Source organism: Amblyomma maculatum, chromosome 1, assembly GCF_055883805.1.
Source record: "Amblyomma maculatum isolate TAMU_Amacu chromosome 1, ASM5588380v1, whole genome shotgun sequence".
NCBI classification, from domain to species: Eukaryota; Metazoa; Arthropoda; class Arachnida; order Ixodida; family Ixodidae; genus Amblyomma; species Amblyomma maculatum.
Genome location: NC_139344.1, coordinates 433,486,778 through 433,558,866, shown reverse-complemented (window position 1 = coordinate 433,558,866; position 72,089 = coordinate 433,486,778). Strand labels below are relative to the sequence as shown.

The 72,089-nt window shown below is 45.1% G+C and overlaps 1 protein-coding gene across 1 annotated transcript; it reads right to left on the bottom strand.

Moving 5' to 3' along the window:
• Positions 1–25,023: 25,023 nt before the first annotated feature.
• On the bottom strand, positions 25,024–61,412 carry LOC146209424 (4-vinylphenol methyltransferase 2-like). Its single transcript, XM_084587408.1, has 3 exons — positions 60,774–61,412; positions 43,941–44,106; positions 25,024–25,516 (listed from the first exon to the last, which is right to left on the bottom strand). The coding sequence occupies exons 1-3, from the start codon at positions 61,320–61,322 to the stop codon at positions 25,344–25,346; spliced, it is 888 nt and encodes a 295-aa protein (XP_084443534.1). The 5' UTR covers positions 61,323–61,412; the 3' UTR covers positions 25,024–25,343.
• Between the last annotated feature and the right edge of the window lie 10,677 nt (positions 61,413–72,089).

Below are 72,089 nucleotides of genomic sequence, written 5' to 3'. Positions count from 1 at the left end.
GTGCACAATTCTGCTAGTAGTATGCTGACCTATGCCCCATGGTGTGGGCCTGTAAGAAACACACAAATATAGAAGTTACAAAACAACCAACTAGGGAGGGCTCGGAGGCGGCCCTGTCTAGCTCGGACCTGCAGAGGCCTAACGGGCCCTAGCCCAGAGAGTTCGGGCCGCGGCGGCATCCAATGGCGTCCCGGAATGCGGTCTGCTGTCCAGCGCTACAAGAATAGTCACTTCTGTTTCCGAAATAATGTCATTTTCACAATGTTTTCCTCTTGCGAGGGGACAACTCACGTAGCATCGAAGTAGTGAAGGTGAAAGGACAGGCTGGTGCGTAAGCGCTGCGATACGGTCAAGAGGTGCTGACACACTGCTCCAGACGTACGCCGAGAAGCAGGGCAAGCCGCAATGCAGTATAAGCGAGCCAAAACCTATGGCTAGCGAGCAAAACATGCGGGGCAAAGCGCAGGGTTGGGGGATGAGAACAACGTCTTCGCAGGCTTCAAGAGCATGAGAAGACGATGCAAACTATGACCGTACAGCTTTCGCGTTTAACTCTTAAAACCGAAGATGAAGCGTCTTGCAGTATTTTGTACCCTTTTGAGCAGATCATCACACTGTCTGCCTTTTTTCCCAGATGCAATCACAAGGAGGTGCGATCTATCGGCTTATTTCTCTCATGATGTTTGGAAGCAGCTGCTCAACAGTGGTGTAAGATGTGGTTAACAATATCTTGTCCGAGAACGCGCAATCTGTACAAAAATAATATGCATGAATTTATGAATGTTTATTCCGCTTTTGTCGTACAAAAAGCGCGGGTGACGAAAACAAAGCAGTTCGCAATGACCGCTTCACAGGCTTCGCCAGCCTTAAAATCGACGATGAGCAGCAGCAGCCGTTTGTGCGATATAAAATGAACAATACACGCGTTACAAAATGAGACAGTGCTTCGAAACAGAAGAAAAATTATAAAATGACAAGGAAAAAGTAAAAAATATGAATGTGTCGACAGACGCATTTCTTTTCAATACAACCTAATCAGTGAACTTTTCTCGGAAAACAGAAAAAGTCATTTTGCTCATATCGCTATAAAGAAAAGCGTTCAAACACATTGGCAGTTTATATTTCAACAAAGCAAAACCATAGTTTGTTCTACATCTGGGTACCTCAAACATTTCGGGTTTCTTGTAGCATAGGGCGTGTTGTGTGGCACCAGCTGTACAATACGGGACAAAAATGGGTTATTTCGGGTGGTATGCTTTTTATAAAAACAACCAAGCCTGTACTCGAACAACTTACGGACTGGAAGTATTTTGTATTTCATCCGTATGAGACGGACTGGGGCGTCATAGGAGGAATTTGTTATAACGCGTAGCATTTTCTTCTGCAGAACAAAAAGTTTTTGCAAATTGGACATAGTGGTATTTCCCCACACCAAATAGCAGTATCCTAGGTAGGAGAAAAAGAACGAATAGTAGAGGTCAAGTGTCGTTTTCGTTGGTAGAATATATTGGTAGAATATTGTTCAGTAGTTAACCTCTTGACCTACTGCTAGCGCATATTGGGGGGGGGGGGGGGGGCATAAATCCGATCTGGCGAACTGCACGTTGTCCCAGCTGCACTTTGAGCGAGCCAAGCGGCTTTCGGCTGCCTGGCTTTGCTCAATGACTGACAGCCAGCGGTGGGGTTAGATTGCCGGGGCCCACTTTCTGGGGAGGCGAAACCTCATGGAAGTCGGCAGCGAGCTCCCACACACTTGTGAGGGCCAGCTGTGCACATGAGTGCCGAAGGCTGAGCGGAGGCAGACCTGGGTGTTTTATCGTGCATCTTACAGGTTAGAACGCATGGAATCCGGCGATACAAAGGCACAAACTGCTCAAATAAGACGAAATTATCACGCGCGTGTCGCAGAAGCGGAGCTGCATACGAGAGGGGGATACCCTGCGCCTGGTTCAGAGCCTGGTGCTCAGTCGCGTGGGCTACGCCCTCCCATATTTCAACCTCAACAAAGTAGAAGTGGAAAGTGCAGATATCATCATCCGCAAAGCATACAAAACAGACCTGCACCTATCAATAAACACCTCCAATGAAAAACTACTAGCTCTTGGCGTTCACAACACTTTCGAAGAGATCAAAGAAGCCCAACTGGTCACGCAGATAGCCAGGCTCCCGCAGACTCCTACGCCCCGTAGGAGTCTGCGGGAGCCTGGCTCGCTTCTTAGGCGACTGGGGCTAGGTGGAACTGCGGAAATCGAGAATTGTACTGCGAGCATACCGGACGCTATTCGCCAGACGCTAAAGGTTATCTCCCTTCCTCGAAACATGGACCCCAACTTGTATGTGACCCGTGGAGCATCCCCGCCGTGGTGGTGCAGTGGTAAGACGCCCGACTATTGTTCCAGCTGCCAGAGTACCCGTTTTCGAACTCGACCTCGGCGGCCGCGTTTCGATGGAGGCGAAACGAAGAGGCGTCCGTGTGCTGTGCGATGTTAGCGCACGTTAAAAGATCCCAGGTGGTCGAAATTACTTCGTAACCCTCCATTACGGCTGCTCTTTCTGTCTTTCCATTTTCTCTCCCACCTTCCTCCCTTTCCTTGCAGCGCGGTTGAGGTGCCCACAGAAAAGAAGTGAGACAGTTACCGCGCCTTTCCCTTCCTATAAATCAATCAGTGGCCAGTAGGTCAGCCCGGCAAAGTATGTGCAACAAAATCTAGCTACAAAATACACAACGGTATACACGGACGCGGCTCCGTATACAGGAAGCTCAATAACAGCGCAGTGGCGGTAGCTATTGATTCCAACCTAAAGGAATTAGCTAGCGCCTCAGTCAGGGATTGCACGGTAACCGAAGGGGAGGAACTGGCCGTCGCTCTAGCGGTGGTAGCCGGGTATCAAAGCAACACGTCCCTTACCATTCTTACATATTCGGGAGAAGCGGCCGCAACTACACGAACGACCGCATAGGTCGCTCCGCGCTCAGGCTCCTCCAGAGCGCGACCCCATCAAAAGCCACGCACAACATCTACTGGGTGCCAGGACACACCGACATAGCGGCAAACGAACGCGCCGACGAGGTAGCTGGAGGGTACATGAGCCGAGCTTCCTCACAATCGGACGATCTACCCGAGCGAGTCGGCCCTACTTGCTCAGACATTTTGAACTACTATAAAAGGGTACGGATCCGCTATCCACCGCCTCATCGGGATCTAAAGCAAAAAGAGGCAGTGTACTGGCGAAGACTGCAGACAAGAACATCCCGAACCTTCCCGAACTTGCATCGGGACACCTGCCCATGGTGTGGTAGCAAACCTTCGTTATACCACATCACGTGGCAATGTAGAAATAACGATAGCTTTCGTAAAGACCCGAGTGCGGAACAGTGGGAGAGCCGGTTCTCTAGCGGCGATATGGGATGCCAACTAGGTCTGATCCAGCACGCCCAGCGAGCAGCGAAGCTCAGCGCAGCCTTGGAATAGGGGCACCGACCCTGTGAGAAGAAGGAAGATGGACCTCTTCTGCTACTAGCACAATACCTTCCCAGAGAAATTGACGTATTTCCTATCCTATCCCTTCGGCGCGCGGGGGCGTACCACCCAGTCACCGAAGCAGCGGTTTCCAGTAAAGCAGATACCGGGTCCTCTCGAGAAGGATAATAATGGTGGCTGGACTTCAGAGGTTATCTCTGGGAAGTAGTCTTAACTACCAGGCGCGCCTTAGGTGTCGCGGCGGGACGCCTAAGATGGGAGAGGCAAGTAGCTGCCAGGATATGGTAAAACACTTGTTGAGTTTAGGAATAACGTGCAGTAGGCCCGATATTATCTCAGACTGAGCCCGGTTCATGGTTATTTGGCCCGGCAGCCAGGTAATGAACGCTCGCACTTTGCTGTGGGGAGTAAGCTCAGATGAGGAAATAAAGGCCGGTGGTTGGTTCGTAAGGCCAGGTGATGCCCGTTTGGTGAACAGCGGTGCCTGCGCCGGCCAGCGCCTGAGTAGGAAGCATCATCGCATATAAAACTCGGAGCTGGAACTCGTGAAAACATTCGGTAGGCTAAATACCCACGGGAGGGTACGATCCTCTTGATCTGACTCATCCAGCGACAGGGGCCCGTGGTTGGTAGGGGCTATGAAACCGGATGTATTCTGGAGGGGCCTAAGATTCGCCTGGGCTTTCTACTGTCTCTGCGTCGGGGCCCGGCTGCGCCCGGTGAGTGAGTGGCATTCCCGAGAGGCGGGCCGCATACTCGAAGGATCTTATTGCTGTACATATCCTGGCCAGGCAGGCCTTACGGGGAGCAAAGAAAAATCAGAACGTCATGGAAAATACTCGGGGCCCCCCAGTCCCATCCAACTATCCATAATCCATCCCTTACTCCTATTTCCCATTTCCTATTCTGCATCACATTCCGTTACTTTTTAGGAGAGATCAGGGGAGTCTCCACGGGTCCGTACTTCTGGCTGTGGGGCGCTGTAGTATTATCCCGCCTTTTACTTAGGAACTTCTATTTAAAAGCTTTTGTCCGGATGGACCTGTTCATTTATATTGCCAGTTTCGGAACTTTCTCTATCCGCGATACATTAGGGGTGTGGGGAGGAGTCTGACTTTGGACTTCATCTTACTCAATGCTGGCGGATGCCCCCATTACAACACAAACCTTCCTTGTACTTTGTCGAAACATCTTGCCACCAAGGAATGTGAGAAATTGCAAAAAAAAAATTAGCTGGCGCTTAGCTTGGTTAAGCCTGGTAGTTGCGAAAGCAATACCCTGTGGCTACGCCCTGGTTCAGCTGGTGGTGTGACTGGACGTGGTGCTTGGTTACACTCGTTTTACAAATGGATTATTCGTGAAACGTCTGTTGAATTCCCTCGTGGCTGACGCAAATTCAAACACTCGTCTTTGATACTGTTCTCGACGCTCTTGTTGAACATCACCATTAGCTTACATCAGGGCAGCATCGATCTTCATCAGACGTTCTTCTCGCTCTTTAGCAGTTTCTTGTGCACGTCGCTTTCGTCGTTTCCGCTGCATGGGCCTGTCATGGACGTCCTTTCTCAAGTCGCTGTGCTCGCTCTTCACGGGTTTCTTGGGCACGTCGCTGTCGCTTAGTCGCGTTCCAACGTTCAGCACTGGACACAGATACACTACTCATTTCAGCATCACTATCCATAGCGTTAAGCATACTAATCAAATCAGGGCGTACTTCTATAGTTTCTTCAGTAGCTTCGGCAGTAGAGGCTGCCCGTTGTCGCCAAGCCGCATAATTAACACGCCGCTTAGCCAGCCTTTCTTCATGCTCTTCATGGGTCTCCGCAGCTCGCCGTTGCTTCATCCGCTGATTTCGGGGAGTGGCCTTCGCCGTAGGCGGCATTGCAACGTGTGGCTGAAGGCTCGCCGCGCGGCCGCTTTACGCAGATGGCATGACGTCATACCGCTAGGCGCGCCGCGCGCGGCAGGAGCAGAAACTAGGCCCGGTTGGTCATGGCCTCCGAGATCATCTCCGCGCGCACGTTTCTCTCCGGCCGTTCTAATCGGCCGGAGAGAGCGTATGTTGGAAAAGGGGCGTGGCAGCGTGTTTCGCCGCACCGCGGCGCTCGCCACCTATGCATCATAGTGTTCCTGTATATGCTCCCTAGGTAGCAGAGTTGCGCGATTGACGTCCCTGCGCCGCTCTTGGCGATGACGTCAAACGTTCCATTCGAAGGAGGAGTCAACTAGCCAAGCGCAACAGGAGGAGCCAACTTTACAGGCGAAACATTTTTCCTGCCGCTTGCAGTGCCGTCGGCTGTCGTCGCATCGTTTCTACAGTGTGTTCCCACCTTTTTTGTGCGCTCTAATGGCATGGCTGTGCAGTGCAGAACGTTCTCTTCAAATATGACGGGGTGCAGTGCGCCGAACTGCACAAACGGCTCCGAAAGCGGCAAAGTGTTTTATTTAGTGCCCTGCGGAAGGTTAGTCCTACGTCAGCGACTGCAGTGGCTTTTAAGTATGGGCCGCGTGAAACAGCCCCGAAAGGAGCTCGAATATGCAAGGTATGTTGTTTTTATTTCATCTTAATGCATTCTTTGCGCTTATTTTCTGTAAAATGGCTTTGTTTATTAACTTTTGGCCGATCCCTAGGCACGTTAATTTGCTTGCGCATCTGCCGACTTCATCGCTCGAATTCCTCGCGATGCACTTGAGAACCGCTCTTTTTCTGAGTGTAAGACACCAGCTCTTGCAGTATAATATGTTGGCGGTATATAATGCTACATCTCCTGCTTTTACTGACTGTCACCTCATCGTTTCGTGAACCACATTATTACTTCCCGTGCAATATTTTACTGGCCTTCCATATATTCCCCCTAACTTTCCACTAATGTAAGTCTGATTTCACTCTAGCATCGCCGTTTAGTGAAGAGGGTCACGAACGACAGTGAAGTGCAGAATTTAATGCGAAGCTGAGATGTCTTAAAGTATAACTAAACAACGCGATTCATAACTTGCACGTAAACTATCTGTTGTGCTGGCTTTTTCTCTTGGTGACTGTGGTTTTAACAGGTATAAACTGCATCCTTTTCCGTAATTTTAATGTCTCGATTTTCTTACTTGCGGTTCAGTTGCGTGTCGTTGTTGCCGTTCATTCGCCAATGTGTACTACAGTTATTTTGTCGCCGCGAAGCTGTGGTTAAAATTCTGATCGTAACTTCACCAGCGGGAACGCTGGAAAATTGCGCGGAATGTGGTAATGCATGATTAGTGCTATTTTTTGCACACTTCCATTGCAGGGGTCATAAAATATTGTCATGAATTCATGATTGCACTGTCGCGTCTCTCATAACCTGAGTCCCTTTGGGACTTAAACCCCACAAACGAACAATGATTGCACTGTGCATCACCTGTTGCACATGGACCTTTTTTAAATACAAATCCAGTCAACAATGTTTGTACATGTTTTCTTCTGCACATAATCCTATGCAGGATCATTTCACAGCAGACCAGTTTGAGTGGTCCAACTTCAAGGAAGGAAACTACTCAAGCCAGATGTGCCTACCATCTTTTCTGGTGAGTGAACCACTTGGAATTTCCAAACTTGCATTGCTCTTAACTCTCCGTTCATTGAAATACCAACAGTGTACTCTTGCTCATGCACACATGCCTTTGCAGGCACTGGAAAACAGCATGGCTGATGAGCCGTCCCCACCGACGTTAGGTTAATACATTCAGCTCGATCACGCGATAGCTGTGTCGTGCATGAAAATTGTGAGGTGCACATTTTTCATTCTGCCTTTTTCACCTGAACAGCCGTATCAGTGTGCTGCGCCTGTGACTGCCCAGAACATGCATTCAGTATCAGCATATGAGATCTTTTAGTGTCCAGTGCACGATATGAATACTGAACATTAGGCTTTTCTTTGTATAATAATAATTTTGTAGGCTTGGAACTAACTCTACATTCATTGCAATGTCAACAATGTAATCTTTTTCATGCACACATGCCTTTGCAGGCACTGGAAGACAGCATGGCTGATGAGCCGTCCCCACCGACGTTAGGTTAATACATTCAGCTCGATCACGCAATAGCTGTGTCGTGCATGAAAATTGTGAGGTGCACATTTTTCATTCTGCCTTTTTCACCTGAACAGCCGTATCAGTGTGCTGCGCCTGTGACTGCCCAGAACATACATTCAGTATCAGCATATGTGATCTTTTAGTGTCCAGTGCACAATATGACATTAGAATTTTCTTTGTATAATACTAATTCTGTAGGCTTGGAATTAACTCTTCATTCATTGCAATGTCAACAATGTACTCTTTTTCATGCAGACATGCCTTTGCAGGCACTGGAAAACAGCATGGCTGATGAGCCATCCCCACTGACTTTAGGTTAATACATTCAGCTCGATCACGCTATAGCTTTGTCGCGCATGAAAATTGTGAGGTGCACATTTTTCTTTCTGCCTTTTGCACTTGAACAGCCGTGTTAGTGTGCTGCGCTTGTGACTGCCCAGAACATGCATTCATTATCAGCATATGAGATCTTTAGTGTCCTGTGAATGATATGAATACTGAACATTAGGATTATCTTTGAATAATACTAATTCTTCAGGCTTGGACCTAACTCTTCATTCATTGCAATGTCGACAATGTACTCTTGTTCATGCAGACACGCCTTTGCAGGCACTAGAAGACAGCTTGGCTGTTGAGCCGTCCCCACCGACGTTAGGTTGGGTAGCTGACCCTTATTGTGCCACAGATTCTCCTTCTGTCACTTAAACTATTGCACTTCTCGCACTGTGGTTAAGCATGAAGTGTGTCTTCAGGCAACATATCTTTATCTGTGTGCAGGAACCTCGAAAGAAGACCGGGTGCTAGAGCTGGAGCGACCGCTCAACCAGGACCTCCTCAAACAGCTCTCAGCTGAAGACACTTAACCATGCTGAATGTCATTCCTGGTTTCTCTTTTTCTTTTATAACAGTGCAGCGCCTATGATTTACTCCAGTATTTCACTAAAATGATATTTGTATGGCTGACATTGTGTCTACTTCCCCCTGACGCTGCAACCACCATTTGGCAGCTTAGTCTGAAACTGAAAATAGATGCTCTATAATATTAATCAGCCACACACAAACTCCAATGTGGTGACTCATGCTTACCTTTTAGAAATAACCTTTGTCTTTCTACACCATGCATTATCCCAAATAAAAAAAGTCTATGGAAAACTAGTGTCTACCCCTTTATGGTGTTATGGCCTTAAATGACTACCAGTGTTTCTGCACAGGACCTGCATGTCCCTCTGAGTGTTCAGCATTACAGTGAAGTGTACAGTGATTGTCAAGTGCAATCTCTTTAGCCTCTCTACTTATTCTGCAGTAATGGTGTTATGTAATGTACCTGTTACAGGAGCACTAGTCGGCTGTATACAATAAAGTTCTAAATACCAGCTGTTTGTAAAGTGTTTTTCTAATCCCTATCTCCTGCACAGAAGTAGGTTGTCAGTCTCTGTCTGCATGCTAACTAGATTTGCCTACTTTGGGTAACTGTTCGACTTATCAAAAAGCCCTGAAGGACCCTCTGATAACGGTGGTATTTAGGGGGGGGGGGGGGGACAGAAATTAAGAAGAATATTAAAATACAAATTGGAATGCTACAATAGTAGCATTTTGCGTTACAGTGAATGCAGCCGTTAGAAAAAAACATTCATATAATAAAAACGGAATGATGCTTACAAAAAGCACGCGACTGGATAAGGGCAGTTTGAACGATCGCAGCATGGAAAAGTTTCAGTGGACGAATGCAAGTCATAGATGGTGCTATGGCTATTATATTGCAAGATAATGGAGCGCGAGCAAGTCTGCGACCTGTGCTATTGGTTCAATTCGCCTGTCTGTCAATTGCATTGCTTTAGACTGCCTGGCTTTGCATTGCGTACAGCGGGGTTTCGTTGTAAGCTTCGTCTAATATTATAGACGATCCCTACAGAATCGTGCATTGTAATGTTCTTTCTGCCGGGGGTTCCAAAACGTTTCCACGCAAAACTTGCGTAGTATTGTCATTGCTTGTATTTTGACATCATTAATGTCACAGCTACAAGCTACTGCAACCGTTTCGCCGTCTCTGATAGATCATGCTGTGCCAGCATGTTATGCGAATCACATGTGTTTTCGATGTTATGTTTTCCAGAAAAATGCACGATGCGCTTGGCATCGATGCCTGCGCCTTTATACAGCGCAAGGAAAAAGGATGCCTATAAATAGAGCGCGATTTACATGGCAATAAAAAAAAAGCGAACTGCTTTACATCGTCTGCCCCGCCGTGATCCCAGCCCCTGTACGCCTAAGAAGTGGCTTTCCCGCAGAGCCCCCCTGTAGACGCAAGGAGCGGCTTTCCCGTAGAGCTTGGAACATAATGGCGGACCTTCGCGCAACTCTGCTCCCTGCGGGAGCATATACAGGAACACTAATGCATCAAGTGTTCCGCCGCAGCTTGGCGCAAACTATGAGTGAGTGAATAAACTTTATTCAATTAAGACTATAAAACACGGGTTTCCTCAGCTTGCGCTCGTACCACAGTCGAGCTGCCAGCTTTAAAATGCCACGGGAAGACGGCAGACAACAATTTCGCTATCGTTAAAGTACTAATAATATAAGGCCCACATGCGCAAAGTTAGGCAGCGACTACCCGAAGCTGCATGTCTGCCCAAAGCATGCATGCGTGCTCTGGCGCTCTCTGCTGCGGTTCCGCGTCTTTTTTCTTTTTTTTTTCTGTCAGTGTGTATATACACGCCGCACATTTGCGAGTTCATTAACTCGCTAAATACAGCATTTACGAGTGCGGCGACTTAAGCCGCGTTCAGACTACGTGCGCAACGCACGTATCGTTCGTAAGGATCGTAAGCGTAAGCGCAAAAAACGTAACGTGTCTGTTCAGACTGCTGTCGTATTGAGCGTAAAATGCGCAACGTACGCAGCAAGCGTGGGCGTAAATGTAGGAGGACCCGCGACTTTTACGACTATTACAGATACGTCTGTTACGCGCGACCAATGCGCACAGCCGTTTCGGTTTTCCCTTTCCGGTCACGGGGCTTCCGGTCCTTTCAGATTTCGCGCGCAAACCACTAGTAGGCGGCATCATCCAACGCTCCTACTCTGCTGCAGTGTCTCGGCTCGCCGGTGTTATTGGTGTTTTGTCGGTGATTGTGTCTGTGTCGGTGATTGTGTCTGTCCGCAGCTTGATCATGTGCAGTGCGGAATCTTCGCTGTGGAATTATCAGCCTCTCATAAAAAAAGTTCGGCAGAGGCTGGCTCTCTACTGTCTCTACTACGAGTAGCTGAAATCGCAGAGAGAAGTGCAAAACGATGCCTGGCTGCAAATTGCCAGTGCGCTGAGTCAAAGTAGTAAGTGGTTTATCAATCCGTTTTTTCATGCGCGAACAAGCTCTCAACAAGCAAATGTTTCCTCTAGTTTAGAAAAGTGAGGTTATGGAGGCGGGGGATATGCCCGCTTCATCCCCGTGCATTCTCGCAGCCCATCGGCTCCGTTGACAAGTGAGGAAACAGTTGGCCTGCAGCGAAAGGCCGATGCGGGGAGACGTTGCGGTCGGGCCGCAGAACGGAGCTGGTGCGGACTCGTCGAAGTTTGAAAGAAGCTCACCGTAAAAGAGAAAAAGAAAACAGCATTTTCTGAGGGGGGACGAGGTTCCGCTGACGTTTCCGAGTCTGCCGCGCGCCCCGGCTCATTGTTTGGAGTCAGTAGTACGGCCTTTGAGTCACCGCCCCGGCCCGTCTCCAAGATCGCTCGGGGGCACTGGTAAAATCGCAAGCAGGGATGCAGGCGGACCGTACGCCTGTTTTGGTGCGAGAGAGTGCGATCACGGGACACCGAGCAGGAGTGCGCAGTACGTCGACAATGAGAGCGGGCGCGTGAAATGTGCGAAGGAGTGAGCGGTGTGTCAACACGGTGAGCGGACGTTTGAAAACTGTGTGCGAACGTGCGTGTGTGAAACGAAGTGTATTTATAATCGAGTTGTTAATTGTTAATATACCCATTGTTCTTTTTCGTATTTTATTTGTGTGTCCAGTCTTTTCTTTCACATCTCATTTTGAGCTTGAAGAGCCCAGACCTCCGCTATCAGCCGCTTGCTAACCAGCGCCATGTTGAGAGCGCTGATTGGCCGGTCGTAAAGAACGCATCTTACCGAACGGCCCAGTGTGAACATGCGCGGTCGCAAGCTACGTAAACGGGAGTTCCAGCCACTATGCGCACTGCGATAAATACGATACTTACGACGGATGCGCACGTAGTCTGAACGCGGCTTTACATAAACATCCATCGCACGAGTGCAATTCTCTAAATGATTCCGCCACAGCCACATGGTTATTGCTTACTTAGATGCATGTCACGATAGTTTTGTTTTTGTTCTCGCACGGTTTTAAAGCAGCCCTAAAAGATTGTAAGCACGCAAGCTCGATAGAGTCCTTACGAAAAACAATTTACATGGATTTTTATAATATGCCTTATGGCAAGCTTGCGTAATAAAGAAAAGTTCGATTAAAGTGAAGGGTAATCGGGGCACGTTAGGCACCTCTGCCATCATATGCGAGGTTTTTGAAAGTGATCCCGTTAAAAACGGATCAGCTTATACGATCGAAAGTGAGGAGAAGCTATTACCTCGTTTGTAAGCTACGCGGCCCGCCATAGCATAAATGTGCGCAATTATCACGCGAGTTCCAGCTTATTTCTTGTTTTCCCTTGTTTGCATATGCTACTGGGTGGGTGCAGTGTTTTTATTTTTAATTTTTACTCCTATGCCTATACACGCAGAGGGCCTAGCCGAGCAAATAGGTTAATTCAAATGAATTATAATTAGACTATAGAATGGCACTATCATACACGCCTGCCACATTAGTTAGCAATTTTTCATTAACTTTGAATGATATGCGAAACTTATCAGAGCATATTTGGCGCTAAACATCCGCCATTTGTAATGATACTAGCCACTTTCTGAACAAAATTGCGAGACAAACACTGTGAACAATTTAAAAAAGACATGTTTCTTTATTTACAAAACTCGTGAGGTGGACAAAGAGAAAAACAATATGGGCAAGCACAATCAAGAAGTACACACAAACATTTCATTATTTACAAAGTTCCATCACCACATGATAACTACTTCGTAGTTTTCTATTCGCAAAGATAAAACTCGCCAAACTAAACACGCAGCTCCTATGTTGCTCAGAAGTTTGTTTTTTTTGGTAAGCTGCTTGATCAACTACTATCTTTCCTGCGTTTATAAGCTGTTCCCTAAGCAACCTTTCTGTGATTATCTTCGTTGTTTCAGTAGTGTGGTCCTTTCTAGCTTGCTGCACAAAGCTAGAAGAGCGCACCTCTCGAAGGAAGCAACATAAGCTAGCGACATGTACGCTACACATGGAATGTAACAATGTACGCTCCACTGGAATTTGTTATATTTGCGAGCAAGCGCAGAAGCCTCAGGAATAAAAATGGGGAGGAAAACGAATATCTGATCAGTTCACCAAACTGCAACAAGACCTTGAAGCTGAGAAACATGCATGCCTTTGACCACTCAAGCATACGCTCGTAACGTTGACTGCCGGCTTAACGAGTGACCGTTAGGCACTCAAGGATTTCAACAGGATAGTTAAGCGGGCGAGTTGGTGACACATCATCCAAAAAACAGCGCGAACAAACGGGGGCGAAAGGAAGAAACCACAGGAACAGGCGCTGTTCCTGTGACTCAAAGGCTACCACCTACACGTAGGTAGTCTTGACGACTAACTGTTTCACAAGAAAAGTAAACTATCTACACGAGCACAATGCGTAAATTCTAAGTAGAACGGAACGCATTATGTGAACGCAGCAAGAACATCAACACTCCGATTCGGTAGTAAACACAACACTTAAATCGTGAAACTTTTCGGACACACCTTGTGGTCAGTCTTTGCTGGAGAACCAGCTAAAAATGAAAGGCTACGTGACACGCTCGAAACAAATTTTTCGTAAATGTACACGCGCAAAAAACGAGAGAACCGTCAGCGGAGATATGCCGCGAGCGGGCTGGACGATGCATCGATGGATGGATGGATGGAATATAGGAGCGTCCCCTTTGAAACGGGGTGGTAGCAGTAGCTATCATGCTCATTTTTCTCCCTATATCTTAATTATTGATTTAGAATGGTTAACTAAACCATCATTCCATTTATTAAATTTTTGTTCCTACATTACTAACATTATGTCACTTCTCTGCTTTTAAGCCACCAATCTTCCAGTCGTTTTTTGCTAGTTTCCACCGCCGGTTTATTCACCCGGCCACTATTATCTGTAACAGTGGCCGGGTTATCTCGACGCATAGGCGCGCACTGCCGCCTGGTGGCGCCTGGAAGAACTGACAAACAACATTTGGCTGGGGCGCGCGCCTATTGGAACGGCCGGAGAGAAACGCGCGCGAGGGTGATCTCGGAGGCCATGGGTTGGTGCGCACCGCCATGCAAGGCGACGGCATGAGTTGGGCGCCTGGTTTTTGTGGCAGCTGGGATGACGTCACACCAAAGGTCAAGCTATAGGTCAAATGGTATGCACCGTTGTGTCATGCGAGGAGCTGAAAGTGAAAGTAGTATTGCTTTCGTAATAAAATAAATTCCTACAGTTACTTTGAATGAGAAAATGGCCATCTCTGTGAGCATCTCTGTGCGCCGGACACACTGTAAACTTTACGCTGGACGAAACCGACATTTATTTCAGGCGTTGATCGAGGTGTCACTCCACTGGTTATGTATACAAAAAGGTCCATATAAGTGCTCTCATTATCAGCTTCGGGAGGATTCCTCAAGCGTGTGCAGAGACACTTTCCTTGGCTTCTAAAGAAACCCTAAGCTCATTCGGCGGGAGTACGTATTTAAACTCGTAGTGCAGACTTTACAAAAGTGCACGCCTTTTTAAATTTCTCCCATTTTATTTTTTAATTTTGCATTTCACAGCCACTCTCACTTAACCACTCTGCTTGAGCAGAGTAATTTAAGTGCCGCATATTGTCTAGTCATTTGAACGATCTTCAATGAGAAATGTTATATTACCTGGAAAATAAAAGAGCATGGCTCTTTGTCGATTGTGTCGGCGTTCATTCTGTTCAAAAGAAAAGTGTTGAAAGAGTGTTGTTAAACCTCGCGACAAGGAAAGTAGAGAACAACAACGCTTGGCGCACTCATAAAACCGGTGTTGTTCCATCAAAATATTTGCTTTAGCTGCGCGACGTGACATATGAAGGTGACCGGAAGCAGAGATTGAATACTTTTTTCGTTATGAGATCGCGCTCACACTGGTGGGGCCGGTTAATGGAGATCTAATGGCGGTTGCCCTCAGTTCGAACTAAGATCGCACGCGAACGGATATGTCGCGTGGAAACTTCTCAGGCGTAGGGCACATGAACGAGCTGCACGCGTTTATTATTGAATAGCTGGCTGCGCGAGCAGAGAAATGACGATGATCGATAGCAATAAACGAACTTAAACTTGAGTGCCGAAATAGAACGGTGGCTGCAAAAACGGTCTAAGGCGAAACGCGTCTATCTCTCGTGCTCCACGACCATCCCCCGCTACTTTCCAGTTCGTGCCTTAAAGAGCGCGTGCAAACCGCACAAGAGCTCTTAGCAATATAGCGAAAACAAGCGAGCGCGGCACACTCAAAGCGGGCTGTGGCCCCTTCTGTCTACACTTCAGAAGCCAGTGCTTCGGCTATTGATGACGTCGTGGTATTACACTTGTATACCGTAAGGTCATGCTGAATAGTTCAGCCGCAGGGTAATGTTAACTGGCACTGATAGGCTAAAGCTCATTTCCCCAGTCTGTGCTTGGTCTCCAGCGTAACGCGGATGTCCAGACAAGGAAATAGCATTCGGCAAGAGGAATGGAAATTCAGCAAGCCAAGTTTCACTCCTGCTAGACACCCATAGGTGTCCCCAAGAAAGGAACGACGGAGACGGAGAGCGAAAGTATGAAGGATACCTATTACGAAGCAGCAAGAGGATTGCATGAAAAATTGGCACGGAGAGAAGTTACTGGCGTGTTGAGTCGAAAAATCCTCACTTAACAACGCTTGCTGTTAGACCTTTAAGTGGAGTGTTAGAACATATAAGAGATATCAGAACAGTGTTGGAATGATGGTGAATTGGTATTTCATTCGCTTTTTTGGGCCCCCGGGTTGATAGGGTCGTGCTCGCGGGACCTGTGCTGTGATTTATGTGAGGCGTAAGCGATATTAGGGTGCAGCGCCATTTCAATGCCTGTTGAATAACGGCAGTTGGTAATAACCAACTGAATGCTCTCCACTACTCCGTTCTTCATACGACGGGAAAATAAAGGACGATGCACCCCCGAACGTACCACCGGCTCCCGGAAGTCATCGCGCATTTCGCACGTATGCAGTGGTAGTAGGAAGAGCAAAACGATAGAAGCAGCAACAAAGAAAGTAGAAGAATTAAGGAACCATCTGAAGAATATATATATATATATATATATATATATATATATATATATATATATATATATATATATATATATATATATATATATATATATATATTGGGATTTGAGATTTAAGCGAGGCAGAAAACATTAGTGATGAATCAATAAACAATAATATCTGAGATACCATTACTGAGAACGTTGTAGAACAGTGCGGGATAAGGTTAATAGTTACCTGCAAACTGCAAACCTGCAAACCGGGTGTATATTCGATCCTGCAGACAGGATAGAATTTAGAGATATCAAGAGATATAAAAAAAGGTGCACGTGTTAACAGATCGTTCACAAAGCCGCTCAAGTTTATAAGGTTGCTGCAAAACTGCACCTCTCTTTCGTGCCTTGCTTCATCTGTGCACTGCGTTTCAAGCTGTTTAAGGGAAGGTCTCTATTGCTGAGTGAAATGGAATTATATATCATCAAATACAGTGCGAATAATATGAGAAAAGAGGGTGAAGTGAAAACAGGATAACATAAATACTTTTTAGACTTGAGAAATGATTTCACGCATTCGAAGTTATTAACTCTTGTCAAGCGCATCAGTAGAAAAACATTAGTTGTGGTTAACCTATGCTTAACCCTAGTTGCGTTGCGGCAGCAAGAGGGGAAGCTTCTTTTACCTGCTACAGTATTGCCCTATCAAGTGCTACATTATTGGGACACTTAAGCTCATCCTTTAGAAGTATGACGCGAGAGCGTAAGCAGTCGACATATAAATGAGAAGGGTTCAATGCTGCTGAACCGAATGTGGAGCTAAAGCATTAGCTGCCGGTGACAGAGCGTTCTTCCTCTTTTTCTTCGTGGTTGTTCAAGATCAAACATCGCGCTTCTCGCGACAACGTGACGGGCCGAAACCTGGTGCAGTATTACTATCGCAATAAAAGAAAGGATATCTTTGCTTCGAAATCTTGCACTGGTCTGGAAGGAGACATGAAAGCAGTGCCATTCATTGCATGAGGGCCAAACACTGACCTGCACAACTGTGTTCTTTTGCGTCTTTGGATTTAGCTTTCACCGATTAAAATTATTTCATAGGCAGCGCAAAGAAGTAATGTTGCTTGCGCGGATTTCTCATGGTAGGAATTGTTTCTGTAACGGGCCCCTGGAAGGTAGGAATGACCTGTTCTTGCCAAAACGCCGCACACGTAAAAAACTGCATTCGCAACGCTCGGACAAAGACAAGGTCGGTTCGAGTGGCGGCGCGCTCCCCGCACAAGACGATACCTCATCGCAGCCGCGTTTGCCTGCGGCAGTCCATGGCCTTTGGGGCACAAGGCTTGTGTGCTGGGGCGGCGGGGAAGCGGGGACGCGGGATATGGGGATGCAAGAACAAAAGTGACGTGGGGAAGAGCCCAGCATGCTGAAGATAACAAGTAGGAACCGAAGCACTTCCCCTCCTGTATGTCACGTGACAGAAAATTTTCTTCGGGCGCGAGCAGCTTCAATCGAGACCAAGGCCTGGCGCGTGTACGGATTTGCGCCCAGGCTACTGGTTGTGCGCTGCGATTACTCGTGCATCTTTCATCGATGTGCGATGCTGTAATATATGTTGATTGCTTGAAACACCCATCTGAATGTGTCGTCGCGGCGTCGCTCTTCACAGTGAGCATTCTTGGAGCCGAATTGCAGCAAAACTTGTTGGTGATTCTTTAGTGTCCGTAAGAAGTGCTACGTTTCCTGCTAGCTGGCATTTTGCCGTGCAATAAAGAGTGTTGTGTCTTGTAGTGCTTGCAATAATTTGCATATTTTTCTTATTCCTCGGCCTGCACATTGCCGTTCTTATAAACTGAAAACGGGACAACATATAGGCCCTTCACAATATTCACTATTTCAGTACCGGAGAAGGCTGCGTTACTGTGTGGGATATCTTGAATGACTGATGCTGGACAAAGTATTCGTATGGTTGTCGAGCTCGGGCAGCATTTACTATTTCGAGAAATAATCATGTCTATTCTTTGATTGATTTTATGTGCACCAGGCGTGTTCTCCCAAATCGAGGCATGTACGCATGACGACAATCACTTCACGCACTGACTCTCTACCCGGCCGGAATTTTGCGCTAGTTTCCTTAGGGCGAAATTTTAGCTGTTTCCCAGACTTGAAGCTGATGTTTCGTTTTTTTTTTTTTTTCATGCCAGGCAGAGAAGAGGAAAGAGGCCGGTATAACCAGGATTGATGCTAAATTTATATTCTCTATTTCTAACTTTGCATGCAAGGATAGGGCTGCTGCCTAGGATGAAGAAAACTTTCAAATATCTTGTAGGGCATGTTTTAGGCAAATATATGTGCTGCCGATTGTTACTTGGTGCCTGCACTTAAACGTTAACAAAGTCTTAGGAAAGCCGAGACGAGGGGATTAAGTGTGTCTCACGTCCATTGATCGGAATCAATGATCGGGATTGAAATGCATCAATTCCTCTCCGCTTTTTCGAAATCGTGCGTTTTGCCGCTGTTGCAGGCCACGTCATTAATACAAGCGCCCTTTCACGAATCCGACCTTGTGCGTATACAGCACTCTTTTATTTCGGTGTTTCCAGACAACTCACGGAAATACGCTTGTTCTGCTTAGCGCACTGCACTTCCCTTATTCCCAAGCAATCATGTGCATATCTCATAAAAGACTGAAAAAGAAATTGTTTCGCTACAAGCCAATTGGGATTGTTTTCCTAGCTGTCTTTTTTAGGAATACCTGTGACAAGTTTTTCCTAAACGTTCTTCTGAATATTGGCGAATGTTTCACCTGTGATCCGCTGGGAGTGGGTTCAAGTGAGAAAATGAACTGCTTGCCCTAGAATCTGCGCAATTTTTTTTTTCTTTTCCTTCGTTAGAGATACAATAGATTTTAAATTCTACATATTTTTGTGTGGGCTTATTGTTGAGCGACACCGCGCACCTTCTTGGTAAATTTTTAGTTGGTGTTGCATAATTCTCTTCGCTGCTCCAGGTCTTCATCCTCCTTTCTTCTCCTCTATCTGTTTGTCTCTCTCGTTCTTCCTCCTTTATCATAATCTGGCTTATCCTGTCTCTCGCTCTCTATTTTCTTCTGCACTTACCGGTGGTTGTAATGTAGAAAAGAAATGCCCCTCAAGAAATCGGCGGCAAATGTTCTGGTAATATTTCAGAAAAACATCATCACGCTCATTCAGCAGCAACCTTCCACAAGACTGCATCTAGCTGCATCAGACATTCAGTCATCTCGTTCATCAAGAAATCGGCGGCAAATATTCAAGGACTATTCCACAAAAAATCATCACGCGCGTTCGACATCAATACCTAACAAGACCTTATGAGGGTATCACAGATATTGGAACATCAAGCTCACACCAGGAAATCGGTTGCAAAATTTGTTGAGAGCCGGCCCAACGCCTTTATGTGAAACCTCTCAGAAAGTATAATTCAGGTGATGCAATAGAGCAACAAAAGGTCTTCAAAAACTTCATCATCTTTTTTTTAAGGAGTATGCAAAACAATAAAGACGTTAAACAGAATAGTAATAGCGCCGAGGAATGAAACATTCCATACATCAAGAAGAATAACGTAAATAAACCATTAGCAGCAGTAAACAGAGAAAGCGCCTCCTGAGGGGATCAGGTAACTGTAGATTTGCTGAAAAACAGGGGAGCCATACTGACAAAAAACTATACAGGAATCATTGAATTAATCTGATATTCTGTAAATCGATCAAAAAGAGCATGTCATGGACTTCATAAAGTACGCATTTATAAGCTTCATTTGTTACGCACAATGCCTCCACTAAGGTGCTAATTAGTACAATGAGCATAATTTTGCTTTTCAGACAACGAAAATCAAGCATGATTTCGGAAAGGTTGCTCTAGCAAGTATTATGACCATCGTATCATTCAGGTGACAGAAAATGCATGGTGAACAAACTTTCGATGAAGGAAACTTTAACTGTGGGTGTAACAGAGGAACTTAACAAAAGAAAACAAGACGACATGCAAGAATGTCGTCAAACAGATTAAAATAAAAGCCACTGAAAGGGCTTTCTTTATATTGTGAATAGAGGTTAAACGAAGTACAAATGAGTTTATTGTTCGTTAAATTATTAGTTGAGAAATGCAAACCTCCCGGTTGGTTTATAGATGACGTCAGGAACGCAAAACAAAAGCTTGAAATAATAGACGAGCAAAAAGCCTTATCGCGATGAGCAAGTGCGCGCAACAGCCGAAACATTAGACGCAGGGGCGATGCCCACGAAAAGGGAATTGAGAATGGAAAGCATGCACGCTCGACACACTCGTCGAGGCATTATGGCGGAAATCGAATTTGCTAGTGACATAGCTACGGACGACGATAGTATCGACCACACCTTTTTTTGGTTATTATCAAACACACGTTGCTTTACGGCTGGTCGACATGGTTATATTTAAACAAATGCTCTTAGTGGCTATACCACGCGTAGATGACGAACGCAATGACAATTTAGACCAGCCAAATAAGGAGCAAGAGGGGGAAAGGGAAGGTGTGAGAATCAGTGGGCCCAGATAGCCTGAGTGTGGCGTTTTCTAAAGGATTTAAGGTAGCATTAGCATCGCTCTTGACACGGTATTTAATAAAGCCTATGAATTGCATGCGTACCAGCATCATACGCACTGTCTCAGGATGTGCTCACGATGAAAACAGGTGAAATGGAAGAAATTAGAGAGGTTTCATACTGCAGGCCTATCGCACTAACAGCTTCGGTTACAAATTTACATGAAGGTGCTTTCAGTAAGATTGCAGGCGGCAATGCACGATAAAGTCGGGGCTCATCAAACATGCGAGATCAAGGATTGCATCATTGTTAAAAATATCAGAAGGTTATATGTTCGTGCTTAAGTGAGTAACGCAGCATGTGCCCGGGTCGCAGTTTTCCATCTCGACCTGGACACGTATGCCGAGTTTGCTTTGTTATCGAAAGTGTCGCTATATCACTTGACCTGTAGTCATCTGCTCGGTGGAAACGCCGGAACAGGATGTTGCCATCTCTCCTGGTTGCGTAGTGGCAACGCCCGATTCCGCCTTTCACTAATCACATGACTTGAGGTTACGTGAGATAGCAACACTTAGATAATGACACAAACCCAGAATACGGGCCCTGGAAAAAGCATTTGACCGTAACGCACGAAATGTTTTTTTTTTTTTTTGGTTTGGTTTGATTTGTGGGGTTAAACGCCCCAAAGAGACTCAGGCTATGAGAGATTCCGTAGTGGAGGACCCCAGAAATTTCGCCCACCCAGGGTTCCTTACCGTGCACTGACATCGTAGATCTCATGGGCGTCTTGCTTTTCGCGGCCACTGAAAAGCAGCGGCAGCCAAGACCGACATTCGATCCCACTTCCATAGGGACAGCAGTCGAACGCCATAACCTCTGCGCCCCTCCCCAGTGGGGTAAGTGTTTTCGTATCTTGGATTATATTAACGTTGGTTCTGTTACTAAAGAGGGGGTGGTTCTGGCTTATTGCAACTGCGCCTGAAAGATTAGTAACAAATCTCTGGGGGCCCCCATTAGCATGCAACGTTCGAGTCGCCAAGGTTTTCCTCTCTGTCCTCTTCTGTTTTGTATCTATGTAGAAACCTTGCGTTTAAGCATAACAAGAAATGATGTAATTCATGGCTTTTATTTAAAGCCTACAGAATTAAAGCTATCGACGTATGCAAACGATGTGGCGGTTTTCTGTACAAAGCAAGAGAGCTTTTGCAGTACACTGGATGCGGTAAAGCGCTTCAGTGTGATTACTGCAAGTTTGGTTAACTGGGGAATCTACCGTGATATGGAATGCTATTGGAAAATGCAGGTTCAAGAAACTAAGGGAAAAAGATGATAAACTAAATTTCGCATCAGTCTATGTTGGTCAGAGCAACAGTCTGTACCATGTTTTTTATAAGCAAGCCATGATACGTGACGCAACTGCTGTACTGCTTGCGGAGAAAGGTTCAGAAGCTCTAAGGGAGCGGTCCAGTCGGACAAATGTGTTCAGGCACATCAAGGGGGTGCTGGAGCTTGCAGATTCGTTCGTGCTGGAGACGGTAAATAGGCTGATGTTTCTTTGTAAAAATAAAGATCCTTTCTTCTTACCGTGTGCTACTTTAGGCTTTGACATGTTTTGCCCAATTTTGTTATTGGTACGGTACATATGAAAGGATTCATTCACTGCTTCTTTAAAGACGTGGTTTGCAGTGTCAGATTTCTGACTGCCAGGTTTTCAATTGATTACACAAGCAATGTTAAGCGACAAACATTGCTCAGACTTATGTTACGTTCTGTTTCCCGTGCCCATGTATGAGGCCTTATACTCTGGAGGCCTCGAGTATAATATTTTGAAGAGGATTAAGGAGATGCAGGTCCCACCGTTAGCGAAAAAATCTTTTTCACACTGCACACTCCAACCTTGTAAAGCGTTTGCAAGAAAAAAATGGCTTTGTCGACCATGAGGATGCAACTGCCTCGTCTGTAAACAGCCCGAAACAACTGAGCATGTATTTTGTACTGTAGAGAAAGAGTTTATTTCTGGAACGTGCTCACCTTGCATGGAATTAGATTTTTGCCTACAGATAATTAAGATGTTTGTTGTTTTCATTTAGTTACCCAGGTGGGAGTCCATTGTATATGCCGCTCCTTAAACACCGCGTATCACAGTGAAGGGCGGCTTGCATGCGCGTGCTTTCGTGGAAGTATTGAAATTTTTATTGAGGTATTGAAATTTCAAACATGCGCCCCGGACTGGTTACCAAGGCTAAAACCCTTATTTGCGCATAGATAACTTTTGGGTTACTGAGGCATACTCCTAGGATTTGGCAGCTTTTTCTTTCTGCAACGCATTTTCATATCTATTAAAGCCCGATAGCAGGTTTAAAAAAAGGTAAACGAGATCGAAAGGGAACCGCATGATTGAGAATGCCTCACATGCAAGTGCTCAATCAAGCGCTAAACAGAGCGCTTGTGTTGTGTCGTCTTCTCGGCCGACAAAGAAATGAAGAGGCTCAGTTAACAGAACGTTGCATGAGACACTGATTATTTGTACTGTAAATAAATGGCTAACAATTGCCGAGAATATTTTATGTAACTTTGCTGATCTTCAACCCAGTACCTGTACATGCAGGAACGCCATTGTGGAGGCGTATATATATAAATACTTGAGATATGCATATGTGCTCATCCACAGACGGTGACCGCTTTATACATTTTAACTTGTACAATTCTGCGTAAGTATTCCTAATGTGCGTTTCTAATGTTCATATGCATAGTTTAAAACTTTCCTGGTGTGTCTAAAAGAATACTCACACCCAGGCATTAAGATAATACTGAAGTACAGGTTCCGGCAATGTTGAACATCCCAAAATTGTTTCTGCACACCAGCATTCATTTTATTTCATTCGGCCAATTATGGAATACATGTTTTGGATCAACCCATGATTTCAACATGAGCTCAACGCAGAAATATTTAACTAGAAATAACGCTGAGAATGGGCACCTTCGGTATGGTGGCCACTTCAACATCCCTTCTTCCTTAATATTCTGTCCACACCAGCCCTGCTTGGTCCGAACACAAAATATGATGACATGCTGAGTCTGCTTAGAACACCAACAAGAGCTCAGAATTATTTCTGTAAGGAAGCACTGGAAACAGAAGGCATTTTGAGGACATCCTTATTGCATGCTTCGGCAAGAGGCATTGCCTAGAATAACAATATGCCGAGGATAGCCTTTTAAACGACGTTCCAATAAGTCCTCAAAACACCCCAAACGAGTCCCACAGCTGCATTGTTTGAGGTGTCCTGGAGAAGTCTTTTCATGTTTAATTTGGCATGTTTTCGGGATTTGTTTGGGATTTCTCCGAACTTGCCTGTAACATCCCAACCTCCCATAATCGGAATTCCTGAGATGTCACTAGGACGTCTGTGTACTGTCTGGGGAAAAATGGAGGTTGTATGTTTAGGAAACAGGAAGGGTGCCAAATGTATAAGAGAACAGACGCTGGTTGATGACATCGTAATAGACATCGAAAGAATAAATGGGCATGGGCAGTTGATGTAACGCGAATGCCATAAAACAGGCAGTATTTAAGAGTGACAGACTGAATTCCAAGTGAAGGCAAGTAGTGCAGGGACAGCAGAAAATAGATAAGCAGATAAGATTAGGAAGCCTGTTGGGATCTAATGAATGCAACTTTCACAGGACCGGGTTATTTTAAAGAATATCAGAGGAGAGTTGACTCTTCACTTAGTGTAGGTAGACGTGTGATGATCTGCTACACGTTTTTTGTTTTCATTAGAGAAAATTTGTGAGTCTGAACACAACGCTAGGTTAGGTTATGTTTACAGCTATGTATCCTCTGGAGGGCGTTTCTTCATTACAAATTAGTACCCAATATCAACTTTCCACTGTACCTATATATTCAAAATTAACCAGCATACCCCATCTCTAAGCGCTGCTAAGTTGCTCATCGAAAAAGCGCACTCTTTTAATTACCAAATCGCACCGCACAGAGCATATAAAAACAAGCGTTCATAGCTTTCCAGCACTTTATACAACACAGCTGATTATAGGAAGGGTTGGCTTCGCACTTCCGAGGGTGGTTTCCAATCAATAACGACGGTAGACCAAGTTCGTCAACAACTCGCACCGACAATTTCGACCTGGTCAGCCTCTTTCGACCAGGCAATCTTGTTGGCCGGTGAGTTTTTGCAGCATGTTAGCACTTGTTCCGGATACTGTTCCTAAGTGCCAAGGCCATACCGAGAGCCAAGCAGACACTGCCGGTGAACTACATCGTCGAGCGAATTACACCCAGCCGAGGACGTGGGACCATTGATGCCCAATGCATGAATACCTTTTACGACCCGGGTTTATATATACTGCTGCCCATGAATCACAGAATGACTGCCTCCTTTGCCCGGGGTGCTTGTCATGAAGAAAGGCCTCAGCGGCAGCTTTGCGCGACTATGGGAGAACGAAGAGGAAGAGGTTGAAATAGGTGTGTTTGGTTTGGAAACGGCGTTTTAGGTACAGCTTTACCACCAGACCATGCAAATTGCCTACACTTCTTACAATTTTAATAAATTACGTAAATACACGTGACTTGCTGAATATGTTTGATGCTCGTTTGCGCTTCATCCGCTGTTGAATTATCAAGAAACGCTCCCTAAATTGTGTTTGGCAAAAAGGTTACAAATATTACTTGTTTACAAAGATTACCCGATTTTTTATTAGAAAAAAGTGTGGCAGATTATTCTAGACACTAACAACATGGATTCAATTTCATCTTAGCCATACTTTGACTGCCCCAGTTAGAATCACTTTTCAAGAAAACTGTTATTGAACTTTACGAATTAGTCACGAGGAGTTTTCTGGGCGTGTACCACGACAAAGCTATGTCTCATGGTGCAGCCGATATCCGTCAACACAGTATTCTCTGTGAGCAGTTTGCGACAATCAGCTCGAAAGGCGTCACGTTCTCCCTCAGGGATATTGACCTCCATCTTGAACACCGGCAGATATAGATCTGGAAAGAAAAAAGAAAAATCCCGAATTTAAACTATTTCTTAATGTTAAAATACAACACCAGTTGCAGCGGGAATTTCGCATTCCACACCTGACCTTATTCTGCGTGATCGAAGACTGCTGAAATGCAGCATTGGAGTCATGATACTCTGTCACAGGCGGTATACTTAAAATTCTAGATAATACTGGTATATTCAAGCAATCTTTGCACCGAGAGCTTTTACGGTCACAGCCCAGCCAGCGTGGCTCAATGATTACGGCTGTCGACTACATTGCCCAAGGATGCGGGATCGAGTCCAAGCCGCGGCGGCGCTTTTCGATGGACGTTAAAAGCAGGCACCCGTAAGCTCTGCGATGTTAGTGCACGTTAAAGAAAATGAGGCGGTCGAAAATTCCGGTGGCCTTAACTGCGGCGTCTGTCATAGCCTGAGTAGCTTTGGAAGTTAAAAACTCAAACTAACCAACTATTACAGTTATATTCTCTCTGCGTGCCATTGGCTCAAAAGTGGACCACTCTTACTGCAACCCTTCCAGTGGCATTGAGCAGTACATCATTAGAACGTGCCATGTTTATTCTCTGACGGGGGCGACTTCCAGCATGAAATTGGTTAACATAAAGTAGCAGTGAGACAGGGGCACACATCATGAAGTCATTAGTGACAGTTTGCGCACTGCGGACGCAGGCTATCAGAGAAGACAAATAAAAACAGTTAAATTTATTCGGCGTCAGTAATAGCTATTTTTCTGTTTCACGTTACACAGTTGTAAATGTACATGTTATCTTTGCATTTCCAGTAAAAGCAGTGCTTATCTTGCATGCCCCTTCAAAATGGCACGTTCTTTTAAGGTATGCATCGCAAGATGACATGATAGTTTACCTCTTCTGACCTCGTAATAGTTGTACTCCAGGGCCACTGCTGCCACGTGTTCCAATTGTTTTTATATTCGGCTGGGTTTATAACAGCCCCCTTCGGTGACTTCTTCTAAGGAACCCCTGACGTTTTTTCCTCAAATCAATTAACGAATAACAAAATGACTGCAAAGCAATACATTGCTCAGCATCATTCGAAACAAAAATGTGTTCAGGAACCTCATTAATATCGCGAGGTAAAAATATCTCTCCTCATTTTCATTCGACTTTCACCGAACAAGAAAAAGAGAACATCAGGGACGTGTATCTATCGAGTTTCTGCAATTGCATCGCTAAATGTAGTACACTGGTCATTGTTCCTTATTAGCTGCTCCTAAATAGCTCGCAATTAGTAGCCCTTTAGTAATGCCAAATAATGATCTTAATTTTAACCAAGGGTTACCGTGCCCAATTCTATGACTTAATTGTTCTCTGTCTGCACAGTGGCCTGCTCTGTCTACTCAGTGGAAGTAGGAAGAGAAAAAGGTTGTGCACTGGGTTCGCGATGCAAATGCGGTTTCAGTTTACTTTTTTTCTTCATATTTCAAAACAAATTACCCCTCCAGAGTACCCAAGTTACTGTTCTTCTTGTCGAGCAAGCTGCATGCAATATCGTAAATTTTGCCAATACCAAGAAAAACCGGACTAAATAGTGCCGCACTCGGCACGCGAGCATAAGGTAAGATGGAGCCCAAAGTCAGACTCAAGTCAGATCAAGTCAAGTCAGGTTTATTTCTTTCCTGCAGGGAAAGGAGGAGCTAAGCCTAAAAGCTGTGGAAACAGCGTGAAGGGGCCCTGGCCCCCTTCAATAATTGGCAGGACAGCAGAGAGGAGGCAAGTCGGTCTACAACCTGTACAGAAAATCTATACATAAAATTATATGTAACATAACTTTTACACTTAACTAAATAAGACACTCAATTCAACACAAAGGAAAAAAATAGAAACAGGAAACAACCTTCAGCTCACAGTTCTAATGTAAAACAATGCAAGGTAAGAAAGCCTGAAACAATATTTGGATCATTACAGGCACTAATGGCAGCATGAATTTATTTAATGGCACTTTTAATGTTCTATCATATAAAATGGGCATGCTCATATAACACGAAAGCAAGACAACTGATAATCGTTATGGGTAACAATTATGGGGGGTTAAAGAGGCTGCAACTTGCACAGGACGGTACTTTATTTATGAGAGTATAGGAGGGGCTACTGTCCTGCAGTGGGAATAGTGAAGATTATTATAAGGATAAATGGACGTCAAAGAAAAGACCAAGTCAGGTCAAGTCAGGCTTATATTCTTTCCTGCAGGGAAAGGAGGAGTTGCGGAGAAGCTATGGAAACAGCGTGGCGGGCCCTGTCCCCCTTACAATAATTGGCAGGACAACAGAGAGGAGGCAAGTTGATCTACAACCCGTACAGCAAATCTGTTGTGTTGTGTTGGGTATTTTGGCGCATAAGCAACTAAGGCTATCATGCGCCAAGAGCAAGGTTAATTTGGTTTGTGATAAATGGGGGAAAACGGGTGTGCCTAAACTACAGTTTGTTTAGAAAGTCTCCTTTTGGGAAACGGGTTGCGTTGGTTGTTATGGAGCATTAGCTGGTAACGCAATGATGTGAAAAGCATGAGGTTTTAATTTGTTTACTGATGCACACCTGATTTATTTTACAGTTTGTGCAAGACGTTTTCTTCCCTTAAAAAATTGAAAACACATGACAAATCTACAAGTCCATCTTCGCCTAAAATCAGTTTTGGGTGAAAATGAATGTGTTGTTTGTAAAATGGGGTAAAATATTTTTTCTTAGTGTTTCGAGACCTGTGCATGAGAATAAAACATGGTTAATAGTTAGTTGTTCTCAACATTCTTCGCATTGAGGTTTGTCTTTTTTTGTCAGCAGAAAATTATGTGTCAGGTGTGTGTGCTCAATGCGGAGGCGGCATAGTATTACTTCTATGAAACGGTCTTGATGCTGGCACGACATCCATTCTCCCAAAATGGGTTTTACTAAGTGTAGTTTGTTATCCACTTTACTATTCCAGGAAGTCTTTCATTTTTCTTTTTGTTTGCGATGTGCAAGTTCCATACAGTCTTTGTAGGGTATGTTTATACACTTCATTTGCTTGTCACGGGCTTTCGCAGCACATGTGTTTGCTCTCTCGTTGCATTTAATGTCCACGTGACTCGGGACCCAGCAGAATGTTATGTTATATCCTCGAGCAATGGCTGTTGCTACATTGTGTAATGTGTCTCCGAGTAACGGAGCGCTGCATTTCTTATTTAGAGCTCTGAGGATGGCTAGGCAGTCTGTGTAAATAATGCTATTTGAAACATTATCTTTTATTATTTTCTCTACGGCAACAGAAATCGTGCGAGATTCAGCAGTGAAAATAGATGCACGGGTTTGAAGTCTTAATATTTCCTCGGAATCTTCTCGCACCCCTGCACTTCCCGTGTACACAGCTGTTTTCGATTCATCGGTATAAAACTCTGTGAAGCTTCTGTACTTCTCCTGAAGTTTAAGAATTAAATTCCTGAATAATGTGCTCTTGTGGGGTTTTACTCTTCGAACACTGTGAGAGTGAGATTACAGATTGTGAGAAGATTGTTCCATGGCGGTAGAGGGCTGTTGTTTTGAGCGATATCCGGTAATGTGTCCAGAATATAGAGTGTGCAACCTATCTCTTCGAATCGCGTTATCAATGCCTCGCTGACTGAGGTTAAATATGACTCTGGAAGGGCAAGTTTTACTATTGAATAGTACAGGTGTTTTTGTTTGTGACTTTATTCTAAGGACATATGCGCATGCAATAATGCTGTTCTATCTTTCAATCAGGCAGTTTCCACATAGAGGCTATCCACAGGAGGCGTTCTGTATGCACCACAAGCAAGGCGGAGGCCTTAGTTATGCACTGGGTCTAATTTCTTTAAATATGATTGCCTAGCTGGTCCATAAACTATGCTTCCATAGTCCAAGCAGGAGCGCACAACAGAGCGATATATATGCAAAAGACATGCCCTATCAGATCCTCACCTTCAGAATGTTTAGGGATTTGGATGATTTCTTCTTTAGCGCTTGTATGTGGAGAAGAAAAGTGATATTTTTATTGAAAGTAATGTCTAAGAATTTGTGGTTTTTGTTTACGGACAATTTGATTTCATTTAGGTGTAAGGTAGGGTTGGGGTGTATGCCTCATTTAAACGAGAACATAACTGCCACTGTCTTCTGCGGAGAAAATTTAAACCCATTATCAGTGTCCCATTCCGTTAGCTTATTAAATATTAATTGGACCTGTCTATCACATGTGGACATGTTGCGCGATGTGTAGGCTACTTGAAGGTCGTCCACATAGAGTGAATACATTAGGGAATTTGGCATTACTTTGGTAATCGTATTATTTTTACAATGAAAAGTTTTGTGCTTAAAATGTCCCCTTGGGGTACGCAATTCTAGTGGAGAAGGGCTCTTGACAAGGTGGTCCCAAGACGTACTTGAAATGAACGATGTAACAGAAAGTCACATAAAACCTTTAGCATTCTGCCACGTATGCCTAAATCTGCCAAGTCGCGCAATATCCCAAACCTCCAAGTTGTGTCCTACGCCTTCTCAAGGTAAAAGAAAACGGCATGACAATGCTGTCGTTTTATAAAAGCCTCTCTCATAGTGTTTTCGAGACGCAAGAGATGGTCAGTTGTTGAGCATCGTTTTTTAAAACCACCCTGGTGAATATTTAAAACTTCTTGAGATTCTAAAACAAAAGTTAGTCTGATGTTTAAAATGCTTTCAAATGATTTGCTAAAATACTGGTGAGAGCAATAGGCATATAACTACCAGGAGATGTCGGCTCCTTTCAGGTTTCAAAAATGATACCACAACAGCTTTTTCCACACCTCTGGCAATTATCCTACAACCCAAATTTTGTTAAAAATTTTAATAGTGCCTCTATAGCAGGTTCGGGTAGGTGGGTGAGCATTTCATAATGAATTTGGTCAAGGCCAGGTGAAGCCTGTTTACCACCAGCTAGGTCATTGTTTTATTTATTGTAGTGTAATTAAGCTATTATAGGGTTCTTTCGTACCCCCACTTGTTGGGAGTTTTTGTTTCTCTCTGTTTTTGTATTTTAGGAATGCTTGAGTGAAGTGTGATGAACATGAAACTGCAGAACAATATTAACCTAAAATGTCGGCCTGTTCTTGTATAGTTGTCTGTACTCCGGGGGCTGTTAGAAGGGTAATGGTGTATGGAGAGTAGCTGCCATTTAACTTTAGAAGCTGCCCCCACATTTGTTTTGATGTTGTTGAGCTGTTTATTGGTGTTGCATAATTCTGTCAGGAGGCTTTTTCGGCGCTGCGGCGGATGTATCGGGCTTTGGCTCTTGCTTATTAAACTTTACGAAATTGTTCTGTGTTGGGTACCTGCGAAAGATTCCCCATGCTTTGTTTTGCTCAATTTTTGCTTCTTTACATTCTTTTGAATACCGGACTTTGTGATTTTGTTTCACCACTCCAGATGACTGAGGAATTGCTATGTGTGCTGCACTAAGGATGCAATTTGTGTAAGCATCATTTAGTTCATCTATATTATATTTATCTGAAGTAATTTTTTCTGGGCTGGCCTTTTCTCAGAAAAGTGCTCAATCGGCTAAATGCAGCTTCCAGCGTTGCAGCTTGGATGGGCTGATTTGCGGTGAAATTGTTAAGCTGATTAGTACAGGTAAGTGATCACTTCCGTATGGGTTATCTAAAATATTCCATTCAAAGTCTGTCAAAATAGAGGGTGAGCTAAGAGATAAATCAATACAGCTAATTTTTCCTGAACTAGATGAACAGTAGGTTAGTTTCCCGGTGTTAAGGAGACAGATATTATTACACAGTATAAAATCCTCAATGACCTCGCCTCTCTTATCTGTTTTTCTACTGCCCCAAAGCATGGAATGTGCATTAAAATCTCCTACTAATAAAACCGGCTCTGGAAGCTGCTTTAAAAGATCTTCTAATTCATGAATATTAAATTGAAGGTGTGGTTGTAAGTATATGCAGCCCACAGTTAACGTTTTAAAAGCCTGTAAGCCCACCGCTATAGCTTCAAACTTAGTTTTAAGTTTGTGTTCTCGAACTTTTTTTTTTGTGCGCAATCTTGCAATGAGGCATATTAAAGAAACTCATGTAAATGGTTTTCCGTGAGGAACCGGAGCAGGCTCCCGCTCTTAGGGTTGTCGGTGAGCCATTTAGAAAAGTCCTCTTCCCTTGTTGTGGCTAGTCCCACTTTGCGCAGAATCTGTGTCTTTGATGCCGTTGTCCCTGCACAAGTCCATAGCAGGTGGCGAATATCCACTTCTGCAGCCGGTGCGGAACACTTCAGGCATGTGGTTGGTCCGATGCCTGCTTGAGATTCCCATCGGCATGTTACCGACGGGGTAAGGGCCGCCCCAGCTCTTATCCTTCTAAGGGAAACCTCCTCCAATCTCGTTAAGTTATGAGGTAGGGGGAATGTACACGGGGGAATGAGGGCGCGTGTACTTTTCTTTAAATAGGATGCTAAGATGGGAACAGCATAGCGGGCATCAAAAGGGAGCCTGGTGGGGGGCGCATTAGTGTTTGGAACTTCGTGTGTGAGGTGGTCAACTTTTCTCAGCTCAGCGTTCTCAGCATCGTCTTGTGTCCAATGTATCTGGATGCGTATTTTTTTTTTATTGAGCGCGTGGATTTCCTGGGTAACACATAGCGTCTTTGTCACTTTATTCAGTTGTTTTACGGCGGCTAAGGAGTCTGTATAGATGTGAGCTTCTGTTATGGAATCTATTTTATTTATGGCCTCCATAGCATCGCGGATTGCATAGAGTTCCATCACAAGCGGGTCCGGGTATTCTGAAACATATTCTTTATGTACCTTTAGTTCGCTGTGTGTTGAACTAGTAGCTGCTGTTCTACCGCCATTTTCTATAATTGATGCGTCCGTATACGCAATGAAGGTACCTGGAAGTGCATCAACCAGAGGGCGAGATGCCAGCTTTTCTTTGCGACGAAGCCGAGTGGTCTTGTTTGTCGTAATAGTCGTGAATTCCCACAGGGGGGGGTCAGCCATTGGTGGTGTTTGAACTGCCACTTCCTTGTTCAAGGATTCTATGGCGTAACGTACTTTCGCTTCATATCTCTTGTTGCCTCTCGTTGTTCAGTTAATTCTGTCAACGTATTTATCTCTGCAAACTCTTGGAGAATAGGGATAGGGCTAAGTTTTGGTAAGGCCGTGACACTGCGCATTGTGTTTCTATTTACTGTTTCCAATTTCGCCCACTGCCGCCTCGTGAGTCTTTGGAATTGGGCCTGGTATAGTATCCTCTGCTGTAACACCGATTTTACAAGACGTCTTGCCATGTCCGCTTGAGCTCCTCCTCCCCTAGACAAAATGCGTTTTATCAAGTTTAAGGAAGTCGCGGCTACTGTTTTCACCTTATGAAGCCATTGTGTTCTTTTGCCGGATTTGTGAATTTCTAGGCCAAGAACTCTCAACCTGTCCACCTCTTCCAATGCCTGATACCCAATCTTTCGGGAGACTCTTTGCGTTGCCAATTATTTTCTTCCATTCTTGTTGGCAACATGAATGCAACTGGACTTTTGAGGTGACAATTCCAGACCTGCATCTTGGACGTACTCATCTGTGGTATTTAAATCCTCTTGTAGATACCTAATCTGTCTCTCAAGTTGTTTATGAACAGACCAAATCGCGACATCATCTCCGTATATCACGAACCGCACTTCTGGTATTTCAGCTAATTTCCACTCCAATGGGATCAGTGCGATATTAAATAGTAAAGGTGCTAACACAACCTTGTGGCACGCCTCTGTTCGAAGTGTAATTACCAATTTGTTTTCCGTTTATCCGGATACAAAACGTCCTGTCCTTAAGCAGATTATGTACTGGTTTTATGACCTTTAAGGGAATGCCCATACATTCCATGTTGCTAAGAATTTTGGCATGTAACACGTTGTCGTATGCCTTCGTCACGTCGGTAGCCACTACGTACGTACTAAGTGGCTATAAGGCGATACGTGTATGTCTTCTTCAGCGAGCATGGCCAGTCCATTTTCTGTGCCAAGGTTTGTTCGGAACCCGATTTTTCGAGCATGGTATTTTTTATTACTTTCCAACCACCATGACAGGCGGGTTCTCGAACTGCTACTCCATTTTTTACTATGATGGCGACGCCAACTGTGAGCCTGAGATCCTGCTCTCGGTCGCGACGGAAGACTGTATAGTTTTTGAGTATGCTCTTGTGTTTGGGACCTAAATTTGTTTCTGGCAAACACAGTGCTAGTGGTGAGTGAGTGGCTAATAAGTATATTAGGTCATTCATATTACTTTAAAGTCCTCTGCAGTTCAATTGTATAAACGTAATTTTGTATTAAATGAGTACAGAAGGCTAAGTTTTGTTTTGGGGCCCCCTGATTCGTGGTTTATCTCTTCTTTGTCGATCCTTGGAGCTGCGCCGCCCGTCTGATGTCGACGGCACAGGCCTGCCTTGGCTTGTGTCCATCGTGCTTTCTGACACGCTGGACGCCCGTGCGGACCGCACATTGACGTTTGTGTTTGCCCTCACCAAGTGGTGAGAGGCCTCTGGGCCGGCTGTCCTGGGGGTCTGCGCAGCCTGTTTTTCTGGGGGTGGCGCAGCGCTGGCCGCAGCCACCAAGGGCACGGACGGCTCTGGTCCCGGTTCACTGTGTGAAACCTGGGCAGGTACCAGAGTCTGTTGTGACACAGTGCCCTGTTGCGCCATAACACAATAGGCAGGTTTATTTGACAGAACACAATTTCGTGTTTCCCGGAAAGTTATGGTTTCTTTGACCTTGATGGTAACGATTTCCTTTTCTTGTTTCCATATTGGACGTGTGCGTGAAAAGGCAGGATGACTACCTTCACAGTTGGCACACAAATGTGGCTTAACCTCACATTTCTGGCGATCGTGTTCACGGGAAGCACATTTTGCCCATCTCTGCTAGCCGCGGCAGGTATAAGAGCCGTTACCATAGCGTTGGCATTTGAAGCAGCGGCGAGGATTTGGAATATATTTCTTGAGTTGAAGTTTCACATAGCCTATTTCGACTGATTCGGGGAGGATGCTTTGTGCAAATGTCAGGACTAGGTGCTTGGTCGGAATCTCTTTGTAATCACGCCTCATGTTTATCCGATACACATCTGTTACGTTTTGTTCTTTTAGGCCCTCTATCAGTTCCTCTTCAGTCAGGTATCTGAGGTCGTCGTCAGAGATAACTCTGCGGACAGTGTTCAGAGAACGATGGGGACTTTTGGTCACTAGGATTTCGCCAAAAGACTTCAATGTGGATAGTTTTTTGTGCTGATGATTATAAAAGATTTCCAACAGAAGGTCTCCGTTCGCAAGTTTCTTTACGCTGTAACCCTGACCTATTACTTCTGTCAGTATCTTGGTCACTATGAAAGGTGACATTTGTATAGCCACTTTCTCGGTGTTGTCACCTTGTACTGCATGATATCGTGGGAACCTGTTTAATTTTTCAGAAATAATTTAGACGTTTCATCGGTGCGACCCATTTTTCGGAATCGATCATCTGAGAGTAAAGAAGCTATAAAAATAATGTTGTTGTTCAGCCAGGGTGGCGGCCACCCACCACCCAGCCCAACAAGGGGACAGGATAGGTGCTTCCGAGAAAGTCCAGCCCAAACCAGCCTTATACCCTGACTATAACCAAATATAGCGTAACACATGGTGATAGCCACACCAGGTTAACCCTCGCCGCCTAGAAAAGAAAACATCATAGAAAAGAGGAGGAGACAGAACAGTTGTAAGAAAGAAGACAGGAAAGCAAAAGATGCAGGGGAGGATATTAGAAAAAGGCGACTGCCGATTTCCCCGGTTGGGTCAGGCCAGAAGTGCCGTATATGGGAAGCGTGGGCCAAAGTGGTGTGTTGCCTCTGCCGAGGGTCCTTAAAGGTCAAAACACTCGGCATCGGCTCAATCGGCCAGGATCCCTTTTTCCCCAGACACGGCAATGTCACGCACGGCTAAACGTGGGTACTCGGGGTCTATGGTGTCGCACAAAACACACAAACACCTGCTTTAACAGGTGCCCCCTGCAGGCAACAGCAAATCTATCCGTAAAATTATATGTAACATAAATTTTTTATTTAACAAAATAAGAAACTCAATTCAACACAAAGCAAAAAAAAAATAGAAATAGGGAACACCCTTTAGTTCACAGTTCTAAAGTAAAACAATAGAAGGTAACAAAGCCTGAAACAATAATTGCATCATTACGGGTGCTCACGACAGAAAATATTAATTTGGTGATTACGTTTCTTAACTGGATCAAATCCAGCAGCATGTAATTTATTTAATAGTCTCGGTACAATTTAGCATAACGACTGTGTGTAGGAATACGTACATGGTATTGGAAGAATATATTTCTCTTTATGTCGCGTTTGTCGCTCTCGGATATTTTCGTTTCACTTTCCAAGAGCTATAACAACACTGTCATTTGATTTGTATAAATATTTTGTATAAGTTATTATGATCATGTAATCAAAGAAGGAGGACACTGACAGTACTATATACTTCCGAAAACGTTTTTGGATTGACGGTAATAACGCATGCCAGCAACATACTGTAATGCTTTTTTCTGCATTAAAAGTAATTTAGATAGACTGGTTATCCCTGTGGTACACCAGACTAAGCTACAGTATTGCAATAGTGAGAGCACTAGTGTGTGATATAAAAAGAGTTTTATTTTAGGAGGCAGCATGAATCTCAGTCTGGCAATGGCGCCAACGGCTGATGCAACCTTAGATTGTACATAACCTCTGTGGTCGTTCCATGTAAGGTGCCATGAAATACCCTGCACCACTATGTAACGTGGGTAGAGAGAGATGTGTCAAATGGCGAGATAAATGAATAGGTTCTTTGGACGAATGGTTTTTTATTAGAAGTCATGAAATGAATGAGGGAATGCTACTGAGGGACTCACAGCCGAGAAAACGGGCCTGGGAAGACCCAACGTATCTCTCCTGGGAACCAGCGGAAGGGATAGGTTATAGGGGAAGCGAAAGCAGGAATTAAGTAAGGGTTATGGGAATTAGACGGGGAACGTGAGCAGCGTAGGATTTTGACAGACCTTTTGAGTCGAGCTCCCTTAGGCGCCTCTGTAGAGGGTAAGCACTCGCTCTTAGTCGAATGTGTGGCCCTCGGCCCCAAGTTCATTCCGCCACCACAAGGCGTTTGCCGGGTTTCCGGTATCTGAGACAGGTTTCCTTCATGAAGCTGCTTTTGAGGTTTCCCGTCCACCAAGCCAGGTTCTCCCACCCCGACTCTACTTGAGGTACTAGAGATGGATTTCGCAATAGCGTTCACCCCTGCTTCGAATACAAGGCAAGCGGCCAGAGTTTGGTCTCTGGTGCACACTAATGGATACTCTTTTCCGGTGTCCGCTCCAGTAGAACGCGGTCCTAACTAGCCACAATCGTTACCAGCAAGCCTGGAGGATCCATCTACTCCGCACATCAGCTGCCGCCAGCTGACTGGGACCTAGGGGCATCGATAATCTAGCTCCTTTGAATTATTATCCTTCATAATAGCTTCCTCTCTCTCCTTCTAGATTTCACTTGAACTCTTATTTTTGTTCAGAAAAATTGATTTTGCATTAGAAGCTATTTGTATTGCAGTTTGGCTTAAGTTCCGGCCCTGCTGAGAACGTCACAATCAAGAAGAACTCTGGCAGAGTACCTCCCAACTCAGCCGTGTCACGTAACTGTGACATCACTTAGGTCACCGATTAGTGTTCGGCCATGTAATCTGTGGCCAGAGCTTTTACCAACTCGGCTACGAAAACGGTTCAAAGGCTGGTGAAATCACAAGGTCCCGTGACCTTGCCGTGCGCTGATTGCTCAGCGGGGTTTGGGGCGTAATAACAATGTGTGACCTTTCTATAAGCTATCTAATGCTTTTTTGCGAAGCTATTTTTACCAGATTTTGTCTACCTAACCGTGTTGTTCTGAGGGAACAACTGTGTCCAGAGTTGCTATATGTGAATCTAGAACTGAATTTTCATGTGCTGCTATGTTACTTTTAGGAAGGAGCATTAACACTAAATTAGGCAGTGTTGTTTACAGCCCAGCAAACGTTCGAGCATGAATTGGCGCAAGTACTATTTGTTAAGTTTATATAAGTGTGCGGTAAGCACACTAGATCTAAATAAAGGTAGAAATTCCCTAGGTCAGATGAAGTAGTATGTTTTTGTCTGAAAACACAATAGCCGTAATTACACTGCCTAGACATAATATGGCTTGATTAAAAGCACATAAGCGCAATTGAGCCTGTTGAGTGCAAAAGCTGTCACAGCTTTTGCAGGTAACCTTGCGATTTGTTATGGCTCAACTACTGTAAATTTCGGCAGACACAGAACGCTACATACTTTCTTCGAAATTGGTGCACTCCATTGCTATACGTTAAAATTTTCACTTTTTTTCACAATTCTGATAACCTTTTACATCTTTGGTGTCACAATCATATTACATGTGTAATTAACATTGCAGCTCAAAATTTAGGGAATTTGATATAGCGGAAACCTGTGGTAACAACGTCGAAATAGACGTTTGCAGCTAGAGCTCCCTCTACCGTTTTTGAAGTAACAATCGGTCAACTGACATTCATTATTTTTCCATTTCTTGATTGCTATAAAAGAGGCACCATCTTGACACCTGCCGGTTTCTCCGCCGCTCATTGTTGACCTCTACTAAAGCTGAATACAGGGATGTGGGCCTTGTCGTCTTGCGGAAACGCTTCTTCGAGGCAATAAAAGGGGGGGGGGGGGCGCGGGGAGGGAGCATATTTTTCGCTTCGGAGGGTTCAAATTGATCATTTCTAGTGGTTCCGCCTGCGGCTCCTTGTTCAAATTCTGGCGGAGTAAAAGCAGTTTGCTGTTTGCTTAATAAGCTGTTGATTTTCTAATCTAATAAGCTGTTGAATCAGTCCCCTATCTAATAGTCATTATATACATCATGTCAAACCTTACTGTGATAAGCTGCCACATAATGCGAAATACCACAAGAGCGTACCTTTCTGTTTCGCCTAAGTGCTGCATGTGTGACACGGGACCCGATGGCCCGGGTTCAAATTCTATGCCTCCTCTAGCTGCTAACTCCACGGCGTGAATTCAACCGCTCTCACCAGTAGCCACCTTTTGGTTTGATCGCGTGGCCCGGCCTCACCCTTCAACCCTCCGGGTCTCGTCAATTCAAATCCTTCTACAGCTGTAGATACACTTCGGCTTCTTTCTCATTGCGGTAGCTCATTCCTTCATCCTCGCCACGCATCCCACGATACTAAGACCCGTTGCCTTTCACGCTTTGTCCCACTTTCCTTTTCCTTAAATGTAAGATATGGATTTTCATTCCTGTTTACCATCTGCCAAACATCACAGGTAGCGTTTCGCTGTTCAACTAGACTTCAGGAAAGTTTCTCTAGCTTGGCAGCGAAAGCCCCGCAAGAAAGGAAAGCGACAGACCTTTGTACCCGTGTTTTGGGGAGCGGGCTTTTCTTTGCTTGTGTTGGGCATCCGGCGGGGTAAAGGAACAGACGATGACGGTTCACTAGTGTTGAGTTAAGCCCTCCCCTACGGAGCATCGATAAAGACCTCCTTTTTCGCTTTCCTTCCTTGCCTCTGTTGTACAGCCATACATGGCCTTCTCTGTACGTGTTTATCTGACAAAGTTTACGGGTCGCTGGCTAGGCCGATGACTGCGTGGAAAATCACTGACCCAAACGGGCACACGAAACACTAACTCGATTAAGACGCCACGCAATACAGGAACGTGAACGTATGAATTGCGCTCCAAAATATTCAAGACCGGGGCATAATTCCTAAAAAAACGCATCAGCCATTCTAGCTGTTTACTTTGCTTTCCACATGCTGCTATGCCACGAAATTAATACCAGAAAGGAGTGTAGAAGGGAGCCAGAGGGCACCGTGTCACTAGCCTGAAGTGTTCCCGCCACTTGGTCAGCGGTGTCTACGAACGCAAAGTCGCTTTTGGAAAGCCAGAGAGAGTTTTGCGATTTCTCCCGCATTAGTGTCATGACGTCCTGAAGCAGACTGCGAGGAAGGCTGATACTAAATGTCAGGTCGATTACAGTACATGGGAAGTGCAAAAACATTTCGTAAATTACTAGTTCACTCTCGAAAACCTGCAAGCGCCATTAAAGCGTGAACTCATCTGATAGGTGTGTCTGGCGCATAACATCCAAATTTGAGGCACTAAACCCAAGGTAACATTCATCCGATAGAATGAAGCACGCAATTTACACGACCTTTTAAAGCTATTCTAAAAGCTTTTTATTAAATGCATAAATTACACTAGGAACCAACAATAAAAAAAGATGTTTGTCTACGAATCATACATAAAAACATTGGGGTCCAGGTTTTATTGTTGGGAGCAGAGAGGCGCCACCAACGGACAATTATTGATAATTGCAGTCGTTATTCCATGCGTCATTTCGGTAGCGTGTGTGTATGGGAGGGGACGTTACTGCCCTCCGCGCGCGCGCGCCTGTGTGTGTGTGTGTGTGTGTGTGTGTGTGTGTGTGTGTGTGTGTGTGTGTGTGTGTGTGTGTGTGTGTGTGTGTGTGTGTGTGTGTGTGTGTGTGTGTGTGTGTGTGTGTGTGTGTGTGTGTGTGTGTGTGTGTGTGTGTGTGTGTGTGTGTGTGTGTGTGTGTGTGTGTGTGTGTGTGTGTGTGTGTGTGTGTGTGTGTGTGTGTGTGTGTGTGTGTGTGTGTGTGTGTGTGTGTGTGTGTGTGTGTGTGTGTGTGTGTGTGTGTGTGTGTGTGTGTGTGTGTGTGTGTGTGTGTGTGTGTGTGTGTGTGTGTGTGTGTGTGTGTGTGTGTGTGTGTGTGTGTGTGTGTGTGTGTGTGTGTGTGTGTGTGTGTGTGTGTGTGTGTGTGTGTGTGTGTGTGTGTGTGTGTGTGTGTGTGTGTGTGTGTGTGTGTGTGTGTGTGTGTGTGTGTGTGTGTGTGTGTGTGTGTGTGTGTGTGTGTGTGTGTGTGTGTGTGTGTGTGTGTGTGTGTGTGTGTGTGTGTGTGTGTGTGTGTGTGTGTGTGTGTGTGTGTGTGTGTGTGTGTGTGTGTGTGTGTGTGTGTGTGTGTGTGTGTGTGTGTGTGTGTGTGTGTGTGTGTGACGTTACTGCCCTTCGTTGCCTAATTACTGCTCATCTTCGCATTCCGAGCACAAATCCCCTCAATACTACCATGTGAGCATTGACGGGCTATATGAGAGGGTGAAATATTGTGTTCCAAGATGGAGGTTGGTGGTGACTACGATTTGCAGTGCAGAGCCTGATACCGTGCTGGAGTTTAACAGGGGAGGAGTACGGCCGCGGTGACTGCTACGATCTCAAAGGTGTCGCTATGTTCGAATTACCCAGGATGCAATGTTTCTTTTCTGGTGTAACATGCCAGAAAAACACTGTTGCCCCGCTACTAGGAAAAGCGACAAGGTCGTTCATAATATTCTTTATCGGGGTAAGAAGGCTGAATGCTTTTTCAATAATAAACAAACCATGAGCTTGGGTTTCAATTGTGCGAGTCCCCTGGACCAGCATACTTTTCAAGGGCGAGCTAATTATTCATGAAAGATGACAGCTCTGGACAAACTTCTAGAAATAAATGTAAGTGATTAAAGCGTGTGCAGCAACTCCAAGTTATTTCAGCGGTACGGAAATAACTACAATTACTTGCACCTTTAATTCCCCTCCTAGCATATTCATGGTTTCTCAGTACATGGTGGTACAGCCACGTACGGGCAACGTCCTCTGATGTGCAAGCAGGTCTTTTTATTCGCTTAATTTTTTTTTTTTTTTAAATTACGAAAGGTATATTTGTGCGGTGTGCGCATGTGGGTTTTACAGCAAGGTGCGTATCGTGTACATTGTTGAGGTTGATTCATGAGCGATGAAAACCAAAATTATATTGCAAAATAGTTTTTATTTTTATTTCAGTAGGCAATGGTGTATGTGAACGGAAAAATGTGTGTATGTAATGAACGAAAAAATGAACACATGTTTAGGATTTGTAATCCGCAAATATGCTTCAATTTATTTACTATATAAAACGCGCATTTTACCGTTCGCACTTTGCAGAATGCAAAATGTGAACATTTTGCAATATATATTAGTGCTAATATATGACCGGATACATGAATGCGGTCGGTATTTGGTGAATGAGAAATGCAATACGCCCCCTTGCTTGAATTTGTAACGCCGTGATCTGAAATTGCTATGCCTGACAACACCCACATTTCGCTCACATTGGACATTTTCGGTTTCAATTTTGCGCCATAATTTTGCCCCTTAAGATGCAAATATTTAAAAGACGTGCTGTAATAGTCAATATATAATTCATCACCAAGCTATGTCACCTACATCTTGTTTGCTTCGAAACCCCTCTGCCCCACAGATCGACTGCACAGGCGTATCTTGTGTAACTTAGAAAGTACATGTTTTTAAAGGTTTAAAATTTCCTCTGTTGATCATTCTTCTCCTAAACAAAACTTGCCAAATTTGAATATTCATAAATTACTTATGTGAATTATGTAGCGTTGTCAATGATATTATAACTGGGCTGGGCACTTCAAAATTTGGCCATATAACTTATGAGACATCGTCGTAGAAATTACAAATTAACTTTTCTCATATGCATAATATCGTTCCACACGATGACATCCATTAAATTCGGCTCCACCGAAAAACAAGTGCCCCGTAGGCGTTCAGTCCTGAGTCTTTAACTGAGAAGCGTAAAGCGATTGCAACTAAGCCAGTTGGACGAACGTCATTGACTGGTAGTTTTGACTCTTCCAGTGCTAACGCAAAAGGATCTTGGGAGCTGATTTTAACTTTGTGACTTACAAACGTGACCGCAGAATCTGGTTTATCTTCTAGTCAAGGGATTTGTCAGTTTTTTTCATTCGTTTGATGTCACTCCTTCACTCAGCCCGTACGCGAACAAACTCACGAATACAATTTTTTTAAGGCTATCGAATAAAAAATATGGGCACGAATTGAGAGATGACATGTTCAGCGTTATTTTTTCTTCGGTTATCTCACATGCATTTTTTTTATTATAGTGTGCGTAGGGTAAGGCGCACTACGCGTATCTGTTTCTATTGCTATTGGTACCTTTGTGCTTATCATATTTTGAGTTGTGTCATTACCGGTAATGTCTCATTTCGTTCGTAGAAGGAATACCCTGAAATGTACGCTTTATTTCAGCCTTTCGCCTTGCTTACGCTTTCCTGAACTTAACGACTGATTCACATGCAGCTTCTGGCAAGTCTTCATCATTTAATAATTTACAGTGTGTCCAAACGAACATTAGCCAATGGTTAAAAAATGAAATACTTAAGGTAGGCCAGAAACCACTTGTATATAGTTGCTATCATCTGGCGCATGGCAGGCGATGTTTTATTTTGCAATTAGTTAAGTAATATTTAAAATATTTTCTGATTTACAACTATTGCCTTTAAACAATGAATGAGATTTGCAAAGTCAGATATCCCCTCCTGAAACCCCCATTCGTATTTCCGATAAAGAAAGCTTCACGTGTATCTTTTTTCAAGCTCTAAGAAAAGCCCGCTAAGCACAAAAATATCACGTGACTAACGCATTGGTGCTCCACGATTGTGCTCTCAATCGTGGTTTGCAATTAGCTGCGGCCGTGACTCGACAGCCCGGTTACAGCGGTAGGTTAATATGTTGGCCATGGTTGCAGCGAGCATGGTGAGCTCGCTGCAAATGGTACCGTCACGTGGGCCGACCGCCTGCACCGGATGAAGAAAGCATCACATACATGGAGGCCTGCTGCTGCAACTGGGCCGTGGAGCTACGGCCACAGCTGATTTCGTTCACTGAGGCCCCAGTTGAAAGCAGAACAATGGTGCCGCGCGATGGAGCCAGTCACATGGTATATTTTGTATTTCGCAGATTTCTTTAAAGCTTTGACAAAACGTAGCGGTCGGGCTTTTTTTATCTGAAAGAGATGGAGTGGTTTTTTGAAAGGTGCTCTCTAACTTGGCAAATCACATTTATTGTCTCAAGACAAGAGTTAGTACATTTCAAAAATTATCTTACTTTAAAGAGTTAATTGTAAAACAAAAAATAGCCTGCGAAGCACCAGATGGTTCGCTGCTGTATGCAACATTTTCTCTGGCCTACCTCAAATATTTTTATTTTTTCTCATTGGCTAAGTTACCTTGGACACCTTAAGTCGCAATGTAAATCATTCATTACCTTGCATTCCTTCCTGATCTTCTCGGCTGTCATCTTCTATATCATAAATATTCGATCTTGCAGATCACACCAAAACGGCGAGGTTAAAACAGTAAAAAAGACGACGAAGCGAGAAGAAGAGCGCCACAGAGAGCGTACGCTAGGCTTCATTAGCACCTGACCTTGCTCTGGAGACGAAGGTAAGCACTAACACAGCAAAATAAACACGTACCCATCCAAGACTCTACACCTGGCATCGTCCACTGGGTGTCATAAACCGAGCAGGACACGACGGTCAGACCCGCTGCTTCCAGGGCATTTTTTTCCGCTGACACCACCTTCTCTGCCACAATAGGTGACTCAAAGAAGAAGCGGTCAGAGTACAGTTTTGTCGGGTCCTGTAGAAATGATTACGAAAAAACATTTCTCATGAGCTTCACAACCAAAGCCAGTTTCATTGAATGAATATTTGTAATACTACCGAGTTCTCCTAAAGAGTGATATGTCTGAATACAGCAGGTGCATGTCACGCGAGTGCTCGCAGATTTGATAGTTGTAGAGGGGGATTTTCATGCAATTGTTGAGAGCTAAGCGGAAAAAAAACTAAACACTTCCGTGACACCACTAAAAAGAAAATATGAGTTCTGGGAGCACAATCATCATACAAACATGCCTGGTTTTAAAAATTCTTGTTTGGCGCGTGAAAGCCGCAGTTCCTTATGCGCTATAAAACAACAAATACATAACAATTTTAGAAATATACTACACATGTGCACGTCCACTTGTTTGCCTCACAGGCCAAAAGTGCTTTCTTTATAGCTTATCGTTAATTCATGGACCCGACATAAAATTTTGTACATGACACAGCATTAAATTGCGTCTTCCACTACTCATATGTAACCTAAAAGCGGATGATTCTTTTGTATTCTCGAATTTAGTAAAACAAAAAACTGGTTTTTTATGTACCACTGAGTAGCTATCCGTATTTTCAAGAATGCTTATTCCCTTTCTAGCACACTAATCGCGTATTTTCGATTGGTTGTTTTTTGTTAAAACAGCCGTATTTATCTATGTCAGCCCAATTCTTCACACTGGACCACAAAATCACTTCTCTTATCTGAGTTCTGCACCAGCTAGAGCCCCTGCATCTCACTAAACTTCCTACTCTTGTCAGTGCCATTAACTGTCTCTCATCCTTTACCAAGCTCGCCTCTACTAGATTTCAGTTGTTACCCTTAGTGGCGATGCTGGCAGGACGAGATATATTTCTCGAGATTTAAATATCAGTGCTCCCACTCTACGGTACATGCGCTTAATTTGTAAGCGGAAGGTTTTACACGTTGGTGACTGTTCCAGCATATTTTATACAGTCCTTGCTGAAAAAAAAATGATGTCACCCTCAAACTTTGTAAACAAATCGAAAAGAGCGGTTAGGACACAATAGCGGCGCGTCATGGCGCTTCTTGCAATAATTCAGTGGGATGTTAAACATTGTTGCCTCTTCAGCTTCGTTTTTCATCATGCTTTTCGCATCTTGTCAGATAAATTGTGTGAAGCGATTGCTGCAAGGAATTACTTGCATCTTAAAATGGTACAAAAGTCCCACTGCTGTTTATACCTCCTATAGAAATTAAAAAGAAAGTAAACATAATAGGTTGACTCAAATTACCGTGGACAAGGTAGTGCCAGTCGTCTTTTCAATATTCCTAAAGATGAACTATTTTGAACACATTTAAATATCTATTTACCTACACTGAGGGGAACCACGAATTATTGTTAAATTTGAACTCCGTTAAACTGAGAAAGGCACTTCTTACTCATTTGATTACATTATGCGGTGTAGTGGAAATCAGAAATCTACCACCGCACCGTTTTTAAAAACCATAATTCGTCCAATAAGGAAATTGCGATAAGCGTTAACAACCTAAACCACTATTGCGTATGACAAGAGACAAACGTTGTGACCGGAACAAGAAGAGCACCCAGGGGCATACAATTTATCTCCTAGAAAAGATGTCGATGCTCTTTGCTTGCTTACGTTTTGCAAGTAATGACTGCACAACTTATTCTCAAGCTTGGAGTGGGTCCAGCACGTTTTCGTCCCCTCGTGTGTTCCAGCAAGCTACCGTAGCAGACAGAAGGCTTCCACTACATCACTCGCCATTAACAAGTTCGTTTTAAAATTATAAATCTCGTTTTGCACGTGGCAGCTAGATAAAAGTGGAATGAATGTAATCAGCAACGTTACCGGTGACCGGAAATAACATTTTATGTCTTCTCTAGAAAACCGACAAAAATTAACATTCTTACTTTAGTTTTCGGAAAAATTAGTTTGTTAAGTTGCGACAGATCACGAAATTCACTTTTGATATTTTGAGTTAGCTACAGCAATCGACTCTATAAGCGTCTAAGGATGGATTGGGATTACTTCGTTAAACTTAGACTGTCATTAAATTGGGCATTGTTAAAAGAGTTTTGACTGTAATAAAGGACAGACCTAGCTACAAAAATCCCAATGAAGTTAGTGAGGTGTTTCCTATCACTCTGGCGGATGACAAGCAGCTTATTCGTCAAACACAAATGATATTAGTTGGTTCAAGAGCCACTAGAACAACTGTGAAAAATCAACCTATTGTTAGCTATTCCACATAAATAAAAGAAAGGGGAAACTATGATCGCAAAACGAATTTTATTCGGAAGATTATGCTACTGATACAAAACACTTCATTTGCTATGGGTCGAAAAAAAAACAGCGTCCGACAAGGCAGCTAGGCACTTCCGCGCCTTCGGTGATGCTCGCACCAACAATACGCGATTAGGTATACAGGAATGTCACTAAGAAAGGCAGTATACGCTCGGCTTCATAGTCCGTAGCGGGTGTACGTTCGAGAAGCTCGTTCTATTATTTTCCTCTCCACTACATATATATTCATCACTTGCTATCTTCTTGAGTTATCTGATAAACTTTTGATAGTTACATTAAAGGCAGTACAAAGCGCACATTTTCTAATCTGTGGTTTTCGGCCATCATAGTCTCATTCATTACGCCACATGTTCTCCTGCTGGTAATATTAAAAACGGCACACAATGCAAATTTTCTAGTCCCGTTTTTTTGCTATAATAGTCTTATTCAATACTGTACGTGCTCTGCTCCTAGTAATGCAAAACAGCACACAAGGCCAATTGTCTCGTCCATGGTTTTCGGCAATCATAGTCTTGTTCATTCTAAACGTGTTTTCTACTAATATTATTGAAAACAGCACACAAGGCAAATCTTCTACTCCGTTATTTTCTGCTACCTTAGTCTTATTCATTACTCCATGTGCTCTCCCGGTAGTAAAAAATTCCGAGGGACTTTAGCGACTAAAGTAGTGACAGGGGAAAGCCTGAGTGTCGCATTATGCTATGCAACTGGCACTAATAATCAATAATTAAAAAGGTAAAGAATCCCAAGGTAAGCAGGTAATTAAATAAAAGGTAAGCAACTAATTATTCGATAATTGGTTAACCGATGAATTACTTCATTGGCCATAAAATTGTAATAAATAATTATTTACTGATTAATCAGTAATTGATCATTAATGGATATATGGCCATATAAGGTACGCATTCGCGAATGCTGTGGTGGTGTTCTGTGTTGGTCGAGACCTCTGTGACGTTATCCCGCCTCGGTCAATCAGAACGTCGCAAAAGCGGAACACATTTTGTCCACGACAGCATGAGCCATTAAAGGCTTTCGCCTTATAAACAGCGCCCAACGCAAATTTTCTAGTCCGTAGTTTTCAGCCATCATAGTCTTATTCATTCTCTGCGTGTACTTCTGCTCGGAATATTAAAACCGGCACACTAGGCAAATTTCCTAGTACGTTTTTGGCCATCATATTCTTATTTAATACACCGCGTGTTCTCCTGCTAGTAATAATAAAAATCACGCACAATACAAATTTTCTACTCCGTGGTTTCCGGCCACCTTATTCTTATTCATTACTCCACGTGATTTCCGGCGCAATTTCAAAACGTAAACATTGTAGACCTGCAACAGTTTTTATCATTAGTCATCGCAAAACAATTGAAGCTTTTGAAAGCAGCAAAAGTACCACTCAGGTACTTTACAATACCCGAATGTCCTCCCCTCCAGATCTGTAATATCCCAGGAAGAGATTTTCGAGATTAAGATGGGGGGAGGGGAGGGGTCAATATTGTGCTCCCCACGGTATCCTTTATCTTTAGCGCGTTAGAAAGAATCATTACGCTGGAATGTTCTCCTGAATTTTGTTATTGCGTCTTCCGAAGCATTTATAGATTTTTCTTCTGCACGCTGTAGTGATCATTCACATTGCCATATAGGCTTGAGAAACAGACTTAGGAAGCGTGCATACTGCAGGTTAATGTTTACATGACTCTGACTCCTCAATACCTCAGCAGCGCTTTCGATTATTCAGTTCAGTTCAGTCGTTCAGTCGTGTCCGACTCTTCGTGACCCCATGAACCATGTCACGCCACGCTTTCCGGTCTCTCACAATCTTCCTAACATCACATAACTTCAACTGCAGTGCCTCGAGGATGCCATCTAACCTACCCCTTCTCCGGCAACCCTCAACCTTTCCCAACATCAAATATTTCTCCAGCGACTCCTCTCTTCTCATCTGATGACCAAAGTACCTGAGCTTTAACTTTAGAATTTTACTCTCCAATGAGCAGTCAGGGTTTATGGTCAACAATATTGACTGAATTGACTCGATTATTACTGAGTCTATATGCGGTCGAGATATTGACAGGGATATTTTAATAAACTTTAAATTCGACAGAGTTAAAGGCGCCGAACAGCAAAAAACCAGGCGCCTGGTCTGCGATAATTTAGGACAAAAAAACAAAAACAAACGAACATGCCTCTGGCAGGTCCTAAAGGCATGTCACATTTTCGTGCACTGACTGGTCGTCCGGTGTGAGTTACTCGAGCTTGCAGGCGCTGTCAAATCGGGCTTCATCTTTCATACAGGAGGATGACATTGCGGTATGCAGGTTCCACAACTTTTGAACGCCACGTTGTAAAATGTGGTCTTAGACCTCTGAGGCATGGCCTACATTTTGTTTAATGAATGGTTTTATATCTTTGTGCAGTGGTCTTCCAAATAAAGTATCTTGCGAAGTAATACTGATCAGTGCTTGAAGGTTAGAAGAGCCGTTCCTTAAAATATTATTAATTTGAAGAGCAGCATAATGTATGTACGCGAAGGAGGATGCCAAGGGCAGGTGGTAAACTGCATCGTTACTGCAACTGTGAAAATTTAAAGACGAAGCGTAAGTGTTGCTTAGCTTGTGTTGTAAAAGGGCAGCTCAATTCATGGACAGTCAGGTACGTGTGCACTACATTAGTGCTGATGTTTACTGCTTGCATTTCTCCTGAGTGTTCCCTGATTGGCGACTGGCCCCACTATGTGAGCTTGAAATAAAAATGGAAAAACCCCAGGGTTAATTCATTTTACTGGGTTTTAAGTGTTACTTTCAATAGGATTTTCCGCTGTTTTTGAGACTGGATATAATTCATATGCAGCACCTTTGCCGAAAGGACCCAGGGTACATTCTCTCTATCTCAGCTGTGCAGCAAAAGCCCTAATATTGCTTCCAAGGCCAAAAATGTTTTAAACGCCATTGAGCCAACATCTTTTTCGCATACAGTTGTTTAGAACAAGACGGAATTCTTCCCTCCTCAACCCTGCACAGAGGCCATAACTTGCCTAAAAAGGACTGAGAGGTTTTATCAGTTAAGAATGGCGCATCTCCCTCGTAGGAAAGTGATCCATAACTTGAGAAGTTGACGCCGCACAGAAGAAGCAAAAAGTGCAGCCCAAAGCTACCACCGTCACGTTAGGCAAAGGCGGCCCAGTCGTTATCACAGCTGTCTATAGAGCACTTCAGCAGCGCTTTGGAATACGTGGGCGACGCTTACCGATAATGCCTAGTTTTAGACAGCTCCAAAGCTATCACTTCCACACTTGTGAACCTTTTTTATCTTTATTATTGCCTTATTCACAGACAATGAGCTCCAGTGGCGGCCGGTGAAGAGCGCTTTTGCCTCCGAACGAGGTAGCGCACTTCGTTGTGCGCTGTCAAAACATTTGTTCTGTGCGGTTACTTTTTTTAATAACGTTGTTTATTGCCTCAGGGCATAATGGAATATGTAAAGAAATTAAAGGGTAAATGAAAGAAAAAAGGTTGGCTGTTTTAATGAAGTTCAAGAGAGAGCGACGATAAGGCCCTTGGGCCCATTTAATGTATGAAGATGAGTTGTTCGGCGAAAAGCCCACTGCCGTCAGGTGCCGAATTCTAGTCAGCTTCAGTGCCGGGCAAACCCACAAGTTGTGAATATCTGTCTTGTGATCTTTTGACTTGCACAAGTGCATCCTGGACGTTGACATAAATATCGACATTGAGGCCATGTTCGTGTCACAGCAGGTGTGAGGGCAACCCCGACCCGGATCATCCGCAGCGCAGCCTCCACAGTGCGGGTAAGACCGCTGGGGTGGGTTACCGCACACGATGAGACAAGGGCACGTGTGCGGCGCCGGAGATGCTCCTTTCTTGTGAGAAGCAGAGTGGCATCATTCATAGTGAGGAAGCGTGTAATTGATGAAGGTAGAGTCCCCTGGTGGGTTGCAGAATCTACAGAGGTTTGCGAACTGAGTAGGTCACGTGGGACCCACTCAATTCGAATGATTTGTGAGATGCTAGCCGCCAGACGATGTATATTCTGGCAGATTTCTTGGCTGCGACTGACGCGTCGGAGCAGACGTATTGCTTGTACAGCGTCGGTGCGGATGACAATTTTGGCATTAGGTAGTAAGGTCGTGACCGTGAGAGAGCAAAGAGCCTCTTGGACAGCAACCAGCTCAGCACGAAAGAAGAAGGAGGTTCTGCAAATCGATATCTAGATGTGTTATTCAGCGCCGGCTTAAAAGAACAATGAATTGCAGTTGTCGTTTCGCATCCGTCCATGCTGGTATCTTCATATGCAATTACTGAGCCTGGGGCAGCTTGGTGTCTTGTTCTGCGATCATTTCACGGAGGGACGATGCCGCATAATATATCGTTGGCCTATGAAGGTCAGTAGGTTTGTTTCCACTCAGCTAAACAAAATTTCATGGAGCAAGAACTGGTGATGTCGGCGGCAATATGGTGTGCGATATATCATAGTCCCGGAGGGCTCGCGGTGAGTGCAAGGGTCGCCTTAAGGCTACGGGAACTGCGGCGTTGCTGTACTAGTTCATCTAATGTGTTGAGCTGAGCGTTTTCTTGTAGTGCCACGACCGGTGTGATGCGAGGGAGACAAGTGATGGTTCTCATAGCTTCTCTGTTTAGTGCTTCTAGGCGATCCCATTGAGCTCTTGTCAAGTGCTGAAATTGTGCTTGGTAAATGAGGCATGGCTGCAAAACCGCTATCACCAAATGCCGTTCGACGTGGGAGCGAGCGCCCCCGGAATTAGTAGCAATATGTCTTATCAGCCTCAAGGTCTGCATCGCCGGCTTTTTAGCCTAAGAAAGCCAGGCGGTTCCCGCTTCTGACTGATGAGTCGATAATCCCTACTATTCAATGTCTCACTTTCGTGAAGGGGATTTCCAGATAGTTGGAGACGGATCGGCGTCGCCGCGAGTTTACGGCGACCCCAGGGGTTGGCGACCGAAGTGATCATAGTTTTGCTCGTGGAAAGCTCTAGGCCAACAGATTAAAAATAGTTGGCAGTAATATCCAAGTCTGACTTCAAGGTTTCCGCTTGAGTAAACATGTAATGGTGGGTACATGGTGTGTACACCGTAACATCATCAGTATATATAAAAAAGTTGACCTCAGGGACATTATGTAAGCGCCATGCAATCGGAATGAAGGCAATGTGAAACAGCGTTGGGGACGCTACCGAGCCCTGCGGTACACCGCGAACAGGGACAAATGATCCCATGGAATCGCCATTAAGCCGTATTGCAAATCTTCTGTTTTCAAGGAAGAATTTCACAAAACTGCGTACCCTAAGAGGAAAGTGCAGCGTGTCAATACAATTCAAAATGGCATCGTGTCTAATATTATCATTCGCCTTTTCGACATCCATGGCGAGAATAGCGCGCACATTGCGGCTGCGGGTTGACGACAGACTTGCGAGGCCAAAACAGCCAGCCCATCCTCGGTGCCTATGAATGGACAGAAGCGAATTTGTGCGGGGAGGTAGAAACCGTGCTGCTCCAGCCACCAGAACAATCGTGTGGCTAACATTCTTTTCTGTCAGCTTGCACAGTGTTGACGTTAGAGAAATTGGCCGAAAGTTGCCAAGATCCGTCGGTGGCTTCCCTTGTTTTGAAATTGGGATCACAATGGCTGATTTCCAGGTCTCGGGTACCGAGCTGTCTGGCCATACATTGTTAATTGTGTCCAGAAGTTGAGGTAGCACAACGTCACTCAGGTTCTTGTACTCTTCGTATGGAATGGCATCCGGACCGGATGATGTCTTCCGTTTTGCCTCATCTATTGCGGCAAGCAACTCAGGCATAGAGAAAGGACTGGCAATACCATCGGTGTCGTCTTCTGTTGGCAGTCTGCCTATGTGTGCTGGAATCCCTAAACGTTAAAAGTGGTAGTTGAGGGAGGCAACCCATCATATTTTGGAAAAAAATCTTCCGTGACGCTTCTCTGGCAAAATCGTCCGGAGACACGTTAGCTGCGAAGCATGCGGTAGTCGCTGCGTCGGGACGACGGCGACCTTGTTTCATTGCCGGGAAAGTTCGCCAGAGATGAATTTGATGGATTTGTATTAAACTGCTCACACCAAGTTTATCCCTGCCGTCGTGCTAGATCTCGTTCATACTAGCGAGCCTTAGCTGTCATATGGTTCACCCTTGTACGCGCCTGAGTTGATGTAGAGTCTCGTGAAGCTGCCAGCTCGGCTTCTTGGAGAGCAGCCCACAAGTTGAGCAGACCGATGTCAGGAATCTGTCGATCGACATCTCTCCATGTGCTAGTTGTAGCCTTGTCCAACGCGCATTTTATGCCGTCAAGAAGCAGTCGTGGCGACCCACAGGCAGATCTTGCTTAATAGTGCGGAAACTATCCCAGTTGACCACAGTGCATTTACGGCGCAACCGGCAGGCTCGTGGTGGATGAACATCAATGATGATTGGGGGATAGTCACTCCCCTAGCAATCAGGTTCAATGCGCCACGAGGGAGTGCCAGGGCCAGAACAGCACGTCAGATCAAGGACATATGTGGCATTGCTGCTGTTGCAAACAATCCGCGTTTCTGTGCCGGGATTATTCAGAAAAGTAAATAACGCCTCAGCGGAGGCGTCCCGCACCCGCCTACCACGAGGGCTTGAAGTAGGATACCCCCCATCCTGGTGTGTAGCATTGAAATTGCCTCCGACTAGAATTGGGCAACTGGGGTATTTTCTACGCACACTCAACAACCAGCCCCAATTATTACGTGAGGGAGAGCCACCTGCTGTCCTGAAGTAAAAATACACTACCACAACGGTTGTCTCTGACAATTTAACAGCAACTGCAACAACCTCCTGCTTTGAGTTGCAAAGGTTTTCCAGAGAGAGGCTCACTTGAGGGAAACGTGTCTCAACTTACACCGCCACCTTTCCTGGAGCGGAAGCAGTGTGCACAAGACGGTCAATCATCGATGGGGACGCGTAACCACAAAAGCCTGGAATTGTTGGCAAGGCGTTGGTCTCCTGAAGAAACAGGGCCCACAACTTAAGCTTGCGCAAACAAAGACGGGTTTTTAGCTCCCCCACTTTAGTGGAGATGCCTCTGCAGTTTCTTTGGAGCACATCAGAAACTTTGTAGCAGCCATCCTTCGTTAGCACTCCAAGCAGTGCATTAAAACAGATGTCAGGTTGGACAGCTGTGTCACCATGAAACGCAGCAAGGATGCGGTAGAACTATTTGAGATTGCAGAAGACACGCTGGAAGTATCTCTGAGTGAAGCAGCTTTGCAGGACATAGTCGGTGGTGATCCAACATTTCTATTTGCGGTGCTAGATCCCTCAGCAACCTTTCGGCGTGATGCTGTCGAAGCTTAGTAACCTCTGCCATGAGGCGTGAAATCTGGTTATCCACTTCTTTCATGTCGTCGTTGGGAGGCTCCGGTATGCTTCGCTGTTTATTAGGCTGCTGGCGTCGGCGGTCCTTACACACTTTGTCGCTATATGTCAGCTGCCCAGCGATTTCATGCGGCTCTCCAAGTTCCGGCCACTCGTCATCATCCCATTGGAAATCGTCAAACCGGTTGTAAGTGTGCACAGGTGCCGTACTTATACATTCTGAGACCATTGCTTAGTATTGGCACGGCGAATCTTTTTTGTTGCCTTCTGTTTTGTAGAGCAGGTTGGAGAAGTTATATCATGGTCGTCAGCCCTGCAGAGGCCGCATTGGTAGGCTGGTGCGCCCCCGGGCGCTGCTTCTTTTTGAGGTGGGAAAGGGCAGGATCTACGCATGTAACCAGGGGGGAGGCAACTGTAGCAGTAGACTGCACTGGGCTTATATGGGCGAGGTCGTAAAATGCAGTTGTAATAGTACAAGCCGGCTGGTAGCGTTGGTCGGCCTTGCAGGGTGGCAATGCATGAGCGCCCCTTTCCCATATAACATGCTTGAATCACTCGATGTGTGGGACGGTATAATTCACGCTGAAGAGCGGCCTGGTCTTCATTAATGTCTGCTTTGTAGAGAACTCAACGTTCTAAGTCTCACCCCTCAACCAAGTACACCTGTACTGACACCGATATCTCACTTGTTAGTGTAATACACCGTTAGCGTTTGCAGGCGTTCTACAGCAGACAAAGTCGGGAGCCACACAGCGATGGTGTTGGATTTCTTTCTGGCCATAAAGCCGCGAGAGCTTTTCGTTCCGAGACATGCATCCAGATTGGCCTGTACAATCCTGTTTGGTATATCTGTCACGCTCTTGGTTGCCAGAGATTTATTTTACTTTGTAGCTCGCTGAGTTTCAGGTAGCTAAATCAGCATGGTAAATCTTTAAGCAGGAACGCTTGCCTTGAGAGCAGCCGCTGGCAGAGCAGGAACCCGGTGCAGCGTCAGCCGAAGGACCCTTTTGAGATGCACGAACGCCCGGTGACACGGATAGCAGAGCCGATGACAGGTCCATGGAAGTGCCCGGCTCCTCGCGCAGTGCGGCTGGAGGTCAATCCAGGAATATAGGCTGAGCAGCCATAGCCGTGTTCCGCCCAGAGGGCAAATCGCTCACTGTCTGGCGTACATGTGCGCGAGGCGGGAAAGGATCTTTAGGTGGTAAAGAGGTAGCACGGATCTGCACGTCTGGCCAATGCTGAGGAACTGCAGGTAGTGCCATTGAATCCTGTGGCGTCAACGAATCTAGCTCCATCAGCGTGTCCCCGAGGGCGTTAGGCCTGGCCTCTGTGCACAGTTCAGCTGCAGGAATGACTGTGTGGCATTTGGTGTATGCCACGCAACAAGATGGTGACAGGACGTCTGGAGCCTCCTCGGATGGTGTGAGTGAAGATCTGCTGTTTACGCGAACGGATTTACGTGGCTGGCGAGATGTTTCACAAGAGCGGTTACTTTTATACCAAGCAGTTAACTAACAAGTACGACTTCATATTTATATTTTTCTTCACTTTTTGTGCCTAAGTTTCTGCCATGATTGACAATTATTCTAAGGCGTCTGTTTCTACTATTCTAAAACCTGTAGCATCTACTGTAAGAACCTTGACCTGTTTCGTCTTCGTCTATTGATAGCTTTATTCCTATTCTCTTAGCGCACGACCTCTTTTTAAAATTAATGTAAGATTTGCGGCCAGAACGAAGAACGTTATCAGATGATATGAGCTCGCCGCTAAAACCAAGCCATAGTCCGTAAAAGCAAGATAATGTGGATAGGTTGGGAGGCGGCCTGTCGAGCTCCGACCATGTTGAAGAGATGTCTTTGGTTGAGAGAGCTCTGGCGGCGGCTTCAGGCAAAGAAGTCCTGGTCCGGGGACGTGACAAATGGTACCTTAATCTTCAGAAACGTTTTCCTGGCATGAATTATTTCTACTGCTAATACACTTTGTTTCTTCTCCGAGCATAAAGACAGCATCAGAAAGCAAGAACAAAGAAAATTGCATATCTGTTCTTTCTGTGATTTTTTTTCACCTGAGATTAACAGGTGTGATCTCCCTCATCTTATTCTTCAATATTGGTTGCTCGCTGACGATGTCGACCACAAAGGAATGTAGAACATTCTCATTGTGAAGCTGCCAAGAACGCTGTACAATTTCCAACCTATGCGTCTGGAGTGATTGTTCAACGGGTAATAGCAGCAAAACTTGATAGGCATATTATAGAATAAAATATATTTGTCACGTTATGAATACAACGAGCGAAACCTTCTCGGCAGTGCAAATGCACAGAGGCATCTTCTATCGTGTTGCGCGACCTTGGGCGCCGCCACCAGCAATTGTTGGCGATACCGTCTGAGAACTGACAAGGCGATAAAAGCGAGGCCGTTATTGTTAGAACATGCTCAGGTGACTGCCCTAGAGAGCCAGATGTCGCCGAAGTGTTTCGCCCATGCAGCTGGAATCATTCATTCCGAGCGCTCTGGACAGTTCTGCCGATGTCTTTGCTACACAGCTTTTGGTTTATGACCGTGATTATCTCCCGGTTATGTTTGCCGTGACAAATGGTTTGCACTGAACAGACAAAGCTTCTGAAATTTCTTTAGTTTGGAATAACTATGCATTCAAATTTCGTGCTCGCTGTCATTCTTTGAATTTTATTTCAAATTTGCTCTGCCTAATTTTGAAACGACTCAGACTATTACTAGTCAATCCTTCACTATGAATAATGAATTATATCGAATTAACAGCTCTGTTCTCTCAATATATGCTATAAACGGCGCACCGAGTAGTGAAACTGAGCTAGTTTAAACAACGAAGTAAAAACAAAATGGCCTAAATGTGGTGTGCAAAAACCATTTCAAGTGATCCACAAAACAGTATAAGAAACGACTGGACCTTATTAACTCTTTAATAAAAACAGATGTCACTAGAGCTATTGGAGGGTGGCAGAGCAACACAGGCAAGAATGTAATACACAACAACGCTCGACGGCATAGAGCACAGCGACCTCTCAAGTTGCGACCATCTGATTGCTTTTATTAGCTTAGTGAAATGTTAATTATTATAAGTTTAATCCCTGGCTCTCCCCCACGTACGTACTGCATTTTATGGTCACCTGCAACGGAGAGCTACCTTTGCCTATGCACTGCATTCTAGTGACGGGCAAGTATTGTGCACTTGACTTTATGCTGAGGTGAACAGCAAGCCGGAAGGATAATAATAACCAAATTTGCTCTCTTTGGCTGTTAGCTGTGAGGAACATGTCGGCCCCTGGGATGCTAAGTTGCTAAAATATAAAAGTTGGTGAATGCCATAAAACAGAGAGGCGATTACTTGAAAAAATATTCAATACTTTGCTAGGGGATACTTGCAGTCTTTTCTGTGTGGCAGCAGAGCTAGAAATTTGGAAACCAAAATGGCTTTGCTTAGTGAACACGGCTGCAACTATTTTCACAAAGTTGAAAGCATGGCACCTTGGTCAGTCAGGGTATAAATAATGCCGCCTGAGGAGTTGCTACCACCAGTGTGCAGTTCCCTGCCAGGCTCAATTGTGCCATAACTTCAACTGCAGCTATTTTTTTATGATATGGAAATGGCTATAAAATGTTTGACAGCCGACCAAATTTACTTCCAATATTCCCCTCGCATCGTCTTGGCTTGCACGTTGCCTCTGTAAGGCTAAATGGTTAATCAATTGGACCCTGTGCGACCCTCAAAAGGTACAAGCAGGAGCCAGCATTCACGTACCAGTCAGATATTGAAGTTTAGTTATAGCGTATCAGATCCCAAATAAGAGTGCACAACTTCCTAGGAACTGTCGCGCAATGGCTTAGCGTTCTGGCTTTGGAAGCGCAGATGATAGCGTTTCAGATCTTATTTTCATTTCGCATTCCATAAAATCCAGTATTTTTTGTACCTACATGGACCAAGTCATAGGTTTGATTCGATAGAGATCAAACTGCCTATATATTTAATAACTTTAGTTCGCTTTTTTGGTGATATATGTATAACGTAGTACTCAGTTATGTCAACAGTACAATTATTTTTTTCTTAAAACTAATGTTGAGAGGAAAAAATACGAATAAGATCATTCCACATGCAAAGTCTTCGCACACATCGCTGTGCCCGGATTTTTAAATCATATGAACAAGTGGAGTCATTAAAGCCATGGTTAATATATGTTTGCAATCAAACTACACGTAGCAAAGAGTAGATTAGACGTCTTTCCACCATTCTGAGAAAGTTATCGATTCTAACAAAAAATTCAAATCTATACTTATGAGAATTACGCCTTGTTTATGAATTACTCCCTCCGCGATTATTAGCCACACTGCCATCCAATGTTTTAAACAGATAGGTACTTATGCAATATTCAAGCTCACTAACCTTGATTCTCACAAATCAACTGTAATCATAAGAAATCCTATGCGAAATATTGCATTTTTGGCTCTATGAGTCCTTTCCAAAAATAAATAATAAAAGCCATTCCTAATTCTGCTCAAAACTCTTGAAACAATGCTCAAGACGAAGATAAAAACGAATTTGTAAAGACACGTTGTATTATTTTGTTCCTTATAAAGTTAGCAGAACTCAATATTGTCACTTTACCAGCATTGGCAAAAACACCTCAATGGCGGTAGTGAAGCTCCTGCTACTTTGTCTCTTGCTTCAAATTTCCCGTAATTACCTTGACACACACGTTTCATGAGTGCACGGTATAAAGTAGTTTATTTTTAATAGGCAGCAACAATCTGTGACCTAAGTGCGATGAAGTGGTATTGCGGTCGCCGAATGAAATAGGGGAGGGCACGGGCCATAATAATTTATGCAGAGAAAAGTTTGCCTTTTCGTGTTGTCCTTTCTTAATCACAATATAATACATGATTTAAAAGGAAATGTGTTTCCTAGGCATAGATTATTTATTCCAAGCGGAAGTGCAGGCCATTGCAAAAGAATGTTAAGATACTTTTCATTACATTGTTCTCTTTCCACATTCAACCACTGAAGACAGCTTAGGTCACTTTATTTAGCAGATCTAAGGAAATCACAAGAAGTATCCAAGGTGCAAACATTTTAGGTGATGAAAAATGCGCGTACTGATGCCGCCGTCTCCTCTTCATAACGTTTACTGATATAGCAATGTGTTACTCTGAATCGATATAGTGTCTCGGATAATTATGAATGCTGCTTTCTGCTCTACATTTGGTCGCATAAACTCAAAACGCGACAGCCTAGATAACGTGAGCCGAAGGCAGTTCCCAACCGGATTCATATGCTAACTGCACATCGTCGCAGACCACGTTGTCAGGCCTTCCGGCTAATTCCGGTTACAATGAGCTCCACCTGTAGGTATTTTGCCTAATTGACTAGTGCATGTAGCCACTCTCCAGAGCAAAGCATTTTATAGATTGTGGTTCACGATTATGAGAGTCAGAACGCACCTCTTGCAAGAGAAAATGAAGTTTCTAACGCATGACACGGCACATGCCTGCTTCATGCAAATCAAAATTCATGATGGTGCCAAAACGAACACCACCTTCTTTAAGATAGTCATATGAGTGAACAACAAGGTTGCAAGGCATTTAAAAACAAATATCGATTGCACGAAGTGTGATAAAGCATCTACACGTCCATACAGTGTTGTCTTTGCTTGCAACAGAAAACTGCAATGAATTTGCGGATTTGTAAAACACCAGTCATACCTTAACAACCAGGGAACAGGCCGAACAAATGTGATGCAATTAGCATCTAAAATGGCCTCTGAAAAACGTTCACGTGGTCATTGAGCTCGGGCGAAAAGCTCAACAATTATTTCACCAGGAAAAAACAGGCGAGTGTGCAGACTTGTGATCCATTGCATGCGTATGTTCATGCACATAAAATTATGCGCACAAGGCAACACATATACCATTAAGATTTATCTTTAACCCACAAAAGAAGTCACATAACTTTGAAATTACTTGGTGCTTCCGTGTCGGTTTCTGCAGTCCCAATATACTTTATGCACCTGAGGTCACATTTTTTACAATTATTTAATTCTTTATATCTCGGGAAAAAAATTTACATCCTACAAATGTTCAAGGAATAAAAGCTTCTAAGAACAGAATGATATGGGCCCAAGGACTTCTGAAACATCCAGCCAGTGGCAGAACGCACATCGACTGCTTTACACATGTGCAAAAAGAGCGTACTTAAATTATCAACGGAAGTCAGCGATGTGTGCGAAAAGTTTGCATGTGGCAATACATTGTTCATATATTTTTCTCCATTAATATTATCGTTAGAAAAAAATTTTCACATTCGACGTAATTGTGTAGTACGTGGACAATATATCCAAAAACAAAATTAATTCAACATAACAAATAATTAGAACGTTTGTTCTCTCGTTGAATGACCCATACACACCTGAGTTCAGTGTGCATTTCCGTTTGCATTTGCTTGTGATTCTGAATGAGGAGGTCTGATTATGAATTGGAGATACTGATAATCCTTGTTTTGATTTTTCTAAAAAACTAACACATCGTAGGTTATGCGCAGTTTCTCTGCTGAGTTCTCGCTAGTGTTATGCAGAATTGTGATATAGATAATACCGCATATCACAGTTTAAAACGCTGTTAGGCGGGAAGGAAGGCTTAGTCAACCTCTTGGACCATGAAATCTCGCGCGTGCACATACTGCGCCGTTTGTTGTTTACGACATGTGCGTAATTCCAAGTCAATAAATTTGTCGTCAGCAAACGTTCCAAATAAGCACTATGGATTAAAAGTGCTAAGTGTCTGTTAGAATGAATTATACCTGAAATAGCAACATTACATGATGCGAAAGCTACGTAAAAGGGTACATTGAAATGTTAGCTTGAGTGAAAGTGTAATTCGAAAGTGATTTGGAACTTGCTTGCGTGTATATACGGCACGAGGCTGGGCAGAATACTCACAGGTACGTAGGCCTTCCACTGCTTCATACAGCTGAGCTGGTACATGGCATCGGTTATGACAGATCCAGTGAGTGTGACGAGTGCGCATTCGCCACCGTCTTTCAGCAGCTGAAACATGTTTCTGTACGCTCCCTCCAGATCGCGAACACACTGCAGCGCCAGGAAAGAGAATATACGGTCGAACGGACCGTACTTGGCCAGGAGCGATTGCGGATCATCCTTCTCAATGTCTAGTTGGTCGAAGATGATTCTAGGGTGACTGGCATGCTCCCGGGCGTAATCAAGCAGGAGGTCTGACCTGTCAACAGCAACAATGAGGCGACAAGAGGGCAGGTAATCCAGCAGAGCATCTTTGGTGAAGCCTCCCGAGCCGCAGCCGATGTCAAGATGCTGCTCTCCTGCGCCTATGGGACGGATGAACTGCACGCGCTCCAAAGCGTCGAGTTTGTGCTGGTATCCGGGTTTCTTTGCATCCTTCAGAGAGGAAGGGTCGATGTAGCAGGATGTGGCACCGGAGTCTCTTGGCTTCAGAATGCTGCTGGTAGACATCTTCGCAGCTCCTTCGGTCTGATCTTCTTGTTACTTCAATCAGCGTAATTTCTTCCGGCACTCCGCTGGCGTGGCTACAGCCGACTCTCTGAGAAGTTCTGCGGGATATGAAACGTAGAATAACACAAGTGGTCGTAGCTCAACGTTATCCGCGGAATGCAGGTCACAAGTGCTTTAAAGCAAATATAAGAAAGCATCGCACAAAGGTCTCTCACAAAAGTCACCTCGGCAAGATAACTCTGACAGATAGCCGCTCTTTCCTTTTCGCGATGCTCATTTTTTTTTTTTGTTGCCATGAAAAGCACTTGGGAACAAAGTATAGATGTTTTCCCGTGTTCTTGCTCAAGAAACCCATCCAAATGAAGGAGAGCGCTGCCGCACTATCTTACCCTCTTTAGAAAGCCTTTCAAGAGAGATTACCATTTCAAGTTTGACGAAAATAATACGCATTTCTTCACACTGTCGTGCCTTACTACACAATTGGAATGCCATTATAACTTTTATCGAAATTGCTCACATTTACGATAACCCTTTCGCATTTTTGAAGAGAATATGTCAGCCTGCAATATCGCACGGAACTACACCATTATTTGAATAAAAAATGCATGGCGCATTGTTGTTTGAGGAACATGGTCTTTTGTGAAGGCCAGAAAATGCATAAGGCTAAGCGAAATATGGGGTAACGGGTGGTTTATTGAAATGGCAATTAAACAGTTTATGATTAACAAAACTTCTAGAGGAAAACAAGTTGAGTTCTCTAGAAGTTTGTAAACCTTTAAAAATTAGAAACCTTATTAATCTTCCTTGACGTCATTTATTTCGCCCATATTTTTAAATGCATAGTCCTTTACTACCTTATACACAAATGCCTGTCCCCTAGGACATCAAATAGGGTGAGGCGACCAAAAGTAAATTATTATAATATGCATCTGCCCATGCCACTAGGTATAACAGGCTCTGTCCCCTAGGACATCATCAAATTTGGTAAGGCGACCATAAAGAAAGTAGACTGTATGCCTCTGCCCATGCCACGAGGCATAACAGGCTCAATCCAATCAAGCACATATGATTTGATCCCCAAGGAAAAGCTTGGGCTGTGTTTTGCACCCTTAGGCGAAAGAACACGAAGGCTTCCAAAAACATGAGGAATTTTACATAGTGGCCCATTGCCAGAGAGCGGGCCCGGGGATATTCCCCGTAATCTGCCCTGTTAAGTAAAAGGAGGTGATGGGACTTGGGAAATGGAAGGGCGTTGTAGTGCAGGGGCTACGGGAGTTGAGGAGGGATCGAGGCAGCGTGTGTTTTCTCTAATGGTCCTGATCGACTCGAGCTCTCTTCCTGGTCTCAGTATAAGGCGAGCACTCGCCTTGCACGGCGAGTGCACGGCCCTCGACCTTCAAGCGTATTCTCAAATCACATCACATTGGCTGGGTCTCCGCTACCAGAGACAGGCTGCTGGGCCACTTTTGGGTTCCCCGTCCCGCTGTTAGATTTTCTCGCCCCGACTGTACTTAGCCTACTAGAAAGGGACATTTTGCCGTATTATGATTCTTTCGGCCTTACTCCAAGGTACTTGGATGCGGGGCCCAAGGTCCCTTTCATGTTGAAACCCTCAATGGTTTCCATTCACCGTGTCCTCTCCAACATAGTATGTTAGACGGCTACTCGCCAGGCTGGAGTACCTGGCCCCATGCTGGTTTGAAAGTATAAATAATTATGAGATCATACGTTTGTCGATTTCCTGTGCATTCATCTGTGCCTACTTCTATACGCCTCATGCAAAGCGGCTGCCACGCCACTGGTGCTCAATTTGTGCTCAATTACCTTCTTTTAGTAACGAAACATCCTCTTGAAATATTAGCGTTAATCTACGCAATTCAAAGTGCTCCTAAGGTTTTCACGAAAATTTTAGTTTGCGGCCAGCTAAAACGACGACAGCACCGATTTTTCTGCCGCATAGATGCATTTATAACAACGCTATGACGTCTTGTGAATTAGGCCGATGAAGCAACATGCCTAGAAGACAGCGGTCCTGGAACATTTTTGTGGCGGCTGGCGCAGAATGTCTCATATACTGAATAGAGGTGCGTCACTATGACCGCTGTAAAAATTGTAATGCAAAGGAAGGGTAAATAAAAAAGATACAAAAACAGCTAATATTGTGCTGAGGTATATTATCGGTTGATGCAGCATACCCACATTAAAGTTGTGCTTATATTGCAGGCGGTCATTGAGCGCTTTTTGTAGGAGGCAACTGGCGTGTGTACGCATTAGTTCTCCCCAGATGGCTGCAGCATCATCAATGTTTTGGCTTCTCCACAAAGGTCACATAACGTTATGCCACAGGCTACCGTAGAAAAACAATCGGAAGGAGCTGGAACAAAAATCGCAGCCGCGATCATCGGCATTCATCGCAGCGACGGATGAGCAGCAGCAGCTCGTATCCCGGATGGGCTATTCAAAACGACTGATAGGCGGCTTTCAATAGCGCCCCAATAGGCGGTGCAACCGGCGTATATTCATATACAAGCAAGCTTCCAGTTACCGCCATTTACATTTACTCCATGACAGAACGTTCTCTACTATTAAAGCTTCCCGTTTTGCCTAATTAGCAAGGTGACCATCATGCTTAGATGGAAGTTCTAGAATTTCGCTGCAACTACCTTGTTTGGCGCCGAATAAAATATTAAAAACGCTTTTCTTGATAAATGCAACAATTCGCAGCCGCGTACCATCGGGACTAGTTAGCAAGTACTGTCTTCTTATTTTCTTTTAAGCTGTGCAAACACTAGTGCATACAGTATGACCAGTACCAGCTGTGATGCTGGATGTGAAAAGCCACTTTTCCACAATGCAACGTAAGTGTTCAGTAACTAATTAATTTTTGTAGATGTTCTAGCTGCGATCGACATTTCAATTGAAAATCATGAGAGGTAGAAACATATATAGGAATGAATGGTTCCTAGTTATACAATATTACTGAAAATTTATTGCAAGGTGTATCACATTTTTAATTATGCAGAGCTTGTTAAGGCACTGCAAAAACGCGAATGATAAAGAGTGCAAGTAACATTCCAGTAACTATGTGGAATTAACGTCTCAAGAGAAGTTTTCGCGTCGAAAAAGCAGTGCCAAACGCTTAAACATATTCACAGTGAAGGGAGATATACAACAAAGGAATAAGAAGGTCATAGTAAAAAGCGATGTAGTAGAAAAAGTGTCTGCAATAAACGGAGAGGAGTACATTTACTACCATTTTCTATCAGCTGGTTCATAATGCGAAACGGAATCGCCTAAAAGAGGCACCACCGCGAATTCTTGAAAGAAAAAGGAAAAAAATCTTTCTCTCTCTCTCTCTCTCTCTCTTTATATATATATATATATATATTGTTGCGAGCCTGAAGAAAAGGAAAAAAATTACCGACGATAACGTTACTTCCTAATGCGAAATTTGAGCGCAGCAAAAAGCTGTTTCACCTTTTCGATAGATTGAGGCAAAGAAATCGAGCAACACATGTATGCGCTATCACAGAATTTTTTTTTTATTTTTCTCACGTATTCCTTTAACAAAGACTCCACTAGCAGTTCTTGACAGTCATGAAGGAAGCTTTGTGGTCGGAGAAATAGACTGATATATGTTCGACTTGGTACACCAATGCTTGATTCGCAAAGACGAGATCTACACAAGTGCCTCGCGAGGTGAGTCTTGGCTTGGAGCTTGACACGGACGCTTGGTGTTCGCATCAGCTCCTCCAATTTTCGACCGTGAGTGCGGAATTCTTGACTGCTCATGTTTCGAATAGCCGCAATCGACGCATGAAGGTGTTAAGCACCTGTGCACCCTCTCTTCGGGTCCGTCTTCCCGAATTTGCGGATAAACTTTGAGATTGCTCTGGGAGCCGGCCACCGCCACATTAGGCCTAGGCCTAACCCTTCACTCCCCCGACTTCACGGCCCACCAACAGCGGCATGGTGCGCACTGAAGATGGGACTACTGATACTGCATCAAGATGGGACCGGGCCATGGAGGCTCGACGTATGGCTCACCCCGATGTCCTCTCTGCCCAGCAAGCCCCCACGAGCTCGACTCATCAGCCCCCGGCCGGCACAGCCACACCAACGCAGCCTACGCAAGGCAAGTCTTCCACCGTTCTAAAGCGTTCACCACCGTTGCCCAAGCTCCCGACACGAGACCTTAAAATCGTGTTCCGCCCCGGTGGAGGCCTCGACCTAAGTAAACACAACGGGGGCTATATACTATCTCTAGTCACCAGCGCTCTGCAGCTACCGATAGACGCAGTGCGAACACAAGACGCCATCCGAATCAACCCCAGGCACAATTCATTCACTATCAGCACGCCAGCCGAAGACCGTGCCCGCAGATATGTACAACTAGAATCTATAAAGATAATCGACCAAGTCTACCCAATGAAAACTTATATCGCTCCTCCGGACAACGCCATTCGAGGCATCATTTATAATGCTATCTACGACCAGACATCTGAAGAAATTTTTACAGAGCTAAAAACGTTCAACCAAAGCCCCTCCTATCTCATCACCGATGCACGCCGACTCGGCCACACCAAATCAATTCTGGTCACCTTCATAAATACAAAATCAGTACCTAAACAGCTGCGCTTCTATGGAGCGGTCTACCACTGCCATCCATTCATCGCCAAAGCAGAAGCCTGCTTCAACTGCCGTCGTCCGGGACATCGCAGCGACGTGTGCACGGCACCCAAAAAAAACTTATGCCAACGATGTGGGGAGACCCATGTACCGACCGACCCTCCAACGTGTCCACCCCAGTGCATTCTATGCGGCGGCCCCCATTTTACGGGCTCCCGCGATTGCTCGGAGCGATTCAACAGACCGGGCAACAAGAAACTGACACGCTCGACAGCTGGTGCAGACGCCGAGCAAACAACCCGGCAATCCCGAAGCTAGCACCGGACGAGTTCCACTAACCGCGTCCGCTCCAGGTCCGCCGCGTCCGCCTCTTCGACCAACGCCAGGAACCGCTCTCCATCTTTCCCGCCCCTGACCGACCAGCCTCCGCCGGAAAATAAGGTGAGCTGGGGCCCACGATCTTCCTCCCTTGTCCGAGAAAATAAGCAACTTAAAGAAAAGCTAGAAACTCAGGGCAAGCAAATTCAACAACAGAATGATCAAATAAAAAAACTCAATGATCATATTGCAAAGCTCACTCAGCAAATGCAAACGCTAATTCACAGGCTCTCCCCCGCAGAGGGAATGGAAAGTTCTTCCACTCCCCTCCCAGGTCGTTCCACCCCACTTCCGCCTCCTCCTCCCACATGCAACAACACAGCATCTACTACTCAAACTCATACACCCGCCAAAAGGAAGGCACCTCACCAAGACATTCCTATAGTGGTCGACTCCCAAAAGCCTGATCTGGTCGACTCCATAGCTTTACTCGAAGAGAAGCTTGCGGAAAAATTGAATCTATGACCACCAGCACGAACGCATGGGCAGCTGGAGTAGACGCGCGGATAGCGATGCTCGAGCAGCAGATGCAGCAGCAACAGATCCAGATTCAAACTGCTCTAGAAAAGCTACTCTCTACCACAGTATCTCAAATGATCCCACCCGAATCTCAGCCCCAAGATGGCAGGACGTCGACAGGACATTAAGGTGTGGCAGTGGAACTGCAGAGGCTTTCGTTGCAAGCGTAGTAATTTGCAGCTCTACATTCAATCCCTTCCGGCCGATGAAACACCAGCGGTAATCGCTCTGCAGGAAACAAACTCCCCTGTAAAACTGCTCAATTACACTCCTCATACACCAACAAACTGTCCTCAGTACAGAGTGGCGACGCTGGTTCACCGCAACTACACAGCAACTGATCACAACATGGACATTGCAGATATCGACTTCCATTTGATAGAGCTGCTTCCCAAAGAGCGGAAAGGAACGAGTCTATTCATTCTGAATATCTACAGCCCCCCGAAAGGGAAAACTGCTCCTCTAATGACGGTCATGAAAAAAGCCCTTCAAATCAGCGCTAACCAACCATTGATAGTTGCAGGAGACTTTAATGCCCGCCATATCACATGGGGATACAAAACGACTTGCAGTAAAGGCGCCCGACTCTGGACACTTCTCCAAAATGAGGGCATAACCCTTGTCAATGATACACAACAGTACACGCGCATCGGCAACAGTGTACAGAACAACACCACCCCCGATCTTACACTCACGAAAAACATAACACAATGCTATTGGACAAACACGCAAACCTCTCTTGGTAGCGATCACTATATAATTGAGACCTCTTTCTCACTATCCTCCACAACCCCCCGTGTAAAGAGGAAACTCAAAATCACCAACTGGGATCGCTTTCGCGATCTTCGTACCGCGGCCCCGAAGCAGATAGACCACCTTACAAATTGGCTGGCTAACCTCAACAAGGACGTGAACATGGCCACATCGGAAATGCCGTGCACACAAGCCTCGGAGGCGATTGACAGCCGATTACTCTACATGTGGGAAGCTCACTCGAGCTTACAGAAGCGATGGCTTAAAAACAAACACAATCGCGCCCTGAAGCTACGCATCTCTGCTCTCATAAGGGAAATGGAGACGCACGCGGCACAGCTCAGTCACCAGCAATGGGGTCAAGTATGCGACCGCCTTGCTGGAAACCTAGGACTTAAGGACACGTGGCGGTTGCTACGATGCCTTCTTGAACCCGATCACGCCAAGAATGTACAGCAGAAAAATGTGACGCGTCTTATCCATGGCATAGACATGGACAACGACAACATTATTCAATCCTTAAAAGATACATACCTCACAACCACACCGAAGACACCCTTACCACAGTACCTTGGAACCCAAAACCATGAGCTAGACGAAGACATCACAAAGTATGAAGTCAGAGCAGCCATGCTCCAACTCCGCACTACGTCTGCTCCAGTAGCCGATCAGGTCACGAACAAAACACTTAGAAACCTTGATGAAAACTCCATCCAGGCAATAACGGAACTCTTTAATAAACACTGGCAAGAGGGAACGCTTCCCTCAGAGTGGACGCACGCTCAGGTTACCTTTATACCTAAACCCGGCAAACCGCTCACTCTTTCAAACCTTAGGCCCATTTCGCTAACTTCATTTCTTGGTAAACTTTTTGAACACGTTGTCTTGAATCGGCTACATACACACATGCAAACCCGCGACCTTTTTCCTCACACAATGCTGGGTTTCCGCAGCCACCTATGCACCCAAGATGTCATGCTACAGATATCAGAAGAAATTCTCCATCCCCGACACTGCAAACGCACAAGAGCATTGCTGGCTCTAGACTTGCAAAAGGCATTTGACAATGTCTATCACTCCTCTATATTGGATGCACTATCCACTCTGAATGTGGGAAACCGAACACATGCTTACATTTCAGCCTTTCTCCGGGATCGCACAGCAGAAATTCGGTTCGGTCCCCTAAAATCCCCCACTTTTACCCTCGGTAATAGAGGCACCCCGCAGGGATCAGTCCTTTCCCCTTTTTTATTTAACATCACACTCATCCCCATGGCTAAAAAGCTGTCACAGATCCCAAACCTCTCCCATTCTCTATATGCAGATGATATCACCCTGTGGACCACCACTGGGAATGTAGGTAGCATGGAAGAAACTCTTCAGGAGGGGGCAGACATGGTGTCAAGATGCGCAGCTTCAATAGGCCTTGCATGTTCCTCCACCAAATCCGAGCTCCTGATACTCCACCCAAGCCCGCGGAAACACCACCAACCCCCTATGATCATCACCGTAGATGGTCAGCCAGTACCACAAGTTCACAAACTTCGAATACTAGGTATGTTCATACAAGACAACGGCCTTAACACGGATACACTCTCCAGACTGACTAACACAACACATCAGATCACCCGCCTAATCAAACGTATAGCCAACAAGCACTGTGGAATGCGCGAGCATGACCTCAGACGCTTAGTACAGGCATTTATTATAAGCCGCATTCTTTACTCGATTCCGTATTTATATCTAACAAAAACAGAGACAGACAAGGTGGATGCTCTCATCAGACACGCTTATAAGGCACCTCTCGGCTTACCTAAGCGCACCCCAACCTATCGACTCTTAGGCATGGGAGTTCATAACACCCTCAGCGAACTGGTGGAAGCCCACCGCATCGCCCAACTAGGACGGCTCTCCACTACCCCAACTGGTCGCCACATTCTTTCCTTTCTCCAACTTAGACCGTTAGGTCCCCCTCCAGTAGAAACTTATGCAGTTCCAAAGACAGTCCGCGATCACCTCACTGTCCACCTACTTCCGAAAAACATGCATCCCCTTCATAACCAGGCCAGACGAAAAGCGAGAGCACGTGCCCTACACAGAGCACATGCGAACGAACCCGACACGGTCTACGTGGACGCCGCAGAATATCCACACCGCTCAGCTTATGCGATATGCGCGGTATCCAGCCGCTTCGAACACATCACATCAGCCTCTATCATTACCCGAACATCCGTAGAAGCGGAAGAATCCGCTATAGCCATCGCGATAGTCTCTTCCACTGCCACCCTTATCCTCAGCGATTCTAAAACTGCCATACAAAATTTCGCCCGAGGCCAGCTACATGCTGCCTCTCACAAAATCTTAACTACCAACGTTCAAACACCCCGACCCATAGACCTTGTCTGGGTACCAGCCCATTCGGGCAACCCCGGTAACGAAGCGGCCAATTCTGCTGCTCGAGCATACGTCGACCGAGCAACAGATACCGAGGACCTAAGCAGTGCCAGAGATCGGCTGATAACCTACAACGACATTACACTACACTACCGGTATGAAAGACTTCACTACCCTCCCCCACACCCCTCTTTAACTAAACCACAACAAATAACATGGAGACACCTTCAAGCCCGCACATTTCCCTCCCCAGCACTGCTGGCACTCTTCTCCCCCTCTACTCATCAGTCCGAATGTTCCCTCTGCGAGGCCCCGAGAGCTAAATTCGAACATATTATGTTCAGATGCCCGGAGTTTCAACCACCAACCGAATGGCGCCTTACGGACAACGAGGCTTGGGAGATCGCGGTCTCCAGCTCAGAACCGGCTCCACAAAGGAGACTGGTCGACTGGGCTGAAGCGGTCGCCGTCAGGCACTGCCTGCTGGCCACCACCCGTGATCAGGAGCCGGCCCAGCCCTTGTAACGAGTATTTCGCGGCTCCACTAAATAAAGTTTTTCACCACCACCACCTCGCGAGGTTATCACAGCCGTGGGACGCGTTACGAGCGAGAGGAACGGGATGTTCTTCCGCATAAGTGTGAAGAAATTCCTGTTTGTCTTTATGTCAACATTCGTCTCGCTCATGGCTCAGAAAGAAATGGCAGATAATTTCGCAGCGGCGAACGGCAGCGGCAATTTCGGCTCGGGCTGTGCACATATACAGATCCGCCGCCACCGATCTGGCTCTCTGATTGCCACCGCTCAGGTGTTGCATTGGAGGAGGAGCGAAGAAAAGAATTAAGTTCGAGCCGGCGCTTTGACAACCGGAGACTCGCAGGAAGAGGGGAGAGGGGGGCGGCGTGTACACCCAGCGGCAAACGATGGGGGCAGAAGCGCGCTCAGCAAGCGGACAACGCGATAAAGGGAGGAGGGAAGAGATAGCAGCGACTGACTAATGCTGCTGACACCGATAGTGAGTCAACCCTAGCGGCGGAGTTGGTTTCAGGGACAACGCCGCCGATGCCGACACAAACAATAAGATACCCTCGCTTCCGCAGCGCCAAGAACCAGGTCTAGCCGTGGGAAGGTGGTCACGTATTCGTCGACGTGCCGGCGCCTACGCGAAATAACCGGCGCGTCGGCAACTGAAGAGCACCCTATCCGCCACACAGGAACAGGGGGGGCGGGGGGGGGGACCCTCCTCTCCTCTTTCTGCATGGCGGCGACGGTGTTCTATGCAGTCACGTTATCTTGACTCTCTAGCGGCGTCAGCGGCATCCAGCGGTGTCAGTCGGTCGCTGCTAGCGCTGGGGAGGTGAAAGGGGGGCGGAGCTGGTTACGAGGCCGACGACGACGCCGACGCCGACGCGAAACCCAGGAACGGACGCCAAAGAGCTGCGCTCTAAAACAGAAGAAGACGGGGGAAATGACGTTGAGAAAGACGTGGAGACTCTCATGACGGGCGGCTTATTAGCAAACCATAACCCGTAGGAGCCCTCGAGCAGACGACGCTTTGGCGCGTGATTTCTTTGAGCAGAGCCAGCTGGTGACAAATAGTGGATATATTCTCTAAACGAATAAGAACCCCTTTAAACGCTGCCGTTCCCGTCGTTTTGGTGGCTCAATGGATTAATACCACCCATCTCTGCACTGATGGCACCTAAACATCTATTCGACTCCTGTGTTGAAGTTTTTTTTCTGAATATTATTTTTGCAACTGCCTTCACCGTAAATATATCCTGCCATCAGTGAGTGTATGTTACCCTTAGGTTGCGTTCACAGACACCTTTAAGTAACAAAGGGTATGACAACAGCTACACTAAGATATTACTTTCCTCATAATCATTTCCTGCCTCAGTGAGTTATGTTGCCTTTAGGTTGCGTTCAGCGACATCTTTCAGCAACAATCACCGTTTCAGTGAGTGTATGTTACCTTTAGGTTGCGTTCAGAGAGACTTTTCAGCAACAATCGCCGTTTAAATCGCTGAAAGCGTCGTCTGCTCTAGTGCGCCTACGGGATATGGTTTGGCAATAAGCTGCCGGGCGCTGCCGT

Excerpts from the sequence above, each read along its gene's own strand:
- LOC146209424 (XM_084587408.1), bottom strand. The coding sequence starts at position 61,322 with ATGTCTACCAGCAGCATTCTGAAGCCAAGAGACTCCGGTGCCACATCC. Across the intron at positions 44,107-60,773 it reads AGTGGAAGGCCTACGTACCT|GACCCGACAAAACTGTACTC; the intron begins GTGAGTATTCTG and ends TCATTTCTACAG. Across the intron at positions 25,517-43,940 it reads AGGTGTAGAGTCTTGGATGG|ATCTATATCTGCCGGTGTTC; the intron begins GTACGTGTTTAT and ends TTTTCTTTCCAG.